We start from the raw sequence: 72089 nt of genomic DNA, 5'->3' as shown, positions 1-72089 counted from the left end.
ATGGTCTTTGTTCTGTACACCATAAAGCATGCTCATGGGCTAATGGCACTGTTTGGCTAAGATATTTGAAACCAAGGGGCTCTTTACTTTGTTTTCAAATTTCCATTTTCTGTTTTCAGTAATATACACATACTAGTGCATATGTAATCAAGGAGATAATATACAAAATGATAAGATATACAAAGTCAAGAAGTATCATGTTAAAAAATGGTGAAAAGGATACAAAGTTGTTGATCCATGACATAGAGATTCGACAAAGTTTTACGTTGGCTGTCGAAAGCCTAACACAACCCCCTCCTTTTATCGGGGCTTGGGACCGGCTATGTATAGCAAAGCTAACATAGATTGGATTAAAATTTAAGGTCCCACCGAGAATTTTAATCAAGAGAAGAGACGTGCAAATTCATTAAATCTCTTTGTTGTCTGGTACCTTTTATATTTGAAGATCATCATGCCAAATAGGGTTTGTGACTCCGTGCTATTAAAACAATTCATACGTGTTTGTTGCTATGATAGGATTCTTGGGTCATTGATTGTGATCCTCCTCAAGGTTTATCTCATTTAATCACGGGAAAATATAATGTTATCATTTTCCAAATAGAAAGATCCAACTATGTTCCTTGTGTTAATGATACTTGTCAAAATAATACTTCATAGATATGCGGAGAACGCACATTTGTTGCCTGTCTGTTAAATCAATTCTTTAGGAATGTAAATCTATTGGTTGGAGAATACGTGTACACTATGTAAGTTTGGTTGGTTACCTGGGAGGGGATCTGTCTTATAATGGAACTGATATGCTTATTTTTTTCCTCTTGGCCACAATTTTATATTTTTCTTTATCCTTGTAATTGTTGTTTGCATTTATCCGATTGATTTATTGATGAGATTGGTTTTGTTTTCCTGGTGCTGTATATACTGAAAACTTATGATTCAGGGGCACCATTTTTCTCTGTTGCAACATGAGACTGAGAAGCTTAGGAATGATATAGAGAAGATGCGCAGTGAATTGAGGTATTAGTATATTTTTTTAGTTTTAGCAATTGGCCTTGATCAACCACCATAGCCGTGCCAATTTGATTTGTGCTATCATATGGTTTGTGACGCCGCAGATATGAAATGGACAAGGTAACTGCTGGGCAGCGATTGGATTTGAACCTTGAAAGGGGGTAAGTGAAGAACAAACATGCTTTTTTTCAAAGATTACATAACTTGTTGAAATTCTTGTTTCCACTGCTATGATTGATAGTTTTCTGCATTTGCAGGAGAACTAGGGAGGAATTGTCAAACCAGAGTGCTGAAACTAACAACCTGACAAACAAACTAGATAGGGTAAGCGTGTGTTTGATTTTAGCGTAAACTTTCAAATGTTCACCCAAAGAAACACATACTACAAAGTAAACGGATGACATTCAGAAATCAATTTTCTTGTAACTCTCTCCCCTCATGCCGATCATTGGAAAAGTTTTATTTGCCTTAGTTAATTTGTGTCATGTTATTCACTTATTCAGGAGATTCATTCTTTAAGAGCACAACTGGAAGCAGCTAAATACGAAGTCATAAAATACTGCATAGGAACTCTTGTTTCAATCTCTGCTGTTGGCCTCGCCGTTCTCCGTATCTTGATGTGAACAGATTATACGATGTTTCAGTTAATATCGATAAAACCAGATGGAAAAGCATCAAGAGTAATAGCTATTTGGAAGATGTGTGTTCTATCAGAAACAATTGAAAATTTACAGTACATAATTAGTAGAGCTGAAGGAATTAGCTCCTCATTAAGCAAATTTGGGCCTTTTTTTAAGCCCAGTTGTTTTTACTAATTTTCTTTTGATTATTCATTGGCAATGCTTTTAGGATATTCTTTTGATTACTCAAACAAGACAAGCAATACAAGGAAATGCATTATCTTAACTATCACGATCGGAAAATTGACTAGCAAGTAGTACCAATACAATAGAATGCTCTAAAACAAGGCCCCACAAAGGGTTACAATTCTTTCATGATTGAAAATATTGGATTTGAATTCAAAAATAAGAAATAGGTCTAATGTCACGTTCCCCTAATATTGATCTCACCTAACCCTCATGCTGCCGTCAATCGTTTTGCTCTTCCAGATTTGTAGTTGCATGTATCATGCATGCATTTATATTCCTTTTTTATTAAGGGATCCTTAATTGATTAACTGATAAAGTAATAATTATCTACTACTATATGTTATTATGAGGTGTATTACTTGGTAATGAAGAGAGAATCTTCTGAACAACCTCGTCATTCTTTTATTATCATTATTATTAAGAATGAATAATAAAAATACAAGGGAGTTCACCTAATACAATGAACGAAAAGTGTGTAACAAAGTATTAGCTAAATAACAGGAGAATTATCAAATTATCTAATTAATATCCTCCCTCAAATCGAACATATTAACCGTATGAAAGAGCATAGTATCTAGAGGTGTTATATGCTCGTCTGAAAAAAAATAAAATAAAGAGATGAAAAAATAAGAGGGATAAATGTTGCGGAAGCTTCACGAATGATGTGGCAGTCAAGTTCTACGTGTTCATTGAAAGATGACTTAGATACAATTTGCCCATTTTCTAGTTCACTCCAATTCTTGAGACTTAGATGACTAGGTTTCGGGAGAATTGGACGTTGGCCAGTTCGAAATAGTTTTCCCCAAATTTTAGTTAGCAGAATCAAATTATAGCTTGTCTTGAAGTTCTCCATATGTACTTTGAGGCACACACACTAAACATCACACATTTTTCACTTTGAAAAGCGTAAAGGTCTTAATGTTACATCAAATTCTGCCATTATGTAAACACTTTGAGGCGCACACACTAAACATCACACATTCTTCATTATTGGAAAAGCGTATAGGTCTTAATGTTACATCAAATTAAGCCATTATAAGTGAAGAAAGTTGTTGAAGAGAGACTCTTGAAAGTTGAGAAGGAGGCTCGAATTGGTACAATCGATGTTAAGGGTTCCAAGAAAGAAAAAAACATAGTTTTGTGGCCATTAAAAGTGTGATACCAGTTAGAAAATGAGAGAAATGGAGTTTTGAATGCCCACAAGTAGTCAACTCTTAGACCTTTCATAATTCTATATCCCAAATTCATTTTCTGGTTCGTTGTTTGAATTGCAAACAAACAAGGTGGACTACTACACGAACATCATGAATGGCCAACTTAAGTAGGATGTCAAAGGTGAGACTATGGAGCTTGTACCTAGTGTCCGATCTGTAACGTCCCAGACTGCTTTCGGGATGATCAACTAACCCCACAAACCCACACGGGTCTTTTCAGCATGCTTTGACCTCACTCGCACGCTTTCTTTCCCAGAAGGTCACCCATCCCAGAATTGCTCCAAGTCAAGCACGCTTAACTATGGAGTTCTTATAGAACGGGCTACCGAAAAGAAGATGCATCTTGTTGGTATAGGTAGTACCCATCAATCCTTTTAAGCTTTCCTTCAACCATGCAGTCCCATGCCTGCACAGCATCTGGATCCCTCTCATTCCGATGTGGAGACCACCATTGCCCTCTTCGGCCTCAGGTGTTCCATGCGGTGTAACCACCTCTCGCCTTCTTTGGCCTCGAGTGTTACACGATCCATTTGTAGTTTGAATGACTATTTTTGGCAGGTTCGTGGCGTGTGTGTCCAATGCCTTTGTTATTTTATAAAAATCTTTGGACCGCAATGTATTACCTAATTCTTGTGAATATGTATAATATGTTTTCCTTTATATTTTAGCTCGATTGAGTATTATTTTCTATGTTTCTTCTTGGAAAGGACTTCCTTGACCAAAGGCCACCTTCTTTCTACCCTTTGCCTAGTTGGTAGCTTGGGTCAGGGTGGACCGCTTACAAGAGTGACTAGCCGACAAGCGAGGCTCTTACACTATCCTTAGGTGGTTTACTATGCCAACTTTACCCTTCTTTAGTTGGGACAGGTTATGTTTTCTAGTCTAGACCACCGTACTCGGGTATGGTTAAGTTACATGATAGAGAAAATAAGGAAAAAGAAAAGTATTTATAGTACATATTTTTACTCATAACGTGCAAAGCGTTAGGAGCGAGGCCTTTACATTAACAGTAGTACATTTTGAGTTTTGGCACGTTCTAAGTCTTATATCATCTCATCAAATAGGTTTCTAGTGTGCATGCTTCATTTGTAGTATTGATCGTAATCTTATAAGGGTCTTCCTAGTTTAGAGCTAACTTCCCATAATCTGCATTTTCCTATCCTACATCGACCTTCCGTAAGACGAGACTGCTTACGTCAAATTCTTCCGGGACTATATTTCTGTTGCACTTAGACGTCATTCTCTTTCTTTAATGTGGGTACACTCATTACTAAGGGTGGCAGAACAAACCCGACCCGTCGAACATGTCTATTTTACCTGCACTTTTACGCGAGACATACCAAGGTTTTAGGTCTGCACCCTCTAATATGCCCACCCGTCCCGTTTTTTTTCGGGCTTTTGCAAGCACAAACATTAACATATAAATTTTGTAGTTTTAAGATTTAAAAAAAGCAATGCCCGCGGACTTGCTTGCCCCACCCTCGTTTTTTTGTAAGGTGGACCAAAATTTTAAGTCTACACCCTCAAATATGATTACCACACTTCGTCCTGTTTTTTACAGACATTTATGAAGTGGACGTAAACAGGACCGTTTGCCACCCCCACTCATTACGAACCAATATCTCATTTTTAAAGGAAACCCAATATCTCATTTGTAAGTACTGATGTTTAATATCTCATTTTTAAAGGAAACCCAATATCTCATTTGTAAGTACTGATGTTTAATATCTCATTTTTAAAGGAAATCCAATATCTCAATTTGTAAGTACTGATGTTTGTTGTTTGCTGTTTGGGGGAAACATTAGTCTATGATTTATACCATTGGCATGACTCGTGCCTTTTATTTATTTAATTTTCTTTGTCTCTTATAAAAAAAATCAATACAAATGTGAGTTAATAACACTGCAAATGCAAACCACTTGAGTAATAAATAAAAATTCCAAAAACAAAACAAAACACTCACAGTCACAAAATTTCCAACGTCAACATTGCTGCCCCCACCGCAACTTTTCTCTTTGATTACGGTTCAAGTTTATTACAAAAAATCAAATACAAAGGATAATAACACAACCAAACACTAAATACTAATGACAACGACGACAAATATATAAGAATATGTCAAACATACACTTACAAACTTTCACATTCTTTTTCTTTCTTCCTTTTATTTTATTTTATACATTTTCTTCCCAAACATCAATAGTAACAATAATAACTAAAAATAAAAGTCCCTTCCAAAATCTTTCACCCACTTCACACCTTTTCTTCAAGGACACTTTGGACTTTTCTTATTTTATTTTTGTTTCTTAATCATCAAAGAGGACACACAAGCCTCTTAGCTGGAACAGCAATGAGTCGACTCGCTCTTGGAGCAGTGAGTCCAAAAACATCACTCGTGTCCATCTCACTCGGCTTTATTCCATTCGGTAACTCCCAAGTAAAGCAATGAAGTAAATGGGCCAAAGCTAAGTCCAATGCGTACAGGCCCAATTGCATTCCTGGGCAAGATCTTCGACCAGACCCAAACGGAATAAACTCGAAATTACTTCCTTTAAAATCAGGCGCACTTGTTGAATTTAAAAATCTTGAAGGCTTAAACTCTTCTGGATCCTTCCATGAAAATTCATCTCTTCCAATGGCCCACGCGTTTATCATCACGCGCGAGCCTTTGGGGACGTAATAGCCACCAACCGTCGCATCCTCCGCTGTCTCGTGTAGGAGAAGCGGAATCGGCGGGTGAAGACGAAGTGTCTCCTTGACAACACATTTAAGATATGTTAATTTCTCTATGTCTGATTCCTCCACGCGCCGGTCTAGGCCAACGACCGCGGCGAGTTCTTGTTGCACGCGCTTGAGTTCTTCTGGATTTCTTAGTAGTTCCGACATAGACCATTCCATTGCTGAGGCAACCGTTTCTGTTCCTCCGAACATGACATCCTGTGTTGTTTACATTTACACCAGAGTATGAGTTGTGACTTATTGTCAATGTAGATTTGTCGTTGTTTTGAAGAAAACCTTTAAATGGGAAATGGAAAATGAAATGTGGTACTAGTGTTTGACATTGATATGGATTGGAAGAAAATTGAGATTAACCCTAATCCACTGAATTGACTTAATGGGAATTTCTTATCTTTTGGGCTCAATTCACACCATTTATTCTTTCCACTGAAATATTATCGAAAAATCTAGTTGCTAAATAATGACAATTAATTGAAAAGACCGCTGAATAAAAAAAAGTGAAATTTTTAAAATAAACTATGATAATGAAGAAGATAAAATTAGAGTAAGATAAAGAGAAATTGTATAGTAAAATCATTCAATCATGTACTCTGTAATAAGCTGTTTGATCATTGATGAGCTGATATGATATAACTATCTAATTAATTCAACTATTAATTCTAGTATTATACTTACCCTTAAATTTTTTATTCCTTAGTTAAGATTGAGTTAGCAACATGATATGATTAAAATAACGTTGGCACGCTCCTTTCAGCAGGACTAATAACAAAATTTATATGTTTATTCCATAAGCAACATCATTTGAGTACCTAAAATAGTAAATTCAAAATTTTTTCAGATCACTTTCACACCTTTATCCTCCCTCTCAATGCATGATTATCTACTTCACATTGAGTTTTATTTCAATTAATTTTTTTAAAAGGAAATGTATATATATCACAAAAATTATTTTATCATTTATGATATATACCTTTTTTTATAATACATTATTATATTATGTTATAAAAATGCAAAAAATTCTATTGTCTGAAATTAAATCCTATATTGTACTTATATAACTCAAACAAAATGAGCTATTCTTCCCTATAATATATATCTTATGTAATCATTATTTAGTGTTAACATAATATTATGAAATAGTTAATATTATTAAGTTAGTTATCATGTACATATCAAACATATATAACAAGTACTTTTTTTTGGGCTTGTTGTACGGATAATAACGGTAGACGGTCTTTAGTTCGATTGAAAGATTTTGATATCATATTAAAGTTTGACCTAATTCATCTTTATAAAATCGGTTAAAATCAATTGATGAGATAAAGAAACGTCACTCTATATAAACTCTTTCAATCTTCTTAATAAAAATTATAACTAAATTATTTATTAAAATCTAAATAACCGAAGAATATGAGTTTAGTGGTAAGTAAACATTTGAGTGGAAATACTACATGGTACTAGTATATTTTTATTTTGAAAATTATACTACATAGTAGAGCTGTCAAAATGGACTAACTCATATGAGCCGGTTTGTCAGGCCTGAAAATCATAGGGCTTGAGCCTTAAAATTGGAGCTCATATTTTTCAGTGTTTTTTTAGCCCAGCCATAGAAAGTCCGCTACCCATTAGGACTAGCTCATATGTGTCGTGGATAGCCCATTAGACCCGCATAATTATAAAATTTAAAAAATATATTACTATTTATATTGTCTTACTCCAAAATAGAACATTGGTTTTTTGCACCTCACAAAATTTTATCTCTATTTTATTCAATCTTTCTATTTTAAATATTAATTATACATTAATATAATCAACATTCTTTCATCGTATTATATTAGTTTCTCTGTTATATTAAATATTCAAGTATTATTTTATACAATTTAGACATATATTATATTTAGAAACACATTATAATATTTATAAGAGATAATATAGTACTTAAAAATATGTACTATGTTTAAAATAATATAATTTTTATTTTTATTTTTTTAAATAAAAAAGTTCGTTTAGAGTCGTGTAGCTCAAAGTCCATCTAGGACAGGACTCGAATAGTAATTCTCAAATCCATATTAAACAGAGCCTTTTGGCCCTAGCCCTAAAAAATCCAAAAACCGTCAGAAACCGGCCCGTTTAGAGCCGGATAGCCTATTTTAACAACTCTACTGCATAGTATAATAGTCAAGTGTAGCCGTCCAAAAATAATAATGTAAATTAATATGATAATAATAGTAATTATCCTTCTCTCTTTTTTTGACAATATATTATTATTATTATTATTATTATTATTATTATAAAAAAACTATATTATTATTATTAAAAAAAAACTATATTATTAGTGCACTTGAAAAATGAGAAAATCCATACCATGATGATGGCTTTGATATTATCCCTAGTGAGTTTGATAGAGTTATGAAGATCATCCGATTCATTATTCACTTTAGCTTCATCACTGTAAAAAGCCAACAATTCATCAACCATATCACTATCTTCATCACCACTCATGTTCCTCTTCTTCTCAACATGTTCATCAAAAATCTTATCAATAAAACCATCCAACGCACCACGAGCCTTCACAAGCCTAGCATTCAAACCTTGAGGATCAAGCCACCTCAAACAAGGTACAAAATCCGCAATATTAAAAGCACCAAACAATTTCGAAAACTCTTGAAGTATCGAAATAAACTCGTCTTGTCCTTCTTTCGAACTCGACCCAAAAGCCGCACGATATATAATATTCTTTGTTAAGTTAAAAACCAACTCACCAACGTTAACAGAGTTTCCTAGATTCTCGTTAACGTTGGTGATAACTACGTCAACTTCATCTCTAACAGACTCCCACGACTCAGCCCGTTTACGGCTGAAGAGTTTCATGACACAAAGCTTCCTCATCTGGCGCCAAAACGGACCGTAGTGAGCGAACGCCATGTCAGCGCGATTGTAAGTAAGATAACTTATAGCTATCGTCGCTGGGCGATTGGAGAATATGTTGTCATGCAACTGTAACACTTCACGCGCTGCTTCTGCGTTTGAGATTGCTACCATGTGAATAAACCCCATGCGGAGGTGCAAAACGCCGCCGTATTGTTTAGCTAAATCTGCTAAACCTCTATGTGTGAGTTTGTCCATCATGTTCATGTTACCTATTAAGGGTAACCCTTTTGGACCTGGTGGATATGATGCTCTTTTGCGGATTTTTGAGGATATATTAAGTAGTAGAAACATAGCGAGTGGGAGAATGATCCATAAAAGTGTAGGGAATGGTTCTAGCGTGGTTTTTGCTTGGTGAAGTAAATCCATGTTAACTGTGAGTGTGTTTGTGTTTTTGGTTTATGAAATTGGTTATTTAGATAGGTGGAGAATCTTATTGATTACTTTGTAGGAGAGAAATGAATGTTGTTGGGTGATTGATGTGAGATTGCAACTCTAAGGATTGATGAGTTGTGAGGATATTATGGGATATATATATATATATATATATATATATATATATATATATATATATATATATATATATATATATATATATATATATATATATATATATATATATATATATATATATATATATATATATATTGCTTAAAAGAGTGTAAAGCTTGATTAAGAAAAATATGTGTCAAAAAATATTTATAATGAAAGTGTACGCAACTAATAAAGCTTTTATTAAAAATAATATTGAGATATGAGGATGGAGAGATTTTATTAAAAAAAAATTGAGGGTGGAGACCTAACACGTTTTTTTCCACTCTAAATTTTTAAAATAAAATATTGGTAAAACTTATGAAGAAACAACCAATTATTAAGTAATGCATGTATAGTAATTTGTTATGGTTTGATAGGTTTAATAATTAATTTGGAATTGAAGTGGGACGGATACAAAAACTTTACGTAGGGAAATAGTTAATGGTTGATGAGATTGAGTTTTTCATAAAGTTTAATTGATGTTTTTTCGTAAAGAAACCACCAACCATTAACAGCATAATTAATGAAATAAAGTTTTTCATTTTTTTCAATTCTTCCCTTTATCAGTTTATTAAATATGGCTTACAAGAAATACAAAATCCTCGAAGATGTTGAACCCTCACAATGCCAAAAACCACCCCACAAAGTTTAATAATGGAGGGGCTACATCACTATTAGAGAGTAAATTGCATACCATTGAGGAAGATGAAAGTGAATTGGCATGAATGAAAAGGAAATTGAATTGTATTGCAAGTGTGTGAGAATCTAGACAAATATACTAAAAATATATTGGACCTAACACTCTAAAAGCCCAATATAGGAAAAAGGCCCAAACTAACATAATAGTCCTAAAGGCCCAAAAGGAATAAAGAGGTGAAATCTAATAGCCCCCATAAGCCAGGAGTATAGGGGTGGCAAAACGGGCCGCCCGCCCCGCCTTAAACTCGCCAAAAAACGAGCGTGACGGATATACCCGCCAAGTGAAATGGGCATAAAAATCATGCCCGCCCCGCCAAGATGGCGGGGTTGGCAGGCGGCGGGCTTGCCCGCCTATTTTTATTTATTTATTTTTTATTTTTTTAATAGATTAATAAGGTATTTTCACCTTTTAATTAAATTTTCACTTAATTTTTAAAACAATTTTTTATAAAACCAACTTTTTAACAAATTTTACTTAAAAAAATATTACATATATTTACAAATAAATATATAAAATAAACCATCAAGAATTAGAATTACTAGAATTAACTAAAAAAGAGGGAATTTTAGAGGAGGGGCGGACTTTGGCGGCTGAAGGGCATTGACGGGGCGGGCTTTGGCGAGCGGCGGGCCTAAAATCCCAACCCAACCCTCCATTTTTTGGCGGGTGCGCGGGCCGGCCCGACGGGCCATGGCCTGTTTTGCCATCCTTATAGGAGTATATGGAATGTAGGCTTAGCTTAGCAATATTGTCCAAAAAAGGAGCAGTGTCCAATGGTTTGGTGAAGATATCCGCGAGTTATTGCCGAGAAGTTACAGGAAGGAGACGAAAAAGGCGTTGTTGCATCTTTTAAGGTCATGAAGAAGGTTTGTGATCCATTGAATTTCGCATACAGTGGTTGCGATTGATCGGTATTCCGCTTCAGTTGAACTATGAGAAACAGTTAGTTGTTTCTTTGACTTCCATGAGATGAGAGACGACCCCAGATATATGCAGTAGCCTGTGATAGACTTGCGAGTGTCGGGGCAAGTGGCCCAGTCAGAATCGAAGAAAGCTTTGATTTGAAGAGGTTGTTTGCTGGGGAAGAATAAGCCTTGAGCAGGTGCAAACTTGAGATAACGTAGAACCCGTAAGGCAGCTTCATAGTGAATATTTGTTGGAGAATCCATATGTTGACTTAGATGCTGAACAACATATGCAATATCCCGACAAGTGTTGAGAAGATAAATAAGTTGACCAACAAGATGTCTGAATTTTGTAAGATCAGACATGATGTTGCCTTTGTTTACTGATAACCTTGTGTCACGAGCCATAAGTGTCTTGGTTGGTTTGAAGGCAAGGAGACCAGCTGTGGAGAGTAAATCAAATGTGTACTTTCTCTGATTGATGTTGATTCCTGTTGTGTTTCTGGCGATTTCAAGTCCCAAGAAATAATTCAATGGTCCAAGATCTTTCAAGTGGAAATGTTGGTGTAGGAGTTGTTTTGTTTGAGTAATAATCTGAATGTCATTTCCTACAATCAACAAATCATCAATATAAACCAGAATGAAAGTAAAAGAAGCTGCACAGTTGTGTATAAAAAGTGAATGATCACAAGCACATTGTTTGAAGTTATTGTTAAGAAGAACTTTGGACAACTTCTCAAACCACTGCCTTCTGGATTGTTTTAATCCATAGAGTGATTTTAGAAGCCTACAAACCTATTTGGTGCAGAAGCAGTCACTCCCTTAGGTAAGATCATGTATACTTCTTCATCCAAGTCACCATGTAAAAATGCATTGTGAACATCCAATTGAAATAAGAAAAGATTTAAGGAGGCAGCAAGGGCAAGAATTATTCTTACAGTGGTTAATTTGGCAACAGAGGAAAAAGTGTTAAAGAAATATATACCTTCAATCTGTTTGAAGCCTTGTGCAATAAGTCTGGCCTTATGCGTTTCTAAAGTGCCATCAGAATTATATTTTGTTTTAAAAACCCACTTGCAGCCTATGGTTTTCTTACCTGGGGGCAGAGTAGTGAGGATCCAAGTTTTGTTTAAAGTCAGAGCTTGAATCTCATCATTCATGGCCTTAGTTCAATGAGGATGAGCACTAGCTTTTTTGTAAGATAATGGATTAGAGGTAATAATAATGGCAGAGATGTAATCATGTTGTGCAGATGCAATATTAGTATATGAAATGTATTTTGAGATGTCATAGATGGGCGAGGAATGAGAAGCATGACATATGAAATCCTTTAAATATGCAGGAGTAAATTTTATCCTAGTAGAATGTCTAACATCAGAAATATCATTGTGGAGATCCTGTTGTTCATTTATATTGTGAGGATCATGATTTTCATGAAGAGTGGGAGGTCCTGAGTTTCATTAGTATTGGTAGGGTCATTATTAGTGTTAGCATGGTCAATGGATATATTAGATTCATCATTGGAGGTTATGGTGATGGGATCAGTGTGATTTATGGGAGTAGGTAGTGTGGGAGGAGGGGATGGTTTGGATTCAATGTCAAATAGAAATGGGATAGTGGAACTGTCAGTAGGGCAGATTGTCTCAGTGTAATGTGGAAGAGGAGGTGTGAAGGGAAAATGATTTTCATAGAAAATTGTATTTCTGGATGTAAATAGAGATCTTGTTTGGAGGACAAAGAGTAAATATCCCTTAATGCCTAATGTGATTCCTAGAAAAATACATCGAGCTACCCTAGGATCCAGCTTATCTCTATTTCTTGTGAGTGTTGAAGCATAGGCTAAACACCCAAAAGTTTTAAGGTTATCAAAGGAGGGAGGTGTTTGGAATAGAAAGTCATATGGTGTTCTGTTTTGGATTGTGGGACTAGAGATTATATTTATGAGATAGGTAGCATGACATAAGGCAAATGACCAAAAAGGTTTGGATAGTTTTGAATGAAAAAGCAAAGATCTAGTCACTTAAAGAAAATGCCTATGTTTTCTTTCAACTAGAGAATTCTGTTGAGGTGTCCCAACATAACTTCTCTGATGCACAATACCAAGAGATGCATAATGAGATGCCATGAGAAACTCAGGTCCATTGTCAGACCTTATCATTTTAATAGTGCAGGAAGACTGTGTTTTACAATAGGTGATAAAATTTTGAACATGTTGTCTAGTTTCTGATTTGTTATGCATAAGAAATGTCCAGGTATACCTAGAATAATAATCTACTATAGTCAGGAAGTATTTGAATCCATCTAAAGAGGGAACAACAATGGGACCCCAAATATCGATGTGAATTAAGTCAAAACATTTGATAAATTTTGTGTTACTTGTTGGGAAAGGTAGTTTACATTGTTTAGAAAGATGACATGTATGACATGGAGAATGTTTATGAAATGTAATAGTTGGAAAAGATTTAGACATGTGAAATAACACTTCATTAGAGGGATGTCCCAATCTATGATGCTACTGTGAAACATGATTATTATTGTCAGGAATATCAGAAGTGACATTATTACAAGATTTATGAGATCTATCTTCAGAAATAGGTGTTCTATATAAAATGTATATGCTGTTAAGAGGGGTGACTTGGCCAATCTTCTGCTTGGTAGACACATCCTGTATGTAAAAGGAATTGTGTAAGAAGGTCACACTATAAGTAGAGTTTTGGCAAAGTTTGGAAATTGATATGAGGATAAATTTAAATTTTGGTATATAGAACACATGTTGTAGACTAAGTGATGGATTGATATACACAGTGCCAGAAAAATGAGCAGTCATATGAGTATCATTAGGTAAATTAATATGCATAGGTTGAATAAAATGTATTTTAGAGAAACAAGTAATAAAAGCGCATACATGATGAGATGCTCCCGAGTCTAAAATCCAGATAGAGGGATTAGAAAGAGTACTACCTGTATGATTCATACCTGAGATTACAACTTTGTCATCCTTAGGAGTTTCTTTCTTGGATTGTTGAAGGAGCTGCAAAAGGTGTTGGTAATCTTCTTTGGAGATAGCTGGTAGTGCTTCTGTATTAGCCTATGGTTTATGCTCAGTGGTGTTCTTAGGGTTCTTGTTATGATATCCTAGTGGGAAGCCATGTTTGAAATAGCATGTTTCCATGGTATGGTTAGTTTTGCTACAATTGGTGCATACCATTGAAGCCTTGCCGGATCCACGACCTCTGCCTTTGGAGTTGTTGTTGTTAGCATAAAGAATGGTTGAATTGGATGTGGTAGGAATATGTTATTGAGCAATTAAGGAGTATACACCGCTGATAGGGGGAAGAGGATCAAGAAGAAGGATTTATGTGTGAATGCTTTGATAGTTATCATTCAGACCCTTCAAGAAATAGGTGACATATTCCATCTGTTTGAAATTGTGAATTGCCTTGGATAATCCACATGTACAAGGTGTAGGACAAGAACAAGAAGGAGTGGGACGCAAATCCTCCAATTCATCCCATAAAATATTCAAATCCGTGAAGTAAGTCGATAAAGAATGATCAGAAAACCTAAAGTGGTTACCTTTGGTAAATCTTTCGCGAAGTTCCTCCCAAAGATCAAAGGCAGAGTCGAAACAAATCGTGCTCTGTGCTTTGTGCGGTGAGAGAGTGCGATTTATCCAAGATAACACCATGTTGTTGGCACGATCCCAGAGCTCATAGTTCTTGTCTGATTCATAGGGTTTAGGAAGCGATCCATTGATAAAAGAGACTTTGTTCTTCGATGTGAGAGCACGTTTCATTGATTTGCTCCAATTGTGATAGCTGTTGTCATCAAGAGGAGGTGCGACAATGGTGGCTCCAAGATTCTCACCAGGATGAAGATAATAGGGATTTCTAGGGTTCATGGATGGATCTTGAGGAGGAATTTGTGTGTCTGTGTTGTGAATCGATTCAGAGTCACTGCTATCAGAAGCCATGAAGGAGATGAAAGAAAAGAATAGATGGATGAAGGAAGGTGCAGGTGAGCAAAAAAGGAGATGAGAGATTTTGGGTTTATTCTTATGATACCATATTACAGAATAAATCGCATGCCATTGAGGAAGATGAAAGTGAATTGGCGGCAAAATGTTATGAATGAAAAGGAAATTGAATTGTATTGAAAGTGTGTGAGAACCTAGACAAATATACTAAAAGTATATTGGACCTAACACTCTAAAAGCCCAATACAGAAAAATGGTCGAAACTAACATAATAGTCCTAAAGGCCCAAAAGGAATAAAGAGGTGAAATTTAATAATCACCTTGTAAAATACGACGTGACAACTTTTTTACAAAAGGTTTTATCCCTCACAAAGTTCTTTGGAGTTAACTATTCGCAAAAGTTATAAACTAGATAGATTAGCATACTATGATACAGAGTCACGCAAAACAGCATGTTAGAGTCAAACAAAACTCATGTGACATATTTTTTTAGAGGTAAGACTCTTGATAACACAGTCGGATATTGTTAAGGGTTAACATGAAGCAAGGTTCAATTTTTCTTTAAAAAAATTTTGAGAATATATTACTACATCTTTTGGGTCTCTCTTGCACTATGTGAGTTCTTTAAAATGTTCTTCTGTTTTCGTAGATGTATCTCCGGAAGCACCTTTTTATTTTGTTTAATGATGTTTTGTTCCGTAGATGTACATACGGAAGCTTCTGTAGCTGCATCTATAGAAGTATTTGATGTTATATTCGCGTCAGACTCTTCTCCTCCCCCATTCTTCACTTTTCTCATTTTCAAACACTCAAACTCTCCAAACCTCAAAAATAAAAGTTTCACCAAACTTGTTTTCTTTCTCTCGAGTCCGGCCGATAACATCAACATCAATTATCAACACATTCCAACAACTTCAAAACTTAATTTAATCGATAAGTTTTTTTGACATTTTGAGTTATTTTAAAGTATTTGTAATAGAGTTAGAATTCAATTTTTAGATGTAGAAATGATTGGATAGTTTTAGAAATATAGTTTAGAGACAATGTAGGTACTGTTTGATGTGTAAAATGGACGATAAAGCCACAAAAATGGAGTTTTTAACCCTCTGCAATAGTGACCAGATGCCATTATTGCGTTTTTAGGTTTCAGAACCTTCCATAGATTCATCTATGAAAGGATGGAATGTTGGGTCATTCCTAGAAGCACATATGAAAGAAACCCAATTTTTGAAATGTAAGGTGTTTCCGTAGATGCATCTACGAAAGAGCAAATATTTTTTTTCTTTTCTTGTTATAACTACAGAGTATCCAACTCGATTTTATTTGTATCACAATGCATACATTATGGCCGACCATCCAGACCACATTATACATGGGAGGGTTACACAACATGCTTCCGTGCGGAGTAGGCATTTTTGTACCATCGACATCGGGTGGCAAAGCGGGAGACCCGTCCCATTTAACCCCGTCCAAAAGCGGCGCGGGCCAACTTAGACGTCCAAGCTCAAAAGTCCAGCCCGCCCCGTTTAGTAACGAGTTAGCGGATTGGCGGGCCGACCCGTCAATTTTTTATTTTTTCAATTTACAATTTGATTTACTACATAACTTACAATTTTTTTAATTATTATCACAGAGGTCGACAAAATATATTTGTTTTTTTTTTTTGGAAATCTTGGTGTCCGGCCTTGCGACCGACGACAAAATATATTTGTTAACAACGCATTATAGAACTTTAACATGTCTTAAGTCTAAACATTTCAAAAATTAAAATAAATAAAGACCAGTGAAATAAACTCAAGCACAATAAAGAAAACATATCCAAATAAATATATAAACAATATTCCCTCTGTGCCAAAATACATTTGTACAAAATTATTTGTCCCAAAATAAGTGTCACTTTTAGTTTCCAATACAATTTTAGTTTTTATCTTCCAATTGTACCCTCTAATTAATACTATTTATTTACTATTTCTCTCACATTACATTAATGATGATAATAATACATCAATAACAAATAAGGATAATTTGGTAAAATTGTCATTCTCTCTCTTTCATTTATTATATTTTCTTAATATGTGTGAAAGTGTCAACTATGACACTTATTTTGGGACGTAATGAGTACATATCATCAGGCCTATTTAAAAACTAACACTAAACGAACCTAATTAAGAATTTACACAAGACAAACATTGTTTTTCAATGTTTACATCATATAGACTCTTATATTAACTTATTCCTTAATAGCTAAATCCTAAATTTTTCACACGTTTACACTAATCAAATCCTTTCTTTTATTAAAACCAACATCTATCTCTAAAGAAAACATGTGAGTTAATGTATTGACAACTTAATAAGTTTACATGTCATACAATTGTTCTTTTATTTTAAACTTTTTCAATCAACACGTGTATTAGTAAATTATCAAAAGAACGTTACAATTATAATTTAATTTCTCTATATAATAATTTAGAATACAATTCAATCAACATAATCTTAAGAGAAGAGTGTTGTTTTTATAGTTAAAGTTGTTTTAATTCTAAATAAAAAAATAAAAAGTTTTAATAAAAAACCCGCAGGCGAAACCCGCCCCGCCTCGGCCCACTTTTTAAAGCGGGTTAGGCGGGGCAGGCCAACTTAAGGTACCGAGTCAAAAACTTCAACCTAGCCCGCCAAAAATCACGGGTTAAACGGGCCGCTCCGACGGACTTGACCCGTTTTTCCACCCCTAATGTCAGGACATGTAGGGCACTTGACGGTAGAGGCTGAGTAGCCAGCATACGGCGTGGTGGACGCAGAGGCGAGGCGGGGCAAAGCAAGAGGAGAGGCGCAAGATGATGTCCAACACACACAGTATTGATGTCTATGATTTTTTTGATATATGTATTTTGATTTCATTTATGTACGTTACTTTGATTATGTATTCGACAGGTTGGCCGACGATTTATACGATTTATTTTTTTGTGTACTATTTACTATTGCTTTTAAATTGCATTACTTTAATTTACTATAATTTGATTTTTCATTTTTGTTATAAAAATTGAGTTTTGGAGTGAAATGTATGTGATTTAAAAAGATAGCAGAATGTTTCGTAAGTACATTTACAGAATACTTTGTTTTTAACATGTTCCAAAGATGTACCTACAGAGCAATTGCTGAACTGAGATAATTTGTATTAAGCCAATATTTACTATGTTTTTTAACATTTCTGTAGACGTACCTACGGAAAGAAACACATTTTTTTGAAAAAAAATTGCTTCCAGATGTGCATCTACGAAAACAGGGGACATAATTGAAATTTCGTCAGGTGGCTGAGAGAATTTAGGGGTGTAACGAGATATACTCAAAAATTTGTTTTTAACCAACTTTTTAAATAAATTTATTTTAAAAAAAAACTATATATTTAAAAAAGTAATTTTGATTTTTATAACCATATATATATATATATATATGGCTTAAATGCACTTTTGGTCCCTGTAAGTTAGCGAGTTTTTGATTTTCGTCCCTGTAAGTTTTTTTTTTGTTTGAGTCCCTATATCTTACTTTTTGCTAGAGGTTTAGTCCCTAAAGCCAAAATTCGCAGGAAATCTGCAAGTTACCTGCAGATTTTCCTGTGAAATTTCCTGCGAATTTTAATTTTAGGGACTAAAACGAACGCGAAAGTGAAATATAGGGACTAAAACAAAAAAAAAAAACTTACAGGGACGAAAATAAAAAACTCGCTAACTTACAGGGATGAAACGTGCATTTAAGCCTATATATAAGGTAATTTTAATTCCTTTATACATTTTATTATAAACATAATATATATTTAAAAAATATATACAATTTTCCTTTCCTTAAATCAATACAACTATATGCAACATATAAATATATTTTTACAAATGTATATTTTTTTTACTCTGTTTTCTTGCAGGTATATTTTGATGCATCGAGCAAAATAGTATTTTTGTTTGGATGAACCAAATTTTTTTTATAATCCACTATTTAATTATTACATTCATTTTTTATTTTATATTAAATATATGACTGCAATGAAAATTCATTTTCAACTGAATTATTTTACTTTTATATTTTGTTGTGTTTACTTCATTTTGTCTTGCTTCTTATTAGATCAACATAAATATATGGTATTACTTTTTTAAATTCTCATCCTTTTTGACAATAGAACTATAAATGACAGAAATTCAATTTAATATACATGCTTTGTACACCCAAGATTCTACAATGTAGAAAGTGGTTTTGTCTTTGCTATTAAACAATGTTTTCACATGTCAACAGTAATAATAAATATTATTCTGCATTCTACGCAACACAAGCATCTAGCATCACGTGTTTACACTTCGTACAATTCATTTAATCAACATCTTTTCATATATTAATGTCAAAATAGACCACAACTTAAAACTGTGACCATTTACTAAAACATTTCATCATCAAATGAATTACTAAAACATACCAACATTACACTATACAACTTTTATATGTCAAAATGAATCATTTCCAACTATTAATTATTGGGTTAATAGGTATTTACACCCCTGTAATGTTAGCGAATTTTGTTTTTCCTCCCTCCGTTGCCAAAGGTAGGTTTTGGCTACGATTTTTTTGAAAAAACCGTTGCCAAAACCTGCCTTTGGCAACGGAGGGGGGAAAAACAAAATTCGCTAATATTACGGGGGTGTAAATGTCTATTAACCCTTAATTATTTTACAAATTACAACATCAAATTTATCATAAACATATTAACACATTAGTATTGTGAGAAACAACTTGAACCACATTCTCCTCTCCAACAAAGTTAACAACATCATCCAACATCTCAAAAATCTTGTTGGTAATTTTTGAAATATCATAAGTGTCTAATGAATATAGGAAAATTGTCCCCTTTGGACTATTAACTAAGAAATTACAAATCGAACGTCTCTTCGTATCAGTCCATCCATCAGCCATAGTTGAACAATTTGTTTTCTTCCACTCCTTTTTATAATCCTCAAGCATAACATTAGTATCATTCATAACTTTATCCAAAAGTGGTTATCTTATATCATGATAGGAAGAAGGTTTATAATTGATTCCATAGTTACCAATCATCTCACACATTTTTGCAAACTCTTCATTTTTAATACAATTTAATGGAATTGCACTTGTATAAAAAAGTTGCTACTTATTCATTGATTTTTTCCTTCAAATCCTTTTTCACCATTTGATTAATTATTTTAAACCCCAGTAGAACAAACTTCCCTTTCTTTTGGGATGTAACAATTTCCATATCCTAAGTTTTCACCTTTCAGACATTTTTCTCAATGTCCACTAATTGTCTTTTTTAAAGCCAATTCATCATATTGAACAACAACCTTAATAAAAAATATCTAATATCATTGGGCACAGAAGCATAAGGTCATTCATCATCTTTATTACCAACTAGGTGATGTTTGGATCAAAATATTCCTCTATTAATAGTCTTAGAGCTGTATTTACATTTAACTTTTTTACTGTTTCCAATAACATTAATCTCATGTTGCCATTCATTACCAGTCCCACTTCTAACAACAATTTTTCTAGTGCCTTTGGCTCTAAGAGTGGGAACAGCAACATGCACAATTGTTTTGAAGATATTTTTAGATAGAGAGCAAGCAACAAAGACGACAAGCTGTAAAAAAACAAAAAGAAGGCAATAAATACATTTCAATCAAAACACAAGAATGGAAACAAAACACATTAGAAACAAAACAAGGTTTAGTGAAGGATTAATCTCATACAACAAGTGAAACAAGGGAATCAAATCACACGTACAAATTAATACAATCAAAATTCAAAATTAATGAATAATCACAATTAAAAATGCATAACCCAAATAATTACAATTAAATCACATACAAAATTAATGAATAAAAAGGAAAATACAATAATACAAATGATACAAAGCAAGTGAAACACACAACATGAGAAACAAATGAAAGATTTAATTTCATGTTTTATTGTGGATTTCATTACTCAAACTTTATATATAGGGGTATGACTGTAAGAAAGTAGTAAGCCAAAATAATCTCATATATACTTGAAGAAGAAGCATCCAAGTGAAACATACAAGAGAACACTTACCCTACAAAGGATCTATTTAGAGCAACGAGCACAACAAACATACCAACAATACAAATAATCGCAAATGAACAGGATAAAGGAAAAACAACCAACTTTACGAAACACATAGTAAGAAATGAACAAAACAGAGCAGCAACGAACAACTTTATAAAACACATAGCAAGAGAGCGTAAGAGAAAGAGAGAACAAAACACAAACCTGAAAGATGAGAGACGATCGTGAATACATCGAGAGACAAATGCGACCAGGTCATTGATGAAGGGAGGAAGAAACACCAACGAAGGAGGAGACTCCTCCGAGACCTCGTCGACTCGTCGTTGCTGAAGGAAGAGACTATGAGATATACATTTCTAATCTTAAACATATCATCGTAGAAGTAATAAAATAAGTGTTTTTTTCTTTTAAAATTAAAATAAATTTTTTGGGCTATTAAGGCCCTTTTTGGATTTTTTTCAAAAAGAAAAAATTAGAAAAACATATTGGCTTGTAAATTCACCATAGACAACAAGTTAGAAATTTGTGCGAGTCTATCCAAGTCTATCAAAAATGATTATGTGCGCGATTCTACTTATTTTTTCTTCTTGGACTCATAAACTTGTACGATTGTAAAAGTATACCCGCGAGTTTGACAACCATGATTATGATATTCAATTATTCTAGCCAAAGTCAAAGTGTTAGGTTGGTGACTTCTTCAAAAACATTCGTCTAACAAGATTGAACTTTAAGGGGTCATAACCTAATCTATTCTATTATTTATTTTAACTAATCAGAAACACATAATCATTTGCTTTTTCATATGTCATTTGATTAGAAAGGAATAAATACTCTTTTAATGAAAATGGAATTAACTCATTATAGGTAGGGTATGCTTGATTTAATTTTTAGGAGACAAAAACAATTTTAGGTATGTAGAATTGATTTTTGAATTATTTTAAAGTATTTGATTCTTCTTAAGTGAAATTGATTCTATTTGAAGCTAAAATTTAAATATGATTTTTATATTGAATAATTGTTCAACTGAAATTTTGTATAAAATTATGCAAATATAAACCATTTTACATATTAGAATTAGGGTCATTTTATTTCAACTTTAAAAAATAGATTTTTTTTTTTTGTATTTTCGAAAATAGATTTAAGAAAACCGTTTTTCAAAATATTACAAGTTTTTTATATTCATTTTTTTTAAAAATTGAAACATTACTTTTTTTTTTGGAGCAATATAAACTTTTATTAATCCAAAAACTATGAATTACAATCCGATCCTCTAAGATCCAGGAACCAAGCAAAAGTCCAGCTACTCAAAGAAAACTATTCAATACATAATTTTTCCTATTGATGTGATTAGCAATCTTCTTATATCCTATACATCTCAAAACTATATTTTCCTTTACCGTATTCGTAATTGTATCATCCATTATGTGTTGGTTGAAGATTAATTCATTGTGCATTCTCCAAACAACATAAACTATCTCTGCAATGGCAACTTTGAGGATGTCTCGTCTCCATCTTTTCTTCCTCGTTTCAGTGATGAGCCATGTTCTCTCATTAGTCCAAGTGGAAGGGACTATGTTATATCCAACCCAAGTCAGAATGTTATGCCATACTTCACTTGTTTTGCTTCACTCAAACAATAGATGATTCATTCTTTTCTCCGCTGAGCAAAAAACACAGTTAGCATCAACATTAATACCATACCGTATCAGTCTATCCTTTGTTTGAAGTCTCCCCCTAGTTGTAAGCCAAAGGATAAACACTGCTCCTGGTCTTGCATAGTTGGAGAAGAACAGTTTCTTCCAATCCATGTGTTCCACCTCTCCTCTCAGTTCTTGGTACATTTTTGAGGTAATAAAATTGCCACTCTGCACAACAACTTCCCAATATGTCGTGTGTCGCACTTGATCCCTCACCTTCAGGATCCTCTTCAGCATCCACGGGCAGTTTTGAGGATGATGCCATTGCATCACATTCTGATCCCTAAGGTAGTATGCATTCAGCCATCGCACCCATAATTTGTCGGCTTTCAATTGAATATTCCATAGCAGCTTAGCAAGTGTAGCAACATTCTATTGAATTGAAACATTACTTTTGACATCCTATAACATAAATTCAAACCAATTTTTTATTTGAAGCTTTTATGAAAAATTTCTTTATAAATTTTTTACACAAAATTATGTAACGCTATAAAAATTATTTTTTAAAAAAGTCAAAATAAACCGACTCTTAATTTTACAAAACAATTAACTCAAAATCAATTATACTTATTGCAGAACCATACATACATGTAATAAATCGTGTTAAACTAAGTATTTTAGTCTAATTCTTTAATAGGGTAGAAAAAGGATAAAATGTATGTTTATATCGACCAGATTAATTGCCCACTAACTTGTATTCATTATTTGTAATTTGATTTTTGTAATGAATTTGAGTAGGTATTATACACATTCTTTATAATTTAAAAAACACTTTTTGGTTCACGCATTGGTCAGTCTGACCTCACTACATTGGATAAGTATTAAAATGGAGTCTAATCTAGGTGACTAGGACATGCATACTGCCCGCATACTATTACTACATTTGATAAGTAACTTAGTTCAGTGGGGTGATTATGGCACTTATCAAATCATGGACGATATATGTCTTTTTGCAAGGTCAAAATAATTTAAAAAATTATACCTAATGTAAGTTTGTTTTTAGGTAAGAGTCTAAAGTGTTGATAAGATGCGTTAGCTTTTTAAAGGATTTATTTTATGTGAATATATTTACATAAATAATTTGATTTAGGCTTATAAGATAAACTATAGATAAAAATTGAAGTTTTATTTTTTATATTTTAAAAATATGGAGTAATCAAAATAAAGATCAGGTAAAAGTCACACTAATTAAATTAAATTACACATAAATAGACTCTGTTTGGTAAAACTAGCTGGTAGATGGTAGCTGATGACTTATAGCTGATAGCTGATAGTTGATAACAGATAGTTGTTACCTGATAAGTTAATTTGAGTGTTTGGTAAATTAGTTGTTATACTAGCTGATAAATACATAATGACATTCTTAATTAAGAAATTGATAGTCTTATTATATTATTGTATTATATAATTAATTAATTTTTATAAAATAAAAATACATATATAAAAAAAATTAATATATATTAAAATTAAAAATAACATCAAAATATATCGAACAATTATATATAAATTTTTAAATGAACTTATATAATAAAATTCATATATAAATTTAATGAGATATATAAAATAACATCATTATGATTTTGAATTCAATTATATTAATATAAAATAATAATAAAAAATAATTTTATTATCAATTTTACGGTAAAACTTCAATATTATTACGAATCTTCGTCGTCGTAATAATCTCTTAATGTTTCACAAATTTAAAAATTAGCAACACTATCTCTAAATTTATTACAAGGCATGTAATTTTAATGTCGTTAAAAAATATTAAATATTGCATTTTTTTGTTAATCGACACGAATATAATTATACAACGCAAAATTATATATATATATATATATATATATATATATATATATATATATATATATATATATATATATATATATATATATATATATATATATATATATATATATCTCACAAGGGTATAAATGAAATAAAAAGTCACAAGCTCAAAAGCTACTTTAAATAGCTTTTGAGAAAAAAGCTAAAAACTAGTAAAAAAAACTACAAGCTTAAAGCTAAATGACAATTACCTATCAGAACTTTTTTTGTTAATATGAGCTGAAAAGCTAAAAGCTCTTATTATGGTTTTATACAGGTTTAGCCCAACAACCTTAAACAACTTGAGCTTTTACAGGTTCATCACTACAAGAAATGTTGTGCCCAGCGACATATATTAGCGACGTGGAACACACGTGGCTAAATATTGCCTTTTGCGACGTGACATTCACATCGCTACATATTTTTAAATTTTAAATAACATTATTGACATAAAGTAGTGAGGTGTCAGACATTGGGGTTTGTAAAAAAACTTGCGACGTGAGTTAAACGTCACTATATTAAGTTTTTAAATTAAAATATATAAAGTTATAACATTCACGTAGGGGGGAAATTCAAATTTTTTTAAAATTGGTTGTGACGTTACATACACGTCGCTACTTTTATAGAAAAATTACAACGTTACTTTGACCTGACATGGTTTCAGCTTTGCAGACAGGAACATTAAATAATGTAACCGTTGTCATGTTGCGACGTGAGACACACGTGGCAAGGTTGCGACGTGATTCTCACGTCGCTGCTAAGCTTATTAAATCACGCATTTTGCTTCTTCCCCTTCCATTACTCACTATCAGTTTTTGTTCATCTTTCATTTTCCTCTGCAAACGAAAATACCCAAACCTTCCACCAAAATCCCTAAATTTTCCATTCTCATTTCAATCCCTATTAAGATATAATTAGGTATTTTTAATAATATTGTTTTATGTTCATAATGTTTTTTTGTTATTAATGGTTTAATTTTTTTTTTGTATAAGAAGGAGAAGACGAAGCTGGTGAAGGAGGAGAAGAAAGTGAAGGAGAAGAAGAATGTGAAGGAGAAGAAGAAGGTGAAGGAGTAGATTGAAGAAGAGGTAAGTCTTTTTATCTGTTTTCAGTTTTTTTTTTTTTGATATATGTTGTTGGAATTATGTTTAGAATATGTTGTTGTTAAAATTATGTTGTTGTTGAAATTTAATTAGGTTATTAAAAATGTTTAGAATAATGTATAAATTAAGAATTTTTAGAAAGATGTTTAGAAAAACTATTATATATATATATATATATATATATATATATATATATATATATATATATATATATATATATATATATATATATATATATATATATATATATATATATATATATATGTTATGTATTTTTAAAAATTAATAGAAATACTATTATATATGTATTTTAGAATTTAAAAAATTATTAGAAAAAGAATATATGTTATGTTATTGTTATTATATTAAAAATACATATTTTTAAAAATTAAAATATATATTAAAAGTAGAATATATATTATATATGTATTTTTAAAATGAAATAAAATATAATATGATTATATGTTATATTTTTAAAATTGAAATATATGTTATTGTTATTAATTAGGTTATTTTTTTAAATTAATTATTATAAAACGAAAAATGTTTAGAATATGTTGTTGTTTAAATTATGTTGTTGTTGAAATTTAATTAGGTTATTAAAAAATGTTTGGAAAAATGTTTAGAATAATGTATAAATTAAAAATGTTTAGCAAAAATGTTTAGAAAAATATATATTAAAAGTAGAATATATATTATATATGTATTTTTAAAATAAAATATAATATAATATGATTATATGTTATATTTCTAAAATTGAAATATATGTTATTGTTATTAAATTGAAAATACATTTTTTTAAATTAAAATATATATTAAAAGTACAATATATATTATATATGTATATTTAAAATAAAAATATATATATTAATAGTAGTATTTTTATTAAATAATATTTTTAATATGTGTAGTTAAAAAAATAATAACTTTATGGTTAACAAATGTTTAATATAACACGTGTATTGTTATTAAATAATATTTTTAAATAATATTGTTAAAAATATTAGTAGTATTGTTATTAAATAATATTTTTAAGAATAGTAAATATTAACTAGTATATGTCTAAGAATAATATGAAGTATTAGTAAATATTTAATAGTAGTATTTTTATTAAATAACTCAAAATGACAATGATTGTATAAATGTGCAGTATGGAATATTATCGATATTATCGTAGTTGGATGTACGGTAGAACATTTCCAGGAAGAATGGGACTTAAACCCAATTTTATAGTAGGAGTTGAAGGGTTTATCAGTTGGGCGTTTGCTCAGGAATTATGTCGAAGCGAAGGAGGAGTTAGGTGTCCCTGTCTTAAATGTGAATGTAGACCAATAATTAGTGACCCACAGGAAATAACAGCTCATTTGCATAGAAGGGGTTTCATTGCAAATTATTGGGTTTGGACGTTTAACGGTGAAGAACTGCCTAGTAACGTACCAGAGACTAGCAACTCTCATGCTTCAAGTAGTCGGCCGCCTGTGGAATATGAGGAAAACTTTAATCTGATTGGTGACATGGTTGAGGATGCTTTTGGTGTGAACGTGACCTATGATGAGCCTGAAGATTTTTGTGGGGAAGAGTTGCCGAATGAGGAAGCGCATAAATTTTATCAGTTGTTGAATGAGATGAATACGCCGTTGTTTGATGGATCGTCTGAGTCAAAGTTATCAATTTGTGTGAGATTGTTGGCCGCCAAGGCAAATTGGAATGTTCCTGATCAGTGTTTGGAATTCTTTGTAAAGATGATGTTGGACTCAACTGCAATGAAAGACAACTTGCCTACAACATTTTATGAAGCAAAGAAGTTGGTGTCGAAGTTGGGCTTAAGAGTAAGAAAGATTGATTGTTGCATTAATGGTTGTATGTTGTTCTACGACAATGAGTTTGGTACTCAAGATGGGTTGTTGGAGGAATGTAAGTTTTGTAAGAGTCCAAGATATAAAGTTTCCAGTAGAGCCGTTAACACTAATCAAGACCGTGTAGCAGTAAAGTCCATGTTTTATCTTCCGATAATACCAAGGTTAAAAAGAATGTTTGCTTCAATGCACAGTGCAAACTTTAAAAGAAACATGACAAACTTTAAAAAAGATGTACGAGTGAAAGATTCGCCTCCGCCTCGATTGTCACCATGGGCTATATGGGAACAAGTTAGTGAGCTACCAAAATTTACAGATACTGGCAAAGAATGCCGAATTGAAGGATACGGAGTCACGCACAATTGGACAAAAAGAAGTATATTTTGGGACCTCCCGTATTGGAAGGATAACTTGTTGCGCCATAATCTAGATGTTATGCATATTGAGAAGAATTTTTTTGATAATGTATTTAACACGGCGATGGATGTGAAAGGCAAAACAAAAGATAATGAAAAGGCCAGACAAGACATGGAAAAATGGTGTAACAGAAGAGATTTGGAGTTGAAGCCTCTACCGAATGGAAAGTTATTAAAACCCCAGGCTTGTTTCACTTTGACTTCCCAAGAAGCTAAAGCTGTTTGTCGATGGCTAAAAGATTTGAGAATGCCCGATGGGTATTCATCAAATTTATCAAGGTGTGCTGACCCTAACACTGGGAAGTTGCATGGAATGAAAAGTCACGATTGTCACATTTTCATGGAACAATTGTTACCAATTGCATTTGGCTCGCTACCCAAACATGTTCTTGATCCACTGACTGAAATTAGTCAGTTTTTTAGAGATATTTGTGCGTCAGCTTTAAAAGTGGAAGACATCATGAAGTTGGACCAAAACATTGCAATCATTCTTTGTAAGTTGGAACAAGTATTTCCGCCTGGTTTCTTCGACTCAATGGAACATTTACCTGTTCATCTTGCATATGAAGCCTTTCTTGGTGGACCAGTTCAATATAGGTGGATGTATCCGTTTGAAAGGTTCATGGGTGATTCAAAGCGATCAGTGAAGAATAAAGCAAGAGTTGAAGGTTCTATATGTGCACATTACCTGCATCGAGAAACATCACATTTTTGCAGTCATTATTTCAATCACTTGATGTTAACTCCTAGAACCATACGAAATCCGGTAAATGTCAACCAGAGGAGTCAATTCACCTTATCAGTATTCGGTCTTCCAGGTCGACCTTCTGGAAAGAAGAGTGTGCATTGGTTGACCCAGAAAGAAATGCAATCCGCACATGTCCATGTCTTGATCAACTGCGTCGAAGTTAAACAATACCTTGAGTAAGTTTACCCAATAGTTTTTTTACCTTTGTTGACAATGTCTGTATACCAAACTTATTTAACTTATGGTGTATGTTTTGTAGGGAATTTAACAATGCCTATTTTCATAGTACCGGTGTGCAGTCAACATCCGGCGTCATTCGTGCTCAATTTCCCTTATGGTTCAAGCAAAGATTGTCTACCGTGTTTCCACCAACTCCAGAAATACTCCATTTGAGAAACTTGGCAGAAGGCCCTATCCAAAGCGCAAATGAATGGCACACATACTTCGTGAACGAATATAAGTTTCACACTGAGGCATGGACCGAAGGGAAAAAAACCATAAACAGTGGTGTATTTGTAAAAGGAGTTACAGATGGTGGTGAAGATGACTTTTATGGAGTTATTAAACATATCTACGAGTTGGTATACCATTACATGGATTCAGAAAATAAAGTTGTCTTGTTTTATTGTGAATGGTATGATCCAAGTAGAGGCACAAAAATAGACAGGTCATACGGTACTGTTGAGATTCAAATGAACCGGAAATACAAAGAGTATGATCCTTTCATAATGTCAAATATTGTTAGGCAAGTTTATTATGTACCTTATCCTTCATTTGTGACACGTAAAAGAGGATGGTGTGTTGTAATAAAAACAAAACCGCAAGGTCATATTGAAAATGGCGATCAAGTAGAAGATGTTGCCTATCAAGTTGATGATGTTGATCAAATTAATGAAGTGGTTGCAGCTGAAGACATTACAAGTTTGTCTGATACAATTGTTGAGGGACATCAAGTTGATGCATCTATATTGTTGGTTGAAAATAATGTGGATGAAGAGAATGATGAAGAGTTTGAATCCGATGACAACAATGAAGAGAACGACGAAGAGAACGACGAAGAGAACGACGAAGATAATGGTGAAGAGAATGATGAAGAGAATGATGTGGATAGCGAAGATGAAGAATAACTAAACATTGAATGTATATTTATATGTTAATAAATATTTATTTATGTGTTAATGAATATTTATTTATGTGTTAATGAATATCTATTTATGTGTTAGTGGATATCTATTAAATATCTATTTATGTGTTAATGAATATCTATTTATGTGTTAATGAATATTTATGTGTTGATGTATATTTATGTGTTGATGAATAATAAAATAGGTAAAATGCCACCTAAGAGTAAAGATAGTGGTAAGAAGTCCCAACGTCCGAGGATAGTAGTATGTGAGGCGCCTCCCATGGCCGTGTCTTCCCGCCCTCAGAGTGTTGATCCTATGTCTTTAGCCAGTACTCAGGCTTTTACCCCATTACTCTCCTCCCACACATTCCCGTCTGGGGTACCGCCATCCTTCCAGTACTCAGCGGTACCGCCATCCTTCCAGCATCCTGGTGTGCCCTCGTCCTTCCAGCAGGCGGGAGGACCTAACTTTCCATTCACACATACTGGTGTGCCCCCGCCCAGCTTTCCATTCGCCCATACTGGCATGCCTTCATCCTTCCAGCATACTGGAGGATCTGGTTTCTCATATCCCATGCAGATGACTTCCTCCTTTCAGCATACGGGAGGATCCAGCAGTAAACCTCCGACACAGGCTGGACGATCTCCTAGTCCACGCCCCACACAGGCTGGACGATCTCCCCGTCCACGTCCGACACAGGCTGGACGATCTCCTAGTTCACGCCCCACACAGGTTGGAGGCTCACGCACCCCACATCCCACACATGTACCAGCCCGTGAGGTTGATGAGGCAGTTGATGAGATAGACGGAGCTGATCTTCGTGGGAGGGATGATCCCGATGAGATTCATGTCGTTGACGGTAGATTTTGGATTCATCCCGAAGGAAGCAAGTAAGTTTCCTATTTAAAAACTTTTATAGTATGTATATATTTTCATTTTTTGTATAAATTTATATCTAACATTTTCATTTTTTCTTTCAGTTTTACTCCGAGTCGGACTGCTGCAAGGATTGTTAACTATATAATTCAGCAGATGTATAAATCAGCTTTTAAGAGCTATGGGGACTGTCATACCCCAAATTTGTCCTACCCTTTGACTTTTATCTGGCTTAGGCTTATGCATTTCATAATCTCATGTACATACCTCCATTAGGGCATCAACATAACTCATGCATCATTAATCTCTAAAACATGGGATCATGGATCATGGAATGAATTGAGGTTTTGCGTAAGAGTTGGCATAAGGTTATTTACTTCTTCAAAGAGGGTGTCTTGCATTTAACCAAAGGATGTTGATGGCTCAATCATTTAAAGATTGCTTGATCGGATGGATTTCTTGGCTCAGGGTTTATTTCCCTATACACTTTGTGGGTCTCTTGAATTTCTTTATTAAGGTTCCTAAGTTCATGCGCGCTTGGTCAGAGAACTTCACTATGGTTCCCTAGTTTGGCTTAGAACATTGATCCATTCGGATGAATTAGTCACGCTACAAGCATTGGTCTATTCGAAGTATTCTCCCACCACAAGTTATTGGCATGATTCATCTGAGTGCATTTTCGTTACCAAGACGAACGTTTGAAGAAAGTGAAGGCATATTTAAATTTAAGAAAGAAAGGGACTTCGTTGAAACATTCAAGGGACCACGATTTAACTTTGTTTCAATCACGGGTTGCATCCTAAGTCCATTCAAATATAGAGGGACCATCTCAAAGTCCATTACAGAAGCATCACACCAAGGTGGAGAGGACTTGGAAAAAAAAATGATGAAATCAAAGGAAAATAGAAGAGAAAGTCCATTCATCACATTATTTCAAAATTACACGAGATATTCATAAACCATTACAACTTTATCACACCATTGGAAAAGGTACAAAAATAAGGAGCCTGTTATTACAATCACAATCCATGCCCAAACTCCTTGCAGCATCAGCATAAACCAGTTCAGCATTCAACTTCATAAAAGTGAACCTACAAAAATCAGAAAAAATACAATCAGACCATAACAATAACATCATACATACACAATAGCCAATCCCATTCCAAAATGCACATAACCACATAAAAAAACCCAGCACAGAATCCAATACAAATCCACCAACATAGAAAACATGGGATTCAAAGCCACCCCACATTCAGTTCGGTTAGATCAAATCGGCAGAAAGTACATCACAAAAAAAAAACATCGCATTTGTTTTCGATAGCTTGAACCAAAGTCCTAGTCACTAATCCTACTTACCATTTCCATTTAAACTATTTCAAAATCCATTCATGTCAGTTTCAAACATACCATAATATAACCTCAGTACATTCAGATACAAATCTATACCATACACACCAAACAATCATCATACCACATTCACGTTTAAGTCATACATACATATATCTTTGCACACATTACAACCCTGCATCATTCAAAATCCAATCCAAAAACAATACAAACCAGCCCCTGCATCAAAATACAAAACTAACTGCATACACTTACTAAACAAACCATTTGTCAGTCCGAAACCGCGCCACAAAATTGAATCGTATCGGCTCATGAACCAGTCTGCAATTAAATCAAATTCCTACACAGGTAAAAGGATCGGTTCAGCAAATAAAAACCAGAAAAGAAACAATAACTCATACCATAACACCATTCATCCATACATATAAACCCACACATTCACATCCATACGTACACGACATTCAATGGATTCACACTCATCCAAGGCTAATACAAATTCTGCATCAATACATACATCAAATAATCAAGGCAGTTCCAAAAAAGGACATTCAAATCCATACCAGTTCAGTGCCTTTGTTCCGCTTGAGGATATTACCATCAGATGCGCTTCCCGACCGACTAGCATACCGTCAGATCCAGCAACTTGATAAGAGACTTATGGGCAGCAAAACTGGCAGCGTTGTATCAATCTCAAACTGATCCTGAATCGGTTGGCTTTGTCACAACAAGCCCCTGCACAAGAGAGAGTGTATCAGTTCGGAAGTTTCTAAACATAACACTTAGCCTCATGACAGTTCCGGTCACTTCATTGTAACAGTTTAACTACACGTACATACATTCACTTAACCAACCTAACTAATTCCAGCTCATCCAAACAGTTGCTAACAACTTCTAACTGTCATATAACTAACCTTTCCTAACCAACTAGTGTAACTACCTATAACAGAAAAATCACATAACAGAAATAACAAACCTAACTGAATCCAACTGACTCAATCTACACCCTCAGTTTCATAACTACCTCACTCAATCTAACGGCTCCCAGTTCTCCTCCATAACTAACATTCACCTTCACCTCCTCTATAAATTCAAACTTCCCTCCACAATCCAAAATCTCACGCCATTTTTCCATTCATCCACCTTCACACACACCACTTCCAACCATTCTTCACTCACCACCTTCACACATCTTCATCTTTCTCCACCATTTCCATCTCCATTCATTCATCAGCATCTTCTTCATCTTCTGATCTTCATCATCTTCAATTCACTTCCTTCACTCTATCATCTTCATCACCTTCAACTCTCCATTTTTTCTCACCTTCAACCATCACTAACAGAGAGGGGAAGAGAATCGATAATACAGAGAAAAGGAGAAGAACAAATTGACACGGAAAAATCAAAAAGAGAACTTGCGATTGAACCTGGAACCTTCAATTCTTCAGTCTTCCTCAAATCTCCTTCTTCCTCGAACCATAACTCTCTTCCTTCACTCTTCAATCTCGATTTTTCTCTTCACTATAACCGCTCGCAATCTTCCACCAATAACCTCCGCACGCATCAACAAAGCTTCGCCGATCCGAGTGCTATGAACAAGAACAAATTACCGTTACCTGAGCTGTTATCATCATCAACCTAATCATTATCGTGAATCCGAATACAGAAGCAGAAAGAAGATCGGAGATGCTGAGAGAGAGAAGTGAAGGTCGTTACGTGATGGCCTCATGGTGGCGCTGCGGTTCCGTTCATCGGAGAAGAAGTAGTCCGCCGCGCCGTTCACGTGTACGCGGGAGAAGAGAGAGTCCGAGTATCTCAGGATTCATACCAGGTAAACCCTAATTCCCCTTTCTATTTCTCTTTTATTAATTAATTTTAATTTAATTACCAAAAATCTGAATAAAAAAGGAATATGAAAAAAAAGACTGAATCCAAACCCATGGGCCTCACATGAAATCGCAACATACACCCCCCTGAGGCCCATCATCAGTTTTTTTGATAAAGAACCAAGCTGAACAAAATTCTGCTGGGCCATTATTCATTGGGCCTGCGCCTGTTTTACTAATTCTACGACCATATTCAACTTACACCCCCCTGTTTCCTCTTTTTTAATCACTAGAATTTAGGTTTAATTAGACTTTTTTCTATTTTCTTTTAGGTGATAAAAATACTAATTTTCCTACTATCTTTTAGACTTTGACATAATTTCTTTTAACATAAAAAATAAGCACTAAAAAAATATTAGTTTAGACTTTATTTCTTGTGTTTGATTAGAATACTAATTTTGTCATAAAAATAATAATAAAAATAGTAGTTTTAGGCTATTTGTTTTTAGTCTTTTTACTTGACTTGTAATTCAAAATAGTTTCTCCCATAAAAATCAATAAAACTAATAGTACTTTTAATTCACTTTTGTGCTATATTTTCTACTTGGTCTTTTTTATGTTCTTATGCTATTTTCATATACTCCACTTTTTGCTTTATTTTTCATGTGTCTTTTATTCCTAACCTTAGGTAGAAACCATGATAACATTAGGTAGAAATCCCATTCATATTAGGCTAGTTTACTTAGGCTAGTTTCTTTTTCTTTTACAACATAAAACATCTAAAAATACTTGAATAAATTTCCCATAAAAAATACCAAGAAAACTCATAAAACATGACTAATAAATACTTTGACTAATAAAAAGGGAATGGAAGCTTGTAACTTCCCTTGCTTAAGGGATGTTCGAGTGCTTGAGGCTCCCTTGCTTAAGGGTTCCATTCAGGCGTAAGTTCCCAACCTCTAAAAAACACAAACCAAAGAGTAACTCGAGTTTCCCTTGCTTAAGGGATTTCCTCGAAACACTCAAACTCTCTCGCTTCTCTCGCTTTCTTAAGGGCACCGTTATTTCCGCTCCATTGCATCCTAGTGTAATACGGTGAACTGACTTTTATTTAATCGAAAATGTCGCGGTAAGCAAGAGTCGCCACCGACTTTTATTTTATCCAATTGGAAAGGCTAAAAGAACAGAAAAAAGCCTTTGAAAAGATTTTGAGTTCGGGGGTAAATTATACAAAGGGAAGGTGTAAGGCACCCTTTGCATCCATGGTTATCCATGGGCTCTTAATTGCTTAGCTCACTTTGTTTGTTTGAAAAGTTTGAAAGAGTTTCATGTGTGAATAGTAAAAAGATTTCGTTAAGGACTTTAGCTTGTAAATAAGCGTAGCCTTGTTTGAAAGTATTTGAAAGAAGGTGTGAAAAGCTTTTGATTTTGATTTGAATGGACATAAGCAAGCAATTAAGAACTACCTACCCTAAATTTAGAAATTTGTTCTTTTAGTCTTTCGGGCGAAAGGGTCTATCCATACCATAAGAGGGCAGGAAGTCTTTCAATTGGATTTGAAGGGTCATCGAGAATAATCGTTCGCCACAAGACTGTCCCATGCCATAAAGAGGGCAGGTAGTCTAAGGGAAGGATAAAATAGTCATTTAATATTTTTAGGCATCATGCGAGGATACCTTAGCAATAGGGACAATTATCCTTATGAGGCAACCATCGAGGGAGTTTCTATAACTTTGAAGGCAACATTGCTTTAGGTATCCTCGGAATCGAGGGACTTGACTATTTTAAGGCATTATCAATAAGGCAACAATAATAAGGCAACCAGTTGTACTTAGTGATCTACGTTAATTCAAGGCTTGCACTCCCTAAGATTACTAACCACAGCTGAAAAATAAAAGCAGAAGGCAGAATCCTACGCTATTACAATAAACACCTGCGGGGATGGGGAAAGGCAGAAAATAAAATAAAAAAACAACAAGTAATAAAAATCCTTGAATGCCTTGATCTCGAACCCTGAAAATTAAAAATAAAATAAGGGTCAGTGTATTGACTATTCGGAGCAAACCCTATTTTGGGCAAAAGGTAAAATAATATTTCAATAAAATAAAATAAGGGTTAGCAACTTAGCTCTAATGGTGCGTAGTCGGAGGACCTTGGTAATCCTGAAAAATGAAGAAGAGAAAGGGAAAGAATTGGGCGCGAAAATAAAAAGGCAAAAATAAATTTAAATAAAAGCAAAAAATTAAAATTAAAATTTAAGCCAAAAAATAAAAAAAAAAATAATAAAAAAGTTAAAAACTTAGCTTTTTAGTGGGTAAGGCGCGTTGTCGGAAGAAACCATGTTGATCATCCTGAAAAGGCATAAAAAGAAGTATGGAAAATATTTAGTGCATTGCAGTTCTACAATAAGGGTTAGCAAAACATTAAGGATTAGAGGGTTTTTTATGGTGATAAATTCTAAATCTTGAGGATTAATGAATAATCCTAAAAATACTTTAAAACTAACAAACCTAAAATTAACCTAATAATAAAAAAAACTTTAAGTTTTTTTCTTTTTAAAAAAAACTAATTATTAACCCTATTTAATTATTCTAAATTAATTTTAATTATTTAAAATAATTAAAATCTAAATAAAAAAAACTAAGTTAAAATTAATACTAAATAAAAGAAACAATTAAGGGGAAAGTTTATCACTTAAACAAATATTTTAGTTTGAAAAAAGAAAGAAGATTTTTTAATTAAAAATAAAACAAAAACAACCATGTATATCATTAAAATAAAATAAATAATAAAAAAAAAGGAAGGGACTTAGCTGACTGGGGCGTGTAATACAGTGCAATGCTCTCCTGAGGGTGTATGGTGGTAATACTGCTAGGGCCGTTGGATCGAGTATCATGAAGATCTAACGTCATAAGGAGAAGGGCGTGCCATGAGCATGCTTGGGTCATGTGCCACTAGATCTGCAAGATAGACAATACAAAGAAAAAAACGCACATAGCCAGGATTCGAACCAAGGTTTCTTTACTTCCCAACAAAACTCCCCAGCCAGCTGTGCCATAATTGTTAGTTGTAATATTGATGGATAAGAAACAATAAATATTAAAGTGAAAGTTAATTGACCAATTTCAAACTTGGACCAAGGTGGGACCCCAGACGCTTGAACGAGCCAACCAAAAGAAGAGAGAGAGTCCGGCGGATTGACTCACGAATGGCAGCGCAACACATGGACTAAATGAATCATCAACACTGTTCATCGTCTTCCACTTCTCACCGGCCCTGTTTTGCTACGAAAACTCCTTCGAATTTGCTATGACTTCGACTGCACAATTTCGTAGCCAAATCTGGATTCATAAAACCTGCGCAAAACACGATGAACGAAAACAAGAACCGCCCAGATCCATGTGAAATCATGCCCTGAGTTCAATGGTGGCATTGGTTCGGACATAAAATTCATGTAACTATGAAAACGAACGTCGTCATCCTCCACGCCCTGCCATGGTGGTCCCTCATTCTTGCGTGAAAACGACATAAAGACGGTTCTAAAAGCCTCTAAACAACATTATAAACTCAGAAGCATAGTTAGTTTGTATTGAAAACCATTAAATAATGTTATACGAAATTCAAGAACATGGATGAATATGATGAGCATGATACCATGGTTATTCGTATTATGGGACTTGGTTAAGAGTGTGTTCTTACTCTATGTTACCTGAGGAGTGGACTGGGATAATTGTTTGGACTTGAATGTGGCTGCAACACCCTAGACGAAAACTTGCTTTTCTTTGAGATTTTTGAAGCTTGAAACCCTAGTAGCCCTCTTCTCCTCCGTTTTTTCGTCCTCCCTCCTCTGAATAGGTTTGTTAATATATATGGGAAGGAATTAGGTTAGATCATGGGCTTGGATCATTGCATTATTTGGAGAAATATTTGATTGAAGATTATATGATTTTTCTATTTTTGCAACCTATCTTGCACCAATAATTTCTCACGAATTTCTCTATGCTAAGTCCATATATTTGCTCAAGATTTGATCACAAAATAAACTAATACCATATCTTTTATGTTTTATATTATTTGTTTATTTTATTTAAGAATTTAAATGAATAAACTCAAAAATAACATAAAATAATAATAATAAAAATAAAAGAATGGTGCCATGGGCCTTATAATGGATCATGAACATGCTTGGAGTCCAAAAACCTAAGCCCAATACTCAAAAGAATCAAGTTTGTTCATAATGACTTTTGTGTACTCTTTGAAATTTAACCAACTTTAGCAATTCGTAACTCCTTCGATATTTATCATATGAAGATGTTCTAGGACTTTTTAGAAACCTTGAAGGGTCCTCTAACCAGTGTTTTTGGTCTCATGTCAAAATAATTTTCCATGCTCTTTGTGTGCTCTTTTGAAAAAGATGACTTCTGGTTGACTTTTTAAAAGGGACCTATAATGTTTTGGTCCGTATCTCTCAAATGAAGCATTTTTAGACTTGGCATGTGAGAGACAAAATTGTAGAGAATTCAATTTCCTTCAAAATGAGCTTTGGATGGGAAATTTCTAATATTCAATGTGAAAGTTATGGCTGGTCAAAGTTCAGTTGACTTTTCCTATGAAAACCCTAATTTAGAAACTTTTGGATTTTGATGATTCTGGAGCTTTTCCTTGATGAATCATGATCGATCCTTGAAAAAATAATGAATGATACTCCATAATGAGGATGTTGACCAAAAAACAGAAGTTTTGACTGTAGTTTTTTCCAAAGTTTGACTTTTAGTTCAACTAGTCGATTATTGATCGTTTGAGCAGTTGACTGAGTAATCTTTTGAATCAGGGCTTGAAACTTGGCCTGAGGATACTATGAGGCATATGAGAGACCATGAATTCCACTTGAATTGTGAGAACTTGATTTTACCTTGAAAAGATCGAAACCCTAATTTGAGGATTGTTGTTTTTTAGGAGAGTGTACAGTCAATCAAGTCTTGAGCTTCTGATACTCAAATAAGCTTGAGTATAAAATGTAGTGGGCAAATTTTGGGGTATGACACCTAGGCTGTCCCCTTGTGCAAGAGCGCGAACGTTAACGCCGCCCAACTAAAAAACACAAAAACAAATAAAAAATATGGAGCCGAACTACGGCGCTCTGATTCCTGAAAGGGATACGTAGGCATCAAGTCACGGGGCTTGAACGAGCACACTTGTAAATAATTCCTTCTTTTCCCCGTATTTCTTTTGCATTCATTCGCATATAGACATAGACATAGACACACCCTTTAGATAGAAGCAAACATAGGTGGATACCATCGAGTACGATGGGCGCGAGGGGTGCTAATACCTTCCCCTTGCGTAACCGACTCCCGTACCTTGATTCTCTGGTCGCAAGACCCTGTTCCTTCCTTGGTTAGGTTTTCTGATATTCCTTTCCCTTATGGGATAAATATATCGGTGGCGACTCTGTTCATTTTTCGCGAGCGTGCGACAGGGACGTCGATAATAAAGATGAATGGTTTAGAATGTTTAAGGTATTGTTATTTATTTAAGTTGTGCATTTAATTTATTTTTTTAGTTATGGTTATTTAAATGAAATTCTCATTATAATTACTTAACATTTTATTTTGATGTCATACAAAACATTATTGCAGGAGAAATGCGTGTGGGATCCATTGAGTGAAAAAACCGTTCAGAAAGTTTTTAATACCAGATGCTCTAAAAGAATGTCTGATATGCTGCGGCGAGTAAGGGAGAATTATGAGCTTCACGGCATCCGTCCTAGCTGGATAGGCGAGGAGGTTTTTCAGGAGCTTGTAATATATTGGAGGACTCCAGAATTCCGGGCTAAATCAGAAACTTTTAAGAAGATGAGGGCATCTGAAAAGGGCGGTTGTGTCAACACAGTTGGAAGTATTAGCACCGCCGAGCATGCCCGACGATTGGTAAAAGTTTTAAAATTTTTAAGTTACATCTTTATTCATAATATAATTTACTAATTATTTTTAATTATATTATATAGGCTAAGCAGTTGGGGAGAAGACCATTGATGCCTGAGCTGATTTCGAGGACCCGGACAAGGAGATCGGGAGGTGTTGTCGACGAGCGCACGAGGATGTATCTTGTAAGTGAAATTTACGTTGTTTATTTTTTTTATATTTGTACAAAGTTTGTGATGTGAATTTCATGTGGCAATTGATAAATTGCCACGTGAAAATCATGTGGCAAATCATAAGTTGTGGTGTGAAAATCACGTGGCAACGTTTTAATATATTTTAATTTATAATATGTATATATTTATTTAGTATTATTAAATATGCATTTAAATATTTAACTTAATTTTTTTATTGAATATGTGTGCAGGAAGAATATGATAGACGACTTGCCATTTTTCTGGAAAATAATCCTCAATTCATGCCAGCAGAGGGGGAGCCGCTTAACGCGGATGTTGATCACTACATTTGGTGTGATGTTATTAAAGATAAAGGGCCTAATGGTTGCTTTTTTGGGGCTGGAAATTTGGCGTCCAGCTATAGATCTGGTGACCGTAATCTGTTCCAATGAGTTCAGGATGGAGAGGGTGGATCGCGTCAACCAAATCTGACACAGGAACAAACTGAATTAATAAGGCAAATGGCGAGACGCAAAAGTGAGGCCCAGTTGGAGATGATGCGGAAGAGGCAGGCTGATATGGAGGAGCAGCATGCGCGGCAGATAAAGGGCATTATGAAGAAACAAGCTGAGATGGAGGAGCAGATGAGACGGTTTATGCAAGGAGGTGGGAATTACAGTAATGTTCCTCCTCAAGATCAGCCGGAGGATGACGGAGTGGCTGATGATTTTAATCCGGATAATTATTTTCCGGATGATGATGCTTCTTAAAAACATTTTGTATTTTATTTGTTTTTAATTTATTTTTATGTAACTTATTATACATTTTAATTCATTAAAATATTAGTTTTAAATGTTTAGTTTTATTTAATTAAATTTATTACATAATGTTTATTATATGAATTTATTTTATACAAATTTATTATATAAATTAAATTTTATAGATTTTATTATATATATTTTATTATATAAATTTTATTTTATAGATTTTATTTTATAAATTTTATTATATATAAATTTTATTATATATATATATTTTAATATATATTTATTATTTATATAATATATTTTAATTCATTAAAATATTAAAATATATTTTATTGTAGCGTGAATAAATTTTTTTTTAAAAAAAGGCATTTAATGTAGCGATGTGGTAAACACGTCGCTAAATTGGTCAACAACACATTTCCCCACACCTGCCACACCTGCTGTGTGTGCAGGGAGCTGTCTCCTATGTCATCTTGTTGCGACGTGGGATTCACGTCGCTACCTTCTGACGTGGTCTCCACGTCGCTACAATGTTGCCACGCTTGCTCCTGCGACATAGATGCTCACGTCGCTACTTTTTAGTTGCCACGTGATTTTGAAGGTTGCGACGTGTAATCCACGTCGCTGCAGAGAACATTTTTTGTAGTGCATCCAAACAAACTTACACCAATATTTTTACAAGTTTAACTTGCAACATTAAAATCTATTACAATATTACAAGGGAACTAAGTCGTTGAACAGAAAAATTCAGCATAAGAGTAGAACACCAGAACTCTCAGATGAAATTTTTCACTCTCTCAATACTAAGGTAATGACTATTGAATGAAACTGATAAAATAAGAAGAATGAGAGATACAGAAGAGTTGATAAATAAAAAAAAATACTCCTTCATATAGACAATTTTTTGTCTAAAAAAGGTTAACCTAAAAAGGAAACGTTAATATGATATGTTACTTAATCAATTAACAAAGCTACTTCATTTGTTATGAGGTGTTACTTTTGATCTAATCGATTAGATGAAGAGTCTAATCAATTGAGTTTTTACTACTCAATTAGAAGACTTCCTAATAGAGAAACTATTTGCATGAATTGATTTTTAAGAAGTTTTAAGAAAAAGGAAGAAAAGTTTAAAATATTGTGTGTGCATGTGTGTGCACATCGCCTTAGTACTGAAAGATTACTATTACTTCACTTGCATTAAAATAATCAAACTAACAAGATAAAATATTAAGTGCATATATGATCAGACGAGCTTTCACATATTCACAACTTCATTTTCTTTGGATTACTTAATTTAACTTTGTTTAACTATTTCAACTAGAACTTTGAACACTTTTCCTTATGCTTGCATCTTGATTGATGATGCTTGACTTATCTATTCTTTATTCAGTAGTTGTCTTAAAAACCTTTTGAAGACATTTACCTACACAACACATAAAATTATATTCTCCTCATTTTTTATGATGAAAATGCATCTCTCTTGGAGGTGGTTAAATAGAAAAATATAGATGAAACAATTTGGAGTTTTTGAGCTCTCTCACAGATAAAGAGTATACTCTACTTCCCATTATAATACACTTCTCTCTCTTTGTGTTTATCAAAAATTATGACACACATATAGAGATAATAAAAAACACATAGAACATATAAATCACATATAATAAATGGGAAAATAACATTCATATATTAAGAAAAATGGAAATTACAACTTGAAAGAAAAGAATGTAAAACCAAGCAAGCAAACAAATAACATAAAAACAAAAAGAAATGAGCTACTAGTTGTTTCCACCATTATCATCACCAAAAAGCTTGAGATCAATAGGTACTCCACTGTTAACTAAGAGCTTTGTAATTAAAGTAATTTGGACAACCATTTGATATAGAGTCCTTGAGTTATCATCATGCTTTCTGATGTTCTCTTGAGTGTTGTATAGGATAATGCTAAACATATATTTCAAAAGAAGGAGTTAGGGGAATCTCATAATCAAAATCTTTAAGATGTAATTAACCCATCTTTGCATTCAAGATTAACATAAAACGCCTTCACCAACTTTGGAAAAATCTCTACAGATTTGCTGTAACTGAAACTCCTTAGACCTACTTTACTTAAGACATCAAATAATTCAAATTTTAGAATGTATCTTTCATCAACATATTGAGGTGTGATGAGTAGAAAATTGATGAAGTTTTAGTTGAATTAATTTTCTTGAGCTTCTGATAAAAAATATTCAGATACATTGACTCGTGATGAAGAACCTCCAGCGGTACAAATTCTCTTAGGTGCCATTTGATGGTGGTGGTGATGTTGTTGTTGTTGATGATGATAGAAACACACAAGTGGCAAAATTAAGGAAATTAAGAGAGAAAATAGCAAATAAATGAAGATTTGATAGATGAAGAAAAGAGAATTAGAGGTTCCCGTGTGCATGGTTGGTTATTTTCAAAAACCAAACCCCAGTTGGTTATTTTCAAAAACCAAACCATAACCATTTTAAAACTATTTAAATGGTTTGGATTTATAACCATAACCACGTTTTAATCAAAATTGGTTATAAAACCGGTTATAAATTTGGTTATGATTATATAACCGGTTTTTAAAAAAAATCCAGTTTTGAAAATTATTTTTTTCGAAAATATTTTTTTTCAAAAAATAAATTTAGATTTTGAGAATTAAAATATTTGGATTTGGTTAATAACCGGCTTATAACCGAATCCAAAATAATTTAACCGGTTAATAACCATTTAATTATATCCGGATTATATGAATGGATAACCAAACCATTAATAACTAAACCGGTTAATAACCATTCAATTATATCCGGATATTTAAAAGTGGTTTAGGTTTGGTTATGGATTTGGACATCAAAACCGAATATTTTGCATACCCCTAGTTACCTATTTATAGCAACCTTTCTAATCCGTTAGAGGTTGATCTAATCAATTAGGTCTTTAATTCTAATTGATTTATAATCGGGTGAGAGAAACAATTGTAACTTTGAGTGTCTAATCGATTAGATTATAGATCTTATCAATTTGAGGGCACTAGATTTTAATTTTAAACAATCTTAATTGATTAGCTCTGAGGTCTAATAATAATTAGGAGGAAAAATTTCTTGCTTTTTGGGTTCTTTTGAACATGAAAGAAGATTAGGGTCTGAATTGCTTTTAAGACCTTCCCCTTTTATTTTTGACTTCCCTTTTCTTACAAGATACATTTTAAGCATATAGTTAATGAAAAGTATAATAAATATTATAATTTAACATTTGTTAGAGAAATAATCAAAATTTTCTGAGTTTACTTCCTAGCAAGTGACTTATCTTTTTACTAAAAATAAATAAAATTAGAGAATTTATATAGAAAAAAATTCTATTTATTTAGATTTTTTCTTTACCCACCTCCCTATGGGGGTCACCCCCAGCGAAAACCCCATTTTACCCCGCTTCGAAAATGCATTTCCGAAATATTTTTTTTTCTAAATTTTTCCAGACTTCGGAAGTGCATTTCCGAAAAAATCCCAAAAATTGAGATTTTGACTAATTCGGAGATGCATCTCCGAAACAACAAAAAAAAATCTAAAAAAATCCCAAAAATTAATTTTAGGATATTAATTAATTCAATTATCATAAATTTGATATAATTTATGAGTAATGAATAATAATAATTATATATTTTTATATAATTTATGAGTTATGAATAATAATTATTATATATTTCTATTTTGATACATATTTTAAAATTTAAAATAATTTTAATTAAAATAATTAAAATAATTTCACTTACAAAATGAGTTATAATTTTTTATTTATATATTTATATATTTATATATTTATAATAATTATTATATATTTATATATTTACAAAAATAATTTTAAAAAAAAGAGTGTTTTAATTTATATATTTATATAATAATTATAATAATTATTATATATTTATAAAAAATATTATATATTTATATAATAATTATCATATATTAATTATAAATATATTTATACATTTATATAATAATTATAAAAATTAAAACAATGAGTGTTTTAATTTATAATATATATATCATATTTATATTTATATATTATATTTAATTTTAAATAATTCAAAATTTACTTATGAAATTAAGATGTTTTTTATTTATATAAGTTAGTAAAATAATTTTTAACTTTAAAATTGTTTAGGAAATTTTATACCTATTAATTGTATTGATTCACCTTGATTTTATACCTATTAATTGTATTGATTCACCTTGATTTTAATTTTTTAATAATTATTGAATTCTTTCGGAAGTGTATATCTGAAACATTCCAAGACCAATTTGGTCTTGGAATATTTCGGATATGCATCTCCGAAGACACCCCTCCCAAAAAAGTGTTTTCGGAAATGCATCTCCGAAAACCCAAAAAAGGGGTGTTTTCGGAAATGCATCTCCAAAAACACATTTTTTTCGTGTTTTCGGAAGTGCATTTCCGAAATAAGAAAAATTTTGAAGAAAAAAACGTTTCGGAAATGCATTTCCGAAGTGAGTATTTTGGGTTTTTCACTGGAGATGATTTAGAAAAGAGGGAGGTAGGGAAAGAAATTTCCTAAATTTTCTCTTCGTATAATAAACTTGCTTAGGATTTATACAAATCTTCTACTTCACTTTTAAGAGAGTCACAAATTTTATAATTATCAAAATTCACTATATTTTTTAAGTTGATTCAATTTATCCATGATTCTTTTAATCATAATCTTTAGAATTACTAAGACACGTTTACCTCTACACTTGGATGAGAGTAGGGGTAGAAATAGCCTGGGCCGAGTTAGACTTTGTTAAGCCTAAGTCCGACCTATTAAAAAAATTAAAGCCTAAGCCTAGCCTGTCGTAGGCTTATTTTTTAGGCCTGAGTCTGGCCTTTTCGAATGCCTGATTAGCCTGTTAGCCTACATAAAAGCCTATTTGTTTTAGACATATGTAAATAAGCAATTAAAATAATATTTAAATAAACTAACTTATTTTAACTTATCTATTAGCATAAGTTCTTGGAGGTTATTTGTTTAAGAAAACTTATGAAAATAATATTCATCTGGTGTTTTCATCTTATTTTCACAAGTTCTTCAAGATAACCAAGTTTTATTTATGTATTTTAATTCAAAGTACAAAACATAACACAATTGATCATAAAAAAATATATTCATATTTATTTAAATAGGCTGGCCTGATAGGCTTAAAAGACTTTTTTTAGGGTCTGAGGCCTAGCCTTTTCAACTAAATAGGTTTATAAAGAAGCCTAAGCCTTTTCTATTTAAAAATAATGCTCAGGTTTGAGCCTATATATGCTAGCCTGTAGGCCCCTGTTATCGGTCTGGCCTATTTCTACCCGTAGATGAGAGTAGATGAGAGTGAAGTTTATATAAAGTTAGTCACACGTTTATGTCATATCATAGCAAACTAAAGTTGACATTTCTGGATTTTTCGATAAATTCAACAAACTGCAATAGATCATATTTGTTGGATTTATAGCTGAAAGAGAAGTATAAGACAATGACATTAGTCTGTTCCAATAAGGTTTGAATATTTTCAATTGGAATTTTCTTTCCATTTCAATTGGAATCTCCACCATTATAATAATCTTTTCCTCTGTACCATAAAAAACACTCATTTTAAGGCTCTATCCCCATTAAGTTGTGATATGAAATAGAAAAGTGAAACAGACTTAAAAAAGTGTATTGAAAGAGAAAGAAAAGAAATAGAGTAGATTGTTAAAAAATTGGGTCAGACATATAATATTTAAAAGAAATAGAATCATATGTTAATTAGTTAAAATAAAGTGATACATTCTAATATAAACACCATAAGTTTTATATAAACAACATAAATTTTATTCCCATAAAAAAAAAAACATAAATTTCATTTTATTTTAATAGAGATAGAATTAAAAATAACAAAAGTTAGATATAATCATAACTCGGACATGATATTCTTATATATAAATGAATTATGTCTTAGAAGAGAAATTGTGACCAAACTAACAAATTTTAAAATCGGAAGATCACATTTTTATAATTTAAAACATCTTTTTCATCAATTCTTTTTGTATGCTTCAACATTCATCATCTTGATCTAACATAGTTATGTAAAAAATTTGGTTTTGAAAACATGTTTATTGTTTATGTTGATTTTAAATTATATAATGTATAAAGATTGTAAACATGTTAATTAGGAGCAAGTAATAATTTACATTTAATCCAATGTTTTGCAAAAAATCTTGCAGTGTTTGGTGAATGGTTTTTAAACTTCAGAGTTTAGCATTCAAGAAGGATTAGAACAACGCGATTTATTAATTCTGTTTCTTTTCTTGTTTGTGGTGGAAGGTTTGAGTGGATTGTTTAGTAGGACTATAGAGTTAGATATTTTCTTTAGATTTACGGTGGACTCATTAGAGTTGGTGGACTCCCACTTCCATTATATGGACGACACCTTAATCATGGTTGATCTTTTGCTTGAGAATCTTTGATTGATTATGGTTATCTCAAGGGTGAGCTTGCCTCGAGTCTTTGGGTTAACTTTGCAAATAGTAGTTTTCTATGGGCCAACGTGGATCCAGTGGCTTTGGATTTAGTTGAAGACTTTTTCTATTGTTAGAAAGAGTTCATTCCTTTTAGGTATCTTGGTTTTTTCGTGGAGGCAACTATCGCCTTGAGGGTATGTGTGATCTGCTGATAAATATTTTATTTAAGTGGTTATTTTCATGGAAACATATGTTTGTCAGTTTAGGGGGAAAGCGATGTTACTTATTTCACTGTTTAATATCATCCATATTTTTCCCATCTTTTATGAAAAATGCCCATACTCACTCATCGAACTCTCTACTACTCAGAATCCTCTATTTTGTGATACTTTTGGCATTATGGCATTGTTTAATATGTATTTAAGAAGTGCCCTAAAATATATATGTAAAACCACTTAATTTTGACACTTATTAGTTAGTAAAATATCAACTACGTAAATCAAATAGTTTTTATTCAAAATGCATGATTTATTATGGTATACTTGCAATTTATGCCCTTGATCCGTTCATAAATGATTAATAATACACACTTTACTCTTTAACGTGAGTTAATAAGTTATTTACCTGATTAGGTAAATGATGAGCCAATAAGTCTTATTTGAAAAATGTTTGTGTGGTTAGTAAAAACTATTTGAATTAACAAGTGTTAACTAATGTGTCTGACTGGTTTTTGTGGTTGTATTACATATACTTATGGAACATAGATATTTGTACTGGTAAAAAGTATAGGTGGGCATGTTTCCCCTGCAAGGGTAGGAAGACTCAGAGGCCTAATAGGTTTATAACATGATATGGTGGTTAGGGTTTGGCCACAACGGAAAAAAGCGTTGTGTGGTGATGTTTTGAGGTGTTTAAGAGACCTGCTCATGTGAGGTGAGAGGCTCTACAGATGACCGATGATGGTTGGTAGCAAGCATATAATTATCACAGTCATGTATTAAGGATGTAGTTAGCGTTTTGCTCTTTATAGTGTAGAGAATGTGTATCACTTAGGGTCTGTTCCTTGTCTTCTTGAGGGGAAAATATATTTATACAAGTCCCTAGGACCTAGAGTTTGAGTCACCCTTAGTGGAATTAACCATTCCATTCCTCTCAAGGGAAGTTATTGACCACCTACATTTCAGTAGTGAAGACTTCTTATTTTTTTTTACTCATACGTCAGGGTTACCTTTAGGCGGATCTCTGAGACATCGCTTGGGCGAAACAATTCCTAGGAAAGGGCGCCTTGGTTTAGGACTTCCACAACTATAACACTACATAGTCCATCAAGTATGAGAGCTTTTCTAAGGGAAATTTATTTTTTAACTCTTACAGCGCGCCCCTTGCCATGTCAATAATTTCTTAGGATAAGGGTGAGCACACTCACTAGGCGAGTTCCTCATCTAGGGGTGAGTCCCTTAGCTAAGGGCGGCTCTTTCGGCTAAGGACGAGTTCCTCAGCATTGGACGAGTTCCTCGGCTATAGGTGTCTATTTATCATTACCTTCAATGTATGAGTCAGTTTCCAAATGTCCCTTGTTTAGCTAAGAAATATAAGTCATGGATGTATGTCAATCCTCCTACATTTGTGCTTACTTTTATTTAATGTAATCAATGATGACCTATTTTTCGAGACCTTAAATGTTAGTGGCACATGTCAGAAATATGCTGAGTTTTTCTAAAACCCCAAGGCGATCTAGAGAGTCTTTTATACATTCCACTATAAACGACTCCCCTCTTGGCATTTGCTCCATTTTAGTTTTTCTCTGCAATTCCATGCAAGTTATCTTCCCATGTCATCTCTTCGCTTGCAACCTTCTCTCAAGTATGAATTCCTTCTCGTTTATTTTATTTTTTGTATTGGATTTTGCGAAAGTATGCTTGAGATGGGGTTTTTACGCTAAATGTAGGGCTTTAGTTAAGTAGTCCTTTTTGACGATTACGACGGTGGTGATGACTTCTTTTTATTATACTATTTTCTTGGGAATAAAACGTCTTCCTCCTCCGTCGTGTCCAAGGATTCTGGTGACCCATCGAAGGATTCTAGTAACGTTGTATCTAGTTATGCCTCGAAAGAACAAATTCATCTTTTCTGATCGGGAATAGATGTTTCTTCTTTAAAGGATGAGGATCGGGTTATTTTGGAGATTTATTCGCCATCGGAGAGGGTGGCCTCGTATGTTTCCTCCAAACCTCCTTCATTGTACATCTACTTTTACCTCCCTATCATCAAAGACATGGGAGTTATTTCCCCTTCCCCCTTTTATGTAGAGATCTTTATAATTCTTAATGGCGTTCCCTCCTAACTATTTCCTAAGAGTTATGGTTATATTAGGGCCTTTGAGATTGTTTGTGAGGACCTGGACATTACTCCGCAACAAGGGACTTTTTCTCATTCTTTACCACCAACCCATCAAAGGGTAGCTGGGTGTCCCTAGGCATTCGGTGGACGCAAGGCTTTTCCACCTATCACTCCAATCATTATAAGTATTAGAAGAATAGTTTAGTCGAGTGTGGGGGCGAGACGACTTTCTGGGGTTGTTGGGATCTGATGGTGCCCCCCTTTCCTCTGTCTTAGACGAATGATCCACTAATAATCACTGGGTATAACTCGAAGTTCCTTTCTCTCAAAGAGAAAAAAACTGTTTTCTTCATGTTGCAGTTTGATGTTATGGAATGCCGAGAAGTAATTAACCTCTGGTTAGGGAATGGCAAGCTTATCGCCGCCTATATAGGTAAAACCTTTTATCTTCCTTTTATAAGCTTTTGTATATCATTTATGATCTATGTATTGTTTTGTAGATATAATGGCAAGGATCTTGGCCGAGGAGCGTAAGCAAAGATGAAAGAATCATAAGTTTTCCAGTAGGGGTACCAACAAATCAAAAAGTCATCCTAAGGGTTTCATCTTCAAAAGGTAAGAGAAGTTAGTTGATAAGAGTACTACGCATAGCTGGTTCCCCTTCCGTCATCGACAAAGCTGGAGCGGCGGTGCCCTCTACAAGCAGGGCTCCATCAGCTCCTACGGCTTGGTGGAATTATGTCGAGATTGACACCCTCTGGTTTAAAAGCTCTCACCTCCCCTTTTCAAATAGTTCCCTTTTGTTTATTAAGCCCTTTTCTCTAAGCCATTCTCAGTCATTGTGATCATGAAGGACACTCTTTTGCTGAAGGTGCTCATGCTACATGATGTTAAGCAAGGAAGGCGTGACAAAGCACTGAAAGAGTCAGAGGCGAAACTCAAAGAGCAAACAAAGGCCTTCAATAAGAGTCAAAGGCTGTGGCAGCCCCTTCAGCAAGATGAGAAGAAGTTAGAGAAGAGGTTTCCACTCCATACACAAGACCGGGGGGGAGTGGGTGAATTGTATAGGTTTGAAAATCTATGGTTTAAATCAAAATTATCTTCTAAAAATAGAGTTTGAAAACATTTGAATAAAATTGTTTGAATATGGAGCGAAAATTAAGATGAAAACAAAAGATTTAAGGGAATACATATAACATCAAATATTTATATATGTTTGGTCTTAATTAAGTGACTTACTTCTCTCCTCAATAATTGATCTCGAAAGTATCAAATACTGCTTGAGAGATTTTAGAAGGTTAAACTCACGAACCCCCTTATACAAGAAAAATGAAGTTTTAGACTAACTTTCAACCAAATAACAGACTGAAGAATGAAGCGGCTAATTTTCACTAAACGAGGAAGATGTATTTGCAAAAATACTATGATGTCAAAGTAGGAGAGTGTGTGAACAAAATATAAGTTAAGTTAATAATAAGTATGCATACTTGTTATTAACCCCTCATATTTATAGTTATTTTGACCTCCAACACACTCTTGAGTTATTGCAATCTTGCTCAGAAGAATGTTGATGTCATATCACAATAGAGGTTATGTGCTAGTGTATTTGATAGTCGTGATAGGCAGAGACAAGTCTTTTAAGTCATATGAATTCTCCGGTGGGAGTGATTTTAGCCTTTTAGAACTAATATCTTTAAACATACTTATCAATTATCTTACACTTTTCGGAGATCTTGTATAGGATGTTCGAGTTAGCTACGGTTAAACCATAACAAAAAATTTATTTAGCCCATTACTAACAATAACAATTGTCTATGGAATCTCTTTTAAGCACAACTTAGCCTTAGAAATATATGACACCACATGTTGTAAGCCGCTATGTAAACTTTCATATATGATCCATTTGAATATGACATCATAGCTAACTTACATGCCATATCATTCCTTTTGAAATATTTTCATGTCGAATTCTCCTTAGTGTACTAGCCAATTAGACATATTTATTCTTCAACTATACAAATTTGGAATTTGCTTGGTTCAATTTTCATTTAGTAATTTAGGCCTCTTACGTCCATAATGTTATAACAAGGAATTAATATTGCTACCAAAGAAACGTCTTGGCAAAAAATAAGAACGCTACATATTCTTTTTAGTCCTTTAACTATAGCTCTAGGTCCATTTTGGTCCCTTAACTTTTAGAAAGACCATTTTGATCCCTTAATTTTACAAACTTGTCCATGTTAGTCCTTTCCGTCTAATCTGTTAGTCCAAGTCAATGAGTAGAGTTATGTGGCATTAATGTGGAATGCCACGTGTTTAGATCAACTTTAACATCCAAGTTAGCTACGGAAAAAGCTATCACTAAAAAAATTGCTGAATTTTTATGGTTGTTCTTCGTCTTGTTCATCTTCTTCAAGTTTATTAAAAAATACTGGAATTATTAGATTTTAAAACACAAGGTGAAATTGAGGCAATAATCCAGACCATTTTTTCATGAGGTAATAAGCATAACCCATCCACTACCATGACCTTTTTTCATAATTTTCAAATTTTGGGTTCAAAATTTTCAACCTTCTTTAAAGCTTCAAGAACCTGGTTTTGTGAAGAACAAAAAACCGAAAGTAAGGGATTGTTTTAGGAAATCAAAATCGAAAATAAAGAATTATTTTTTATAATATAAAAATTGAAAGAAAGAAATTATTTTACAACATCGAACTGAAAAGAAAGGGGTTGTTGTGTTTCTGGATTTGAGAAAAAACACTTTAAGAAACAACACTTTATGTTCATAGATGATTTAGATGTGAAAAAATTTAGAAACAAAATTTCACATGCAATTATTGTTACGAAGGAATTGATTTTCTGTCATAATGCTTTCATCTGTATGAATCTAAATTTTTTTATTTTGTATCAACACGCATAAAGGAGGAGCCATACGGTGGAAAAGCCAGGAAGACCGTTTTTATTTTATGGGTTTAATTTAAGTGTATTTATGTGCTTTGAGAAACTTAAAGATTCAAATATGAAATTTTTAGGGTTTTCTACTTTGATGACCAAGAACAAAAAAAATCCAGAAAAATGTAGATTTGAATATGAGGAACGAGGATTGGAAAAAAGAGAGTAAATCTATAGATCTAAAGCTCAACTATTGTGAGAACTGTGAAATGTATCGAGAGACTTTTGTTTTGTTCAAGGAACAACTATTGTAGAAAACTTGTTACATATTGAGAACATTCAAAGCATCAATGAAGGTAGTGTCAAATCTGTCAAAAAGATGGAGATTTATGTATAAAACCCAAGAAACCCAAAAAATAAATTTTAGTGACCGAGTATACTGTCTTTAAATGGGTTCCAAAATTTTAATGTTATATGTCATCAGCCAAATAAATTTAATGTAAGTGAAAGTTAACGTTGTTACTAACATTTGGATGAAAAGGACTAATATGATACAGTTTATAGAGTTAAAGAATCAAAATGATCTTTTTAAAAGTTAAAGGATTAAACTGGACTCCGAGTTAAAGATAAAGGACTAAAAAGGGTATTAAGCCAAATAAGAATCATGTTGAAATCGTGCATATGCCTTGTACTATTTTTAATTAATTTACATTGATCTATGGACTTGAATTATTGCCATTGTATCGATCTCATTATGAATGAGTCTCTCGTTTGAATTATTGTCTTATTTTCATTGTTAAAGTTTTAGAGAAAATCTCATTGCACCCTTTGAAACTTTTAGCTACCTTGCAAAATTCCATCTATACCTTTGATTTTGTACATGCACATCAGAAAGCACATTTTTTTGTCAAATTTTTTTCTTTCGAAGGTGCATATACAGAAGCATTTTAAACTAGTAAACATTAAGAAAATTTCAAATTAATTCAATTCAGGGAATCTTCTGTAGCTACATCTATGGAACGTCTTATCTCCATAACATTCCGTAGATGTACCTACGGAACTATCTGATATAGTTTGACCCAACATGATCACTCCCCCATTGTTTCCTTTCTTCTTCAACAATCACCTCCGCAACCTAAAAACCCTACATCATCAATATTATTTTTCACTCCAAAACTCCAACTTTTTGGTGTAACATATCAAAGGGAGCAAGAGAAGACATAATTTGAGGTAAACATTCATCTTTATCCATTTCAATGCTCACATTATGTATCAAATTTCAGTAAGAAAAAGTAAGTTCCTTCCGTAGGTACAGGTTTATTTGAAACTAGGATGCCTCATACCACCTACGTCACCGGAATGAGTGCTTCATCATACCGCAGATGTCGAGACATGGCAGGATATTTTTGTTGATAGGATGCGCAAATTTAAAAGATTGAACAACATAAAAAAGGAATCGAATGCGGAAAAGTCAAAATTGGAACCACCAATAGATTTAGTCGGCGATAATTCTTTTGATTTGTTTTGAATTTTGAAAGTGTAAGATAGACACCATTTAACATTGCAATATAATCATTTTTTGTCAATTATAATTTCTAATGAAAGGTTAAGTATGTGTTTATATATTTTTTCCTGCTATATTATTCTGTTCTGTTAAAAAAATTAACAGGGAAAGTTATGTTAATGTATCTACGAAAGGTTCAAAAATGGTAAACTGTGGGTTTTTTCGTAGATATACATACGGAAACAAAATATCTAGGTTCTTTCCGTGGATATACCTGCAAAAAGTTCCGTGACAGAAAATGGATGGTCTATAATCACCTAGGTATTCTATAAATTTGGGGTTTCTTATGTTGTCTTTCATACAAACACAAAAATGTCTCAATATGATGCCAACATTTGTTGGTATGTCGCAAGTGTCTCCTACTCCGATGGTAGAACACCCGAGCGGACGTTCAAGCTCAACGATTACACCTCGCTCGATGTTATCATTGACGAAATCCGCTATCGCCTATTTTACGGAGACAAATGAAATATTGTGAAGCTCGAGTATCGTTCACCTTCTGTTGACAACTAAGGGAACGTCGCTTACATCAACTTTGAGCTCAAGAATCGAGAGGTTGTTTTGGTGATGTGGTGAACGTATTACGATTTCAAAGAAAAAATCTCGCTCGAGTTCGTAGCGACGGTGCAAATAACAGCCGAACAAATCTTATAGATGTGCAAGCGTCCACCAGACTATTAAATATTATATTTAATTTGTTGTTTAAATCATCAATTTAATGTCGATTTTAATCTATGAATGTTGTTTTTATTGTTGCAATGTTAATTTGGTGTTATTATTTATCTGATTTATTCCATAGATTTACATACGAACATATTTCGTAAATACATCTATGGAACGTTTTCACGCTAAATAAAAAAAATATTTCTAAACCCTCTAAGAATTTTGAAAAGTACCTAAGAACTAAAAAAATGTAATGAGTGACTAAAAACTCAAAATGTAATGAGACTTTCTCCAATTTTAATATTACTAGTAAAATTTCGAAATCAAATATCAAATCCACGTAGTCAATTTATGCAGCTCTTTTGTTTATTTGTTTTTTTCTTTTTGAAATTTTCGCCAATATTTTTATCAAATGAAACACTTATCTTATCATTTCAGACCCATTTATTAGACCATTAGTTTTGTTTAATCCAAAGGATTATGTTTAATCGCTTAAACATACCTCCATGTGACCTTTAATACATTTTGCGTTTAAAAGAGAAAATATGTGAACATTCTAGTCTTATTTTAAATTAAAATTAACTACAAAGTATCGATATTGGACGAAACTTTAGTCACTGATTTTTTTTATATTTTAAATACGTACAGAGGCAGGCAGGTAGGTAAATAGAAAGTGGCAAGCAGCGACAGAGGCCTGCAGATGCAGGTGTATGTGCTTGAAGGTGTTTTTAGGGCCTATTTTTGAAGTCAAAATTCAACAATGCACTGCTTGCTAGCACATTTATGTGTGCTATTGAATTTTTAACTAATTTATTAAAGTCGGGATTATTTTAAATATCAACAGTAAAATACTCGTATGAGGTACTCTCTTTCCTTATTAATCAAGTGTCAACGGTACTTAGTCATTACAACAAGATACCTAAAAGAGAAAGAAAAATATAGTTGGAATGGAAGAAAGATAAACAAAAACAAAATGTACTACAAAAAGTTAAAAAAAACAATGGCCGACTTCGCCAAAAACTGTATCATCATAAAACAAATCCAAACAAAAGGAACACCTAACTTGAGAAGAAAGATACATCAAAAAGCAAAGAGAATAAGAAGAAGAAGATGATGATGTCATGAACAGCTATCAATCCACCTTCCCTTTGCAATCTTCATCACCCCACCACACCACTAACATATTACACGGGCGGATCCAAACAATATATATTGGTGTGGCTAAACATAAAAGAAAACATAAATTATATTATATTTAAAATAAAAAATAATATAGATTAATGAATTATTTACTAATGATGGATCGTGTCAAAAATATTAGAGGGAGCAGTAAATATTATAATTAAAAAAAATTATAATCATATATAATTTTTTTCAAAGATTTGAAATATATTAACACAATAATTATAAGTTATATTTTGCTTAATTCAAATACATATATATATATATATATATATATATATATATATATATATATATATATATATATATATATATATATATATATATATATATTTCTTAAATTTAAAATTGTTTGAAATTTTAGAGGTGTCTATGTTTTATTTGAGAACTTTAGTTTCTTAATAGTTTTATTTTGAAGATTTTTTTTAAGATTATGATCGTCGTCTATACAGTTTATTAATTTAATTAATAAAATATTTTTGAATTTATGTCAATTATAATAAGTTGTTATTTACACTTAATAAAAAAATAAAAACTTATTTTAACAACATATAGTGCATAAGAGTTGTAATTTATGATGTCTTTATTATAATTTTGTAAATTTATACTACTATACTTATACTTTAAATTTATTTGAAATTGAGTTGACAAGAACTCAAACTTATGTATTATATAGTTTTTAAATATTATTAATATTTATTATAATAAATTATCAATTACATAATATAATTACTGAATATATATTAGTTAGTTTTTAAAAAGGAGATCAAGGGTTCTAGTTTTTAGATTGTAGGTTTTTTTATTCTAAATAAAATAATATAAACAATACAACACAAAAAAATATATTCAATAATAAAGTATGTTGTTTCAGTATGTTAGTATTAAGCTTTGTAGGTAGGTTTCTCTAATTTAATAAGTTAACTAAGTGTGTATATATGATATAAAAAAAAATTGAAAATTGGTAGGTCCGCCCCTATATCTAGCTTGTCCTAAACATCAAATCGTCAAGCAAAAGCCAACAACACCCCCACTCCCAACATCTCCACCATGTGCTTTACGCTATATACATATATATGGTATGCTCAATTTCTTAACGTATAATTTCATTGCCAAAAATAGCAAAAACTTTTCAACCACATGCAACAAACACTTAGCTAAGAAAAATGGAAGACTACTTAAGTGCACCATTATGTTTATAGCATTAGAGATGGGTGAACATGGTGGGGACAGATTGGAGTTGAAGGAAGATAAAAGTACTATTCATCATCACTTTGTAGCTAGTGGAGTAGTGGAGATTAATGTGAGCTAGATAGTAACTAACTAGTGCAATGCGAAGAGTATATATAGAAGGGTGGTATGTAGTAATTGTGATATATTCATTGTTGGGAAGTGCTTAGTGATTTGGCGAGAAATGGGGATTGTGATGAGGAGAGTAGTATTTTGGGTGGTTCTAGTTGTTGTGGTGATGGTTTTGAGTCCTGGTTTGGCTAATGGAGGAAGTGGTTTTCATGAGAAGACAAGGGATGGCAATGGGATAAACTCTACTGATGATGTTTCTCTTGGAGAGAAAAGTATTGTGGAAGATTTTGGCGGGAGAAAGAAAGACTATTCATCTGAAAATGTAGTAGTTGAAAGGAAGTTTAGTGAGAACAATGGTGGAAAAGGAGGGGGTGCTGGTGGTGGAGGAGGAGGTGGAGGAGGTGGTGGTGGTAGTGGAGAGGGAAATGGGAGAGGTGGAAATAGAGGGAGCAGAAAGGGGAGGGGTGGAGGTGGTGGTGGCGGAGGAGGAGGTGGTGGGGGTGGAGGAAGTGGACAAGGTCATGGATGGGGAGGGGGAAGCGGTGGAGGAGGAGGAGGAGGCGGTGGTGGTGGTGGAGGAGGAAAAGGTAATGGTCATGGTCATGGAATAGGTGGAGGAAGTGGAGGAGGAGGTGGAGGTGGTGGTGGAGGAGGAGGTGGAGGAGGAGGTGGAGGTGGAGGTGGTGGTGGTGGTGGTGGAGGTGGAGGAGGGGCTGGTGGTGGTGGTGGTGAAGGTTGGGGTTGGGGTGGAGGGAGTGGATGATCGTGCGCATAAGGTGGATGAGCAAGGAAAATAAGAAATGTTAATTTGTGTGACTTTGGTTCTTTATATTTTTGAACTTTGTGTTTTTGGTGATTTCAGTCATTTTATCTTTCCGTTTGTGTTTCCACAATCTCTTTTGAATGGTGTTCCCCATTTTCAAAAGGCAAATAATTGTTCACGTTTTTAATTATATTACTAGATAAAACTTTAAATATGTGTCTTACATTTTATTACAGTGAAAACAAAATGTATCGAGATACAATCGTTTATGTTATTGGTATACAAAGTTTTTATATGTTAATGTCATAATAGAATATGTATGATTTATTTCTTGTGTTTTTATTAATTAATCCATGCATCTAGAAACATTAGAATGAAATGGAAAAGATATTTTTTCAATTTATATAAAAATTAAATAATTCATAAAGTAGCAACAAAAAAAAAAAAGTCTGCTATACTCAAAATAGTCATGCTATATTAAACTTGTCTTAAACAAGACATTCTATAATCTCTAAAAAAAAAAGAAAATTAAGAGAATTTCTTTACCCATCTCCTAACCTTCTTAGTCACCTCTGGTGAATTTACCAAAATACCCCTTGTTTCGGAAATACATTTTCGAAAACGTGTTTTTGTTGAAAAAAAAGTGTTTTCGGAAATGTATCTCCGAAAACGTGTTTTTTTTTATGAAAAACATTGATTTCGGAAATGCATCTCCGGAATAAAGTTGTTTTCCAGAAAATTGGTGTATTCGGAAGTTCATCTCCGAATTCACCCCCTTGGAAGAATTCGGAAATGCACTTCCGAAATAAGGTCTGGACAGAAGAAAAATAACAAACAACAACGATTCGCTTTATTTAATCGGATGAAGATTACATCGATCACGTTACATATGATTAAAGTTACATATTATTTAACACGGGTAGGTGAGGATGAGTCAACGTTTTGATAACGTCGTCCCCCGATCTTTGAAGTTTCGCGTCCAACTCGATCGGGTCCTTCGAAGAAAATCGGTCGAAAGTTGTCCACAAAACCGCCAAATCTTCGTCGTTCTTGATCTCAAAAGGTGTAAACTCAACGTCTCCGTCGTCGTTAAGCGATGGCGAGCGGTACTCGAGCTTGACAACCTTTCGATTTTCCGGATATTGCAATAGCGTGTTGAGCGACGTTATCAACTCCACAAACGGCGTGTCGCGCGAGAAGCTGAATTGGAATGGCATCGGGTAGCCAGTGGTGAAGTAGACGAATGCTAGGTGGGGGTAGGTTTGTGTCATTTATGTTTTCTGGTGTGAAGAGGATGAAGAAGAGTGTGTTGTATTTATAGACTTATTGGAGCAATGATGGCCCAACAAACCTTATCCTGCTCAGTGGTCTTTTCGGAAATGAAATTCCGAAAATTGGCTGAAAACAAGTATATTTCGGAAGTTCATTTCCGAATTATGCAGAAACAGAGGTGAATTTTGCATTTTGTTGATTGCTTAGTGTTTTGTGTAAAAAATACCAAAAGCATTCAAAATAGACATAAATTAGACAATGATGACATAAAACATACTTATATTATATACGTATTGAATCGGTCCAATTTTACATGATAAACGACAATACATACAAAAACGGTCCTTACAAACAAAAAACGGTCCAGTATAAACTAAAATTCACCGAACCAATCGGTGGCTCCTAAATCTAAAATAGGTATGTTCTTCGACCGCTCTCTATTTTGCTCGCGCTCTTGGCTCATCATTTCTTCAAACTCCGCCATTCTTGAAACGAAAGGATCCGGCCAAGTCTCCGCCTCATTTGAATGATGTGTCGTCCATTGACAAGAAGTAGCCGGTATAGGACACCCCGGTTTCAAAAACACTTGGACGAAGTGCCGCGATCTTAGATACCTGATGCATATGATGCGGCTCGACGCGTCCAATGGCGGTCGACTATGAAGTGGAAAGAAAGTCTCACTCAGTCCAAATCTCGTCAAATCAACACACACCCGATCATATGCACTTGCTATTAGATGACCCATATCGGGGAATGACATCCACTTCGAAACCGGAGCGATACCGGTAAGTGATGGAACAAGTGAATCATGAAGTTTCGCAAACTTTTCTTGATTTTCATATATTCGGGCGTAGATGTCCCGATGCGAAGTCAACTCCGTAAGAAATTCCCGTCGAACTAAAGTGTGATTTTCTTCCCCTTTACCGAGCAAACCCGCAATGGGCCGATATCCACAATTGTCGTCGGCTCCAACATCAACGATGTTATCGATATATTTGTGCATAAAAAGTGGCATCTCATTAATGTAGATAACGGGTGATTTTTGGATTGGCGGTGTGCGAGTTGGCTTCGAAACACGGGCTCCATTGTTACCACTACACTTGGATTTTGGAGTCAGTGAATCCGTGAACAATGCATCAACATGTTCAAAGTAGGAAGAATATCTTCTTGTTGATGTGTCTTCTTGTGTATTTTTGGACTTTTTCGGTGCACTTTTCGTTTTAACCGGTTGAGATGGCGGTTTCAAGTCGGTGGTCTCCGGAAATGCAATTTTTCGTAATTGTTCTTTTATGTGCATTTTCATTGTGTCATCCGCATTAGCAAACTTCTCCATTATCACTTTCAACTCGTCTGAGATGGTGATTTTGGAGTCATTTTCTTTCGGCGGGTCAAAATCATCAAAACGAAGCTTCTTCCAATGGTCGATTACCTCATCCATGCGTATTGGTGAATTCAACTTTTTTTTTGAAAGTATACAAGCACATGGAAGGCCGTATGTCTTTCTAATGGTGCACCCACATAAAGAACTATCCGGCCCCGTCGTCTCCGACCGCTTCGCTTCATGAAACAAAAAATTCAAACCTGAACGAGATATGTTGTAAATCAATTGGGAGAATAGAATTTGGCCCTTATACCAGTGTTCCATAACCGTCTTGCTCCGACCGAACGATGTTTGAATTTCATTGTGTTGATTTTGGAGCATTTGGTTCACGGTGTCCCATCCCCGACACAAATCTCCCTTGCTATCAGCCAACCACCTCTTCAAGACCGCATGTGCGGATTCAACTCGGTTAGTCGTGGTGCAACCAAAATGTCTAACTCGATTTGTCCAAGCGCACACGACTTTTTCCTTGACTTTGTCAAGAATGGTGGATTCGATGTAATGACAAAAAGTCTTAATGGAACCACACAAAGACCTAAAGTGTACCAATTTCTCGGTATACACCTCTTCGGAGTATGCATCTAAAATTTCCCTCCATGCCGCCATTATCCTATCAACCACAACACCGGCTTTGATAACTTTACCGTTTTCGTCCGGCCTATCTTTTGTCCCAATCGCGGGTTTCAACTTACTTCTCACGTTGCAAGTTATGTGATACCGGCAAAGTAACGCGGTAGATGTCGGGAAGACGGTATCAACCGCATTCATCAAAGCATTGTCCCGGTCGGTGACAATAACGTTTGGCATAACCTTTTGATCAACTAACAAAGACTTGCATATTCTGAAAGCCCATATAAAGTTTTCTTCTTTTTCACACTCCAAAAAAGCAAACCCGACCGAATAAGTCTTGTCCGTCGAGGTCACACCGACGATCTCTAGAAGAGGAAACCTATATTTGTTTGTCTTGTATGTCGAATCCATGACAAGAACGGTTGGAAATGTGTTGAATAATTTGATACTTTCGGGATGAGTCCAAAAAATATCACGCACCGTAACTTTGTCCTCGGACGTTCGGAAGCTTGACACATATTTATTATTGCCTAATAGTTTCAAAAGTTGTTGCATTTCCGACCGAGGACCCATTTTCAAAACTTTGAGATTGTGTCGTTCATTGTAAACTTGTTTGATATTTAAAAGGTTATCCGGTTTTTTCCATTTCAAATCGGCAAGTATGTTGCGGGCGCCACTTTAACTATCGATAAATACGAAATCACAATCTTCTCTTCACGGGACAAACGACACGCCATTGGATGCCCGTGTAACTTGGCATCCAAGGCATGATTATCAACTCCACAAATGACGCTTAAACGCCACAAATCATCAACCCTCCGAGTCGCACGCAACTTAAACGGACACCCGCACTTTCTCGATCCCGTGTCTTCGTGTTTTAGCACCCGGTTTGATTGTACATAACTCCCACCCCGTTCGCAATTCAAAACAACGAAAGCTTTCCTCCTACTATTTCCATTGTCGGACCTTAAAATAACAATTCCAAATCCAAATTTACTAGCTTCGTTACGAACCCAATCAATCAATTGTTCGCGACTAGCGAAGCTCCGATCATTTGTAAATTGTTGCCGAACATCAACCGCGTCGATCATCGATTTAACGTCGATACCCGGATCGCTACTAACGTTGACAACTTCCGCTTTAGCTACTACGTCGTCGTGCACAATATTGTCCGGATGCACCATACCTAACATAAGCAAAAATTAGTAAAATTGGCCAAAACTGTTTTTTTAACTGCCAGGGCTTATTTCGGAAGTACATTTCCAAAATTTTTTAGGTAACATATTTCGGAAATGAACTTCCGAACCATCACAGGTTTCAGCAGAAAATTCATCAATCAATGTAGTGAAATAGGGGATGAAATGAGAGATGTTTACCTCAAATTGTAGCTTTCTATGCTCCCTTTAATGTGATCAACGGTTTGAAACTTGATTTTGAGACGGAAAATGGATTGAGATTGATTGAGTTTTGGAGAGGGTTTGGAAGAGTTGTGGAGAAAAATGATGAAATATTGAAGGAGGGAAAATTGTATATGCAGATTTATTTTCGGAAGTGAACTTCCGAAATATTCCCTTTTTTTGAATTTTCATGCATTTCGGAAATGCATCTCCGAAAACACCAAAAAAGTGGTGAATTCGGAAATGCATTTCCGAAACCTAAAAAATTCTGGAAAAAAAATAACTTCGGAGATGCATCTCCGAAGCAGGGGCAAAAGGGGGATTTCGCTGGGGTGATCCCCCATAGGGAGGTGGGTAAAGAAATTCTCAAAACTAAATAGCAAAATTCTTATCTATTCATGAGTAAAAGTTTGATAGAATTACCCACAATAAATTACATTAAAAATCTCTAAATTTTTGAATTATTTAATAAATAATTAAATATTTAATAATTTCACAAATTTGATTGCATATATATCTTTTAATTTAAAGACAACTGTAGTTTTTGTATAAAACTATTAAGATATGTTTGGATAATTTAAAATTAGCAGAGCGGAGTGAAATATAATGGAGCAGAAAGGAACGGAGTAGAACATGAATTCTATTCTATTGTTTGGTTATTTTATGATGGAGCAGAACTAATATTTTATTTTACTGTTTAGAAATTGGATGGAGCAGAAAAAATTTGAAGTTTCTTATTCCATTTTTACTTTTTACTTCAAAAAAATTAATATGGTCAATGTAAAAATTGGAGGGCAGAATTAGAAGTATATTATTAATTTATTTCGTTTCATTAGATACACACTAATTTGGGTGGAATAAAAAATATACTAAAATAGTAGTATTGAATGGAATAAGTTCCATCGTATTCTATATTCCATTCCATTTTTTTTTAAAACTAAACGAATCAAACATAACATCATTCTACTTCATTTCATTCTATTTTATCTTTTTTCATTGATCCAAAAATACCTCCTCATAGATTAGGGATGACAAGCAGACACAAATCCGCGGGGTTCACCTGCTCCCGAACCCGAGTCAACGGGTGAAAACCCGAGTTGACTGGGTTTGGATTCGGATTCGGGTGCCACCCGATATTTTTCGGGTGCAGGTTTGGGTAGTATGAAACCCGCACCCGAAAACACATCGCTTATATATATATATATATATATATATATATATATATATATATATATATATATATATATATATATATATATATATATATATATATATATATATATATATATATATATATATGAAAAGTTGTAAGAAAATTGTAGGAAAAATGTATTTTTTATATTTTGCTGCGGGTTCGGGTTTGGGTGAAAAACTCGAACCCAATAGATGTGGGCATGAGTGTTATTTTTCCACTCGAATATTCTTTGAGTTCGAGTGTCGATTTCAGGTGTGGATTTGGGTAGTGCGAAACCCGCACCCGACCCGTTACGATCCTTATGAGAGATGCTTCAACTCTCCCAAAAACCATTCATTATTGAAGATGTTTCAACTATCCAAATATGATCATCAATATCTTGTAGAGATTTCAACTCCTGCCAAACTCTTTCATTAATAGTAGAATAAATGAGATGACTAAGCTTTCCTTTATAAATATAAGTAAAAATTGTCTCAACGTTCTTTAATTTATCATTTCATAGTTGTATAAAATAAATCTGTTATATTTATTTCTACATTTATTTTTATAAGTTTATAACACATAATTGTGTTTCTTTTGTCGATTAGTTTATTCTTTTGTATTCTCTTCGAATAGTTGGATTTTGACCGTCTCTTTAGATTCATAATTAGGAGACATTTGTTTCGTGGATTGCAAATTTATTCCCATGAATATAATTTTTTGTTTTAAGTTTTTCAAAATTATGTTTAGGAACTTTTTATTCTCAGGAACTCATTTTACATATGGTTTTATGGTTTTTCATTCCTATGTTATAGAGCGGGAATCTTACATTCCCATAGAAATAAGAAGTAACTACCTATAACTTTTCACTCCCAAATATTTCAACTCATTTATTTTATATTTTAAATTTTAAAATAAATATATTTTATAAATATTCCAAGGAAATTAATCTTTTTTCCAAACATGAAGACGGGAATAAAATTCTCAAAAATAATATTCCTAGGAATAGCATTCCCAGGATTATACTTTAATCCCCGAAACAAACACACCCTTAACTAATGAATAGTTTTTTCGGTTTTTTTTCTCTCGATTTATTTCTCTCTTCGTCTTTTTATCTTTTTATATCTAGTTTTTACATAGATATAAAATTTCTATAATCAAAATTTTTTTTCATGATTTTATCATCTGATTGTGAATATTTTTTTAATAACCAACTTTAAAAAAAAATACAAAACAAACTCATATTTCAAAAAAATTACTGCAATAATCATGTTTGGGGTGTTTTACACGTAGGCGTCATTCCACAACGCGCCTCTTTTCTCAGTTTTTTACAATTACCTGCAAATTTATCTGCAATACCTGCAAACCAACATTAAAATATTCCACAGGTAAATCTGCAAGTAAACCTGCAGGTAACTGGAAATTTTCTTTAAAAAAATAAGATGCGCAATGTGGGGTGGCGCCTACACCCCAAACATGGTTATTGGGGTTTTTTTTAAATATGAGTTTATTTTGTATTTTTTTTTAAAAAGTTGGTTATTAAAAAAAAATATCTTCTCTGATTGTATTATTGTTTAATTCCTCTTCTTGATGAGTCGTTTTGATTTCACATCTTACTATAGTGTTAATTTTGTTCAGTTTGACACGTCAATTTTGTGTGTTTGTTGATAGTTAATAGTTCATAGTTGTATTAAAGTATTTCTTTTATTGATACCCTATGATGTATATTATATTTATTGGATGTATACAGTATTTCAATTGCATTGTGTAAGTTTCTGGGAGTATATTGGTGAAAACAACTTAAAAAATAAGCACTTATGAAATGCAGGGATTAGTTTTTTTATGGGCGTAATAGGTTTCGGAAGACAATTTTAGTTCTATTTTTCTGATTATCAAAGGCGTAATCGGTTACAGTGTTTTGCGTAACCGATTACGAACTTGTGTTTTTGTTTTTTAGCTTATTTTTAAGTTTTTTAGTTTCCCAATTGTTTTTGTTGCCTTGTATAAGTACCCTCAAATGTAATGTGTTTTGGTTAATGTCAATTTTACATATTTTCTCCTCAACCTCTCTCTCTCTCTCTCTCTCTCTCTCTCTCTCTCTCTCTCTCTCTCTCTCTCTCATTTTTTCACTTCATCTTCTGCAATTATCACTTTTTCTCCATTGATTTACTAATATAGTTTGTGCATGTTCTAACATTTGGCATCACGAGTCTGGTTCTGATCCATAAAAACAATTAAATCGGTAAAAGTAAATAACGGCAAAATGTTGAATAGATATATTATATATGTAATGAATCATATATAGTTTACATTGTGCACGACAATACATACAAAAATGGTTTGATTACATTCTAAAATGCACCGAAGGAGTTGTCACTACTTAAATCTAAAATTAGTTTTTTCTTTGACTTCTCCGATTTGATTCTCTCTCAAGCTCCGACAATTTGGTGAATTATGTCATTCTTTCCAAAAAGTGATCCGTCCAAGTTTCCGCCTCTTTTGCGGAATGTGTCATCCACTCCACTGATTGTAGCCGGAATAGGACACCCCGATTTCAAATAAACCTGAACAAAATGGAGTGATCTAAGATATCCAATACAAATGATGTGGCCGGATGGGTCTTGAGGTGGCATGTCCAAAGTAGGGAAAATATCTCTGAAAAACCATATCTCGTCAAATCGATACACACCCCGTCATATGCACTTGATATAAGATGGCCTATTTCAAGGAAACACATCCACTTTTCAGATGGTGCGGAACCGGTAACACATGGAACAAGGGCATTGTGAATTTATCGAATCCTTCCTTATTCGCATATAGTCATGTGTAAGCTTCCCTATGCACCATCTACTCCGAAATAAGTGTTTGTCGCACAATAGTGTGATTCTCCCCTCCTTTACCAAGTAAACCTGGATATAGTCTGAAACCCGGAATTACCATCACCCCTTCATCTACGATCCTTTCAATGTGTTTGTGCATAAAAAATGGCATCTCATCAATGTGAATAATCGGTAGTGGAATTGGTGGTTTCTTAATCGAAGTTGAACGAGGTGGCTTGGAAATGCGAGCTCCCTTAAAAATAATTTATTGAGATTTTAGGGTTGGAGAATCCGGGAAATGTGAATCAACAACTTCATGGTAAGATAGAATCCGCTTTGTTGAACTGGCATCATGTGTACTTTTCACCTTTTTAGGGGCACCTTTAGTTTTTACCAGTTGCGAAAGAGGTTTCAAATCAGTGGTTTCTGGATAGGCAACTTTACTTAGCTGTTCTTTAATGTGTAATCTCATAGTGTCATCCGCTTTATAAAATCTATCCATGATCATTCCTAACTCGGTTTTGATGGTTATACTCGATGTACCGTCCTTCGTCGAACCGTAGTCATCAAATCAAAGTCGTTTCCAATTAGTGTAGACCTCGTTCATGCGTATGGGGGTATTTAGCTTCCTTTTTTTAGAAATGAGACAAGCACGTGGAAGCCCGTAAGTTTTCCTAATTGTACATCCACACTTTGGACTATCCGACCCCGTTGTCTCCGCAAGTTTTGCTTCATAAAATATAAAATTCAATCCCGCTCAGAATGTGTTAAGAACCAACTCTGAGTATAAAATGTTATCTTTGAATCGGTGTTCTACCACGTTTATGCTCCGACCAAAAGTTATTTGAATTTCATTATGTTGGTTTTGAAGCATTTGGTTCACCATGTCCCATTCTCTACCCAAGTCTCGCTTGCTATCACCTAACCATATCTTCAAAGTCGCATGTGCAGATTCGACTCTATTAGTTATTGTGTTTCCCAAATGTCTAACCCGACCCGTCCAATCACACACAACTTTCTCTTTCACCTGATCAAAAATATAGATTCCACGTATTTTAGAAAATTTAGATACTTGACACACAAGCTCCTGAAATGTATAATATTTTTAAAATATAACTCTTATGTAGGAATCACACTATCAACTGCATTCATAAGGGCGTTATCTTGGTCGGTTACAATGACAGTAAACATATTTTGTGGATCCTTCAACAAACTCTTGCATATGTCCAACGCCCATGTAACATTGTCTTCTTTCTCACATTCAAAAAATGCAAATCCAACCGAAAATGTCTTCTCCGTAGAAGTGAAACCAACAATTTCTAGAAGTGGGATCAATTATAAGGACGATTGGAAATATGTTGAACAACTTGATACTTTCTATATGAGTCCAAAAATTTCACGGACACTGACTTTATCATCACACACTTTATACCTTGAAACATGGTGGTTATCGTCCAAAAGTTGTTGCATTTCGGATCTCGGACCTTTGCTCGCAATGCTTTGTTTATAACGTTCATTATATACCTCCCTGCTTGATATTTGACACATTTTGTGGTCTTTTTCGTTTCAAATATGCAAGTATGTTTCTCGGCGCAACTTTGATTATCGATATTTCTAAAATAATTTTTTTATCCTCCAGCTTAAGTCGACCTACAATTGGATGACCTTGTAGCTTGGTGCCCAACGCATAATTTTGTTTACCACCAACGATTCTAAACTGCCACGTATCATCCACCCTACATGATGCACACAATTTAAACGGACACTCACATTTTCTCGATCTGGTGTCATCATGTTTTAACTTTCGAATTTTTGAAACATATTTTCCACCTCTCTCGCATCTCATTGTTTCAAATGATTGCCTCTTTCTAGCGTCATTGTCGGACCTTCCAATCACAATGCCAAACTCTTGTTTGCTAGCTTCCATTCGGACCCCGTCAAGCATATGCTAACGAGCATCAAAAACTTGATCATTTGTAAATTGTTGTCTAACATCTATCTCGACAACAATCGTTTCAGCATCATCAATCACCTCATCCGATTTGGCATCATCATTCACCTTGGTCGAAACAGCATTGGGAAACATGTCGAGGTGCACCATATAAAAAACGGACAAAAACATATAATTTGTTAAGAATTTTTCTTCTGTAATAGACAGTTTCGGAAATGCACTTCCGAAATAAGTTTGGTGAGTTTCAGAAATGTATTTCCGAAGCGACGCAGTATTTTGATCCAAAAAACAACTTCAATGCAAGGAAATGAGGGATGAAATGATGAAAGTTTACTTGAAAATGCAGTTTTTTATGCTCTCTTTGACATGATAAAACACTTGAAACTTAATTTGAAGACGAAAAATGTGGATGAAGTTTTTTGGAGGGTTTTGGTTATGGGATTAAATGAGGTGAATACAATAGTTCATGCAGGGTTTTAGTATATACTAAATATTTTCGAAAATACATCTCCGAAAATATTCATGAATATTTAAATTTAACGTTCAAATGTAAACATAGTATTTTCGGAGATACATTTCTGAAACATCTTAAAATTTGAATCCGAGATGCATTCGGAGATGCATCTCTAAAAGACATTTTTGGAGTTTTAAGGAATTCTTTCTATCCTTATAAAGTGTAAAAAAAAAAAAAAAATTCCTTGTTTGAGTAATACGTATTTGGGCTTGGACACATCTATGGTCTCGTAACCCGAGTAAGAGGAAATGGACCAACCTGAGTAAAAGTGGTCCATAAACCTTTAATTATGTTCGGTTAAAATATCATTACGATTCACAATTATTATGATAATTAATGTATGTACATCACATAGGGAGGGGGTGAATATGGTATAATGGTGGACCTTCTTTCACGTAAGACAAACATTTGGCACTTGTGCTGTTAAGGAAAGATACTCCACTGAATTGGCTTTAAACTACTTCCAATTACCTTAAATGAGACTTGCATTTTATTAATAAATATCTGGAAAAAAATTGATTAATGGATCCAAAAAGTTATTTACTACTTAGTTTGCATGTAAAATATTTAGCGGCAAATTATGTGCATGCATTTATTTAATTCTCTCAGAAGTGTAGTTATATTGTGAACTAAGACCTATAAGAGATTGGTCCTAATTCTTATTCCAATCTACCTCAGCGGATGATATCAATTGCAGAAGAAGAAGAAAATCTATCCATTATTGAATTAGGATTTATAAAACCATGAATAATTTGCATCCATACTATTCTTTTAAATGGCTATCAAATTATTTACCTAGCACCCTCAACCGCATATGAAATTATCATTCTAACATTTTAACTTCTAACTTCTAAGTAAAAAAATTCAGAAGAATTATATTTATTGGTACATTTTTATGTTTAGGATAAATTTTAATGAAAATTTCCGCATCTTGCGTTGCATCCATCAGAGCAAAGAAACACAATTTAATAAAAAAAATAATTAATTTTCTGCATTTTAAATTTTATGAAATTTACGGATGTTTTATTTTCGTATTTTTTAAAAATACGATAAAAATATTGAACAAGTAATTCGAAAAACAAAAAGAAAAGGTGAATGTGATTAATTTTAAAAAAATATATTTTAAAAATGATTTATGTTACTATACACATAAAAGCAGCGAAAAATAATATAAAAGAAAACAAAGAAGAAAGAAAATAAATTAGTAGAAATAAAAAAAAATATGGATAGAGAGATTGTACTAGGATTTATATAGGTTCGGTCCAAACTACTTTGCCTATGTCTTCTTCTAAAAAAAATTTCCTTAGGAGTTCCACTATAAAAATATCTTGAGCTTAGATGGATATGTCCACGAATCTTATTACAAAGATAAGAGATTTTACACATGCTAATTCTCCAAACCAAACAAAGCTTTTTACAGTTGAGTTCACGATTTAAACAAAAATTTTACTGACTAATCTCAAGAACCAAACAGAAATTTTATCAAGATACTTTTAAGAATCAAACAGAGATTTTACCAGAATAATTTCTCGATTACTGGAGACACTAGTATCCATCCCAACCCGAACCCGAACCCGCCTCGTTTATTTCGTTATATACATTACTATTTATTTTTGATAATATAGAATATTAAATATGTGGTCAATATTTTGATCATTTGATTTTTATTTATTATTTAAAATATTTGAAATGTGTGTCTGGAATTCTTTGATATTGTTTTATTTTATTATTTATAATGTAATTTGATTTTACAAAAAATAAATATTTTTATTAAAATAATTGATTTTACTAAATGGATAGTGGCGAGGTGAGGATACCCGAACCCAACCTAAATCATTTTGGGACAGATTTAAATTTTAATTCTCCGTCTCCGTTTGAGTTTGGGGCAAAAAACAGAGATTGTTTTAAAATTCAAATTTAGGTTTGAGGAGGTAAAAGTTATCCCGGACCCACTCAAATGTCATCCCTATATGCAAACATCATATCCTTTCATCTCTTATATTGCGGCACATGCTCCTGGATTGCCATTTGTTGTATCACCACGACCATCAATACACCTTCCATCATCACAATCATTGCTTCATTATAGATCATCAACGGGACATGTCGGTCCATCTACACCTACTAGCTCATCTAATCATTAGAGGATATAGCCATTCTTGTAGATGTTTTCTTCAATACTCTCTAACAAAAAAAATTCTAAGAAATTTTGTTTTCACCGATGCCTCACATTCTTTAGTCAAGTCCATTTGTGTGTGTTTATTCATCATGAAATTCATGCTCGTTGAAATTTGTTCACAAATGCAATGTAGGTTATGAGTTGTCTTAATATAGAAATCATATATTATCTTATTTGCAGCATATTTTTTAATGGTCAATGAGTCCGAACCAACCTTTAAAAAACATGTATTAATATGGTTTAACAACTAACAATTTTTATTTACATAAATAAAATTAGACATGTTCAAAAAAAAATTACATTTCCATTATTTTACTCCATAAATGCACAAACTAACTGAGTTGGTCCATAGAACAATAATTTGTTTCTTGTGGAAAAATGATCATGTTTCTTTAAAATAATTAACAACAAGTATAATATTAACACAAATTAACTTGAAATATTGCAAGGGTCACTCATACTTATCCATACAGTTCAGAAAAAATAACCATCCTTCACAAATATATCATTAATTCTTGTCTTTTCATTTTGCTCTAATATTTTTAGCGGTATGTGTTTTGGTGAAAAATTCAAGTTATTTATCTTGACGAAAGACCAAAGGATGATTGCGTGAATGTCAAATTCTTGTTGTTCTAGTCCGGCGTCAGTAGTGTACTTGCAAACATTTTAATGCTCATGTCAATGACTATTGGAGGTGAGAGGTTTTTAGGATTCGAAAGTGTGCACCTGAAGTGTTGATAGTGTTATACTTAAATAGCCTTAAAATTAGGATAAACGATTTAGAGCAACCAAAAGCTCAAACTGCAATAGTATGAAAGCAACCTAACATGTTAAGCTAATGTTAAAAGAAACTTTAATTTCATTCATTGAGGTAATGTATTTATCACTCACATAGACTTTAAAATTCAACTTGCGCTTTATCGAAATGCAATTGGATTCACGTTCATGTTTTAAATAAATAAAATCTATCGAAAATGTCAACTTTGT

At 33.4% G+C, this 72089-nt stretch overlaps 3 protein-coding genes and 1 long non-coding RNA gene across 5 annotated transcripts in view; 2 read left to right on the top strand and 2 right to left on the bottom strand.

Moving 5' to 3' along the window:
• LOC131640573 (protein FMP32, mitochondrial-like) overlaps window positions 1–1914 on the top strand; it is a 4108-nt gene extending 2194 nt beyond the window's left edge. Inside the window, exons 4-7 of the mRNA XM_058910965.1 lie at window positions 938–1014; window positions 1113–1169; window positions 1266–1332; window positions 1512–1914. Coding sequence (XP_058766948.1) covers window positions 938–1014; window positions 1113–1169; window positions 1266–1332; window positions 1512–1631 — 321 coding nt within the window. The 3' untranslated portion in view covers window positions 1632–1914. The remainder of the gene's footprint in view (window positions 1–937; window positions 1015–1112; window positions 1170–1265; window positions 1333–1511) is intronic.
• A 3150-nt stretch (window positions 1915–5064) lies between these two features.
• Window positions 5065–9269, bottom strand: LOC131640564 (cytochrome P450 84A1-like). Its single transcript, XM_058910960.1, has 2 exons — window positions 8195–9269; window positions 5065–6028 (listed from the first exon to the last, which is right to left on the bottom strand). The coding sequence occupies exons 1-2, from the start codon at window positions 9125–9127 to the stop codon at window positions 5405–5407; spliced, it is 1557 nt and encodes a 518-aa protein (XP_058766943.1). The 5' UTR covers window positions 9128–9269; the 3' UTR covers window positions 5065–5404.
• A 22251-nt stretch (window positions 9270–31520) lies between these two features.
• On the bottom strand, window positions 31521–33823 carry LOC131640553 (uncharacterized). Of its 2 annotated transcripts, none has more exons than XR_009295278.1 (4): window positions 32946–33823; window positions 32533–32704; window positions 32228–32312; window positions 31521–31713 (listed from the first exon to the last, which is right to left on the bottom strand). It is a non-coding gene; the product is annotated as an uncharacterized LOC131640553 (long non-coding RNA). The 2 variants fall into 2 exon arrangements; XR_009295276.1 differs by having other exon boundaries at window positions 33397–33823.
• Window positions 33824–56987: 23164 nt separating this feature from the next.
• On the top strand, window positions 56988–57985 carry LOC131644761 (putative glycine-rich cell wall structural protein 1). The gene is made up of 2 exons (XM_058915353.1): window positions 56988–57726; window positions 57945–57985. The coding sequence occupies exons 1-2, from the start codon at window positions 57195–57197 to the stop codon at window positions 57983–57985; spliced, it is 573 nt and encodes a 190-aa protein (XP_058771336.1). The 5' UTR covers window positions 56988–57194.
• Window positions 57986–72089: the final 14104 nt, after the last annotated feature.

Source organism: Vicia villosa, linkage group LG1, assembly GCF_029867415.1.
Source record: "Vicia villosa cultivar HV-30 ecotype Madison, WI linkage group LG1, Vvil1.0, whole genome shotgun sequence".
In the NCBI taxonomy this organism is placed as follows: domain Eukaryota; kingdom Viridiplantae; phylum Streptophyta; class Magnoliopsida; order Fabales; family Fabaceae; genus Vicia; species Vicia villosa.
This window is presented reverse-complemented; position numbering and strand designations above follow the sequence as displayed.

What these genes read in the sequence shown, in the direction of transcription:
- LOC131644761 (XM_058915353.1), top strand. Translation starts at nt 57,195, where the DNA reads ATGGGGATTGTGATGAGGAGAGTAGTATTTTGGGTGGTTCTAGTTGTT. An exon ending in AGGAGGAGGTGGAGGTGGTG is followed by an intron (nt 57,727 to 57,944) that starts GTGGAGGAGGAG and finishes TGGTGATTTCAG; the next exon opens with TCATTTTATCTTTCCGTTTG.
- LOC131640564 (XM_058910960.1), bottom strand. Translation starts at nt 9,127, where the DNA reads ATGGATTTACTTCACCAAGCAAAAACCACGCTAGAACCATTCCCTACA. An exon ending in ATATCAAAGCCATCATCATG is followed by an intron (nt 6,029 to 8,194) that starts GTATGGATTTTC and finishes TAAACAACACAG; the next exon opens with GATGTCATGTTCGGAGGAAC.